The following is a 60,948-nucleotide window of genomic DNA, read 5'->3' as shown; positions in this document are numbered from 1 at the left end:
AAATATATCTAGGTTTAAAGAACTGACCTATTTCAACAATTTTGATAAGGAGTGCAGGCTGCAGTGAAGGTTAAGAACCACTGTTCTAGGGATAGAAATGTTGCAAAAAGTGCAGAAAGTTTAATTCTGCCTGCGAATGGTAATTTGGCAGGTTGTTAATATGGACCAAAAATGTCATCTCATCTCCTCAGTTATTGCTGTGTCAAACTGTATGCATTTACTTCTTTTTAGCTTTCCTTGCAAGCCTGTTAACCCAGCCTCTTCATTTCTGTTGCTCATCTCCAAAACTCCTAGGATTTCCTCATATTTCTGGTGTAGAGATCACTGTTTGCTGCAGCATCCTGTGTTTTCATTATGCCCATTTTTGTTAAAGCAACTGTGCCCTAACTTTGAAGCTGTAGTGAATCCAGTTACCTCATAAGAGAACATAAAGGTTAGCACAAAATATTGATTCTTCCTGAACATTGCACAGGATTAGGCATGCACCACATTGACAGGAGCAGGAAATAACACACTCATTTTTGCGCTCTGCACCTGAAGAACAAGTTTTGCCTTTGTCTCTCTCAAGGATCTTGCCATCCTGCCAGACTCTATTAGTGTTCTGATTTTTGACAATGAACCACCTTGTTTTAACATGAAGACCATTTCTCTGGTTTTGCTGCCATCATTGTTTTAGCACTGGGTATTTTCAGAGGGATTGCTGTTTGTGAGTAATTTGCAAATTTCTGTTGTTTTTCATTGTCAAGTATATCTTTAAAATTACCAGATCAAAGTTACTGTGCTTTCCATTGCTGTGCAACAGCCTTAACTGGACAGATAAGTACATACATTTTCACTGCAATTTTGATTGGATACAGTATTCATCTCTTAAGTTGATAGGTAGTGTTGCTTTACACTGTTTCATGTTCGTAGTAAGTGATGACAATCGTTTGTGTCTGGAATGAAAAGTGCTCTATCAACTAAGTTAACTATTGTATAGAAGAGTGAAAATTTAACTGGTGTTAAAAATTATTAAGGTGTCTAATCTTCCATCAATGCACAGCAGATTTTAGCAGCAAATTTGCAATATTACAGGGAGGTACCTCAGTGGCTATGTAAGAATGATCAGAATGTGATTGCAGAAATACAGAGTCCCCAGCTCTCTTTCTGGGTTTTCTTGTGGTTACATATTAGGAAGCTCAATACTTTTGGGAAAAATATATGCAGAATTTAATATACTACAATGCTTATGGAATGTAGCAATATCTAGATAATCAGGATATTATAAATATTGCATTTCACTCAGGTTGTGGTCAGAGGATGAGTAGAACAATTTGAAGTAAGTGATGAGAGATTCTTTGTGACTAAAACAGAGTAATCTAAGCAGTTTTCTTTGTTTGTTCTCATAGGGGCGGGAGATTACCAACTTGTTCAAAGCACTCACATGGCAAAAATTCAGAAGTCACAACTGTTCAGCAGATGTCAGGATTTATAAAATGTAGTTATCTTAAAGGCAGAATCTTCTATATATGCTGAAATCCACAAGATCTCAAACTGAAAATACACCACTTGTATGTCTGGGAAAACAGTTGTGTTATCGTAGCCTGAGTCATCTCAGTAACACCAGCTTTTGAAACGTAAGAGAGTGTTACTAATAGACTAATTTTATGAATGTGACCTTTTCAAAAGGCTGTTTTAACTGACATAACCTACAGACTTTTTCCTAAGGTGTTCTTAATGAAAAATTTTGGTCAGTTGTGATTCTAATAAACAGTGTCAGATAATAAGATAAGAGTTCATTTAAAAAAAAGACTGAACTAACCATTTTTATAACTTCCTGGCTACTATTTATATTGAAATACCTAGTCCAGTAAGGATGGTAAACTAGATTTAGGTTTACTACAAGATTAATACAAAGTATAGGAGATTTATTTAGGATGTACAGACATCAGAGGTACTATATAACTGGCAAATCCAATTTAGAGTACAAGAGAAATTTTATAAGTTGCTCACAGTAGTTAGTAAGTTATATGAGATTGAAGGTCTTATTTTCTGAAATCTTCTGAAGCAAGTCATGAAGCCAGTAGCTCGATGAAAAAATTCAAACCACTAATAGGTAACTAGGCAATTTAATACACATTTGAAGTGTTGACAAAGACATTCAATTAAAAAAAAAATCATTCTGAAACAAATGTTTTATTTAGAAATAAGTATTTTATTGACTTACAACTAAACACAGTCCACCCATCATGCTTGGAGAGGCCTTTGAAACATGTGTTGCCATTTCATGTATTTTGAAAGTGAGAAGAGTCCCTATGTGGACGTAGTTAATCTAAAGATAAAGCCCCTCTGGGGTGCCTTCTTGTTTCTTATAGAGAACATTCTCTTTTGATTTTTTGAAGTCTTCATTAGTTACTTTCATTCTGCGTTCTCTCAAAGCCATCAAACCAGCTTCTGTGCAAATTGCCTACCCAAGAGAAAAGCTGATATTAATTGCTAGTTATAGACAACTAATTCAAACCACACATGCATTACTGTGACACACAGTTTTCAAATATAATTTTCTAGATGCTAGTGCAAAGAGTAACAAAACCATGCTAATCATTACTTTCTATATTAAGTTATGAAGCTAATAAGACTGGAAATCAAGTTCTTTCTACACCTGTATTGAACAAATAGTTCTGTTTCCAATCCAAGCAGTGCTTGCATGCCAACAGGAAATCAACCTTTACAATATAACACTTTTTCCAAGGAACAGCTAACATTTAGCACAATCCATAACTGTACCTCTTTGATCTTCAACAATCTACTAAATTGAGGCTGCCAGTGTGTGATCACTTATCAGCTAAACAGAACTTTAAGATGGGTCTCTAGAGGTGAAATTGCAAGGAGCCAGAATTCCTAGTCTCAAGTCTGCTACTGACCTGCTGCATGGCTTTAGACTAGACAAGTTACATTATTTCCATGTAAAATTTTTCTCATCTACAACTTGGTGACAGTACCCTGTAGCTTCACAGAGCCTGTAATGGTGACTTGCTTCAAAAGCTTTGGATGAGAACTGCATTGTAGCTAAGAACTACTAGCCAAGACAGCGCCTCCTCCAGATGGGGCAAGAAATATTGGGTTAGATTCACAGAGGAACTTTGTAATCGTGCCTAACTTTTAGGCTATACAACAAATGGGGATTCACAAAAGCCAGCATGCCAGCCGCCTTAGCATCTCCCATTGGCTATGTACTAAGCTTCCCTACCCTCATGGAGTTCAGTGCCTCCAATGATTTTGCAAGAGGAGGCACTCCATGAAAACTTTCAGCCCAGTGGTTAGGGTACTCACCCGTAATGTGAGTGACACTGCTTCAAGTCCCCCCTCTGCCTGAGGGGGAAGAGGAGAGCTGAAGAGTGCCCTAACCACTGAGCTATGAGAAGTCTGATGTGGGGTGCTCTCAATCTCTCCTTTTGAAGTTGTTCCACTGTGGATAAATTATCTAAAAATAATCAGTGAAGGAAGGGGACGGGTCCAATGACTCATTTATCTATACTGGAACAGCTTCAACAGGAGACACAGAAGAAGCCCCACATCAAAATATCCTTTGGGCTAAAAGTTATGAGGGATGGTCGCCCAGCAAGCTGTTGTGAGAGCTTGCCGAAGGCGACCCAACCCAGTTAATCTATTTCCCCACAGTTAATACATCACACTGGGGATGAGGCTGCACTGTGCATGCGCACAGACAGAAACCCAGGCACCTATAGGGTGCAGCAGCAACTGTGCAGGGGTTTTGTGAATCCAGTAAGGTCTGATCCTGGGATTGAGGGAACTAAGTCCCTTTGTGAATCTAGCCCCTTACACTTTAATTTCTACTCAACCACTGCTAACACTTGCATTTTCAGCATTTAGAAAAACATGCTGCTCAGCCATTAGAAATGGTGTGGAAAGTAGAGTTTTGGTACCCACCTACACAAAATGAAGAGGTTTTTATGGCACTAGGGCAGGGTGCAAAACTGTATGGAGGGCTGGGTAGGGAAGGCTGTGCCTCCCCAAACAGCCTGGCTCCTACCCCCCGTCTGACCCCCTCAGAACTCCTGACCTATCCAACCCCCCTGTGCCCCGTCCCCTGACGGCCTCCGCAGGACTTCCACACCTATCCATCCTGACTGCCCTCTGCCCCATCCAACCACTCCCTGTCCCCTGGGACTCCCTGCCCCCTTACTGTGCTGCTCTGAGCAGCATTCGTGCACCTTACCTTAATATCTGCGCCAGACAGATCATCTTTAGCCATAATGAGCTCATCTAAAGTTACATCATCTGCCAAAGTCATCCTGCTTGTGTGGATCTGAAAGATGCGCTTCTTGGTCTTTTCATCTGGTAAGGGGAACTCAATTTTCCTATCAATACGCCCTGTGTGTAGGAAAGACATTTAAGTGATTCTGGATTGAAAGCAGTGGAGTTTGAAGTGCTCTGTCCCCTGAAGAAGTACAGAATGAGCTGTCACTGTTTCCACAACCATATTCTGGAAGAAAAACTGAGGTCAAAAGGTAGGTGAGGCTCCATGCTCATGAGAATATGAACAAGCTGTGACCATTTTATTAATGTTTATGCAGTGCTGCACTGTAGGGTCTGTGTGCAAGACAAAATAGACAGTCACTGCCCCAGAATGTTTAAATGACAGAGAACTACTACTAAATAATCATATTTAAATAGAGGAACATAAGAATTGACAAACTGGATCAGAGGGAAGTCCATCTAGTCCATTATCTTGTCTCAAAGAGTGAACAGCTTCAGTGGAAAGTGTAAGAACCTCACAGTAGGTAAATGTGGGGAAGTTTCCTTCTTACTTCCCGAATCTCTTGTTGGCTGCTTTTACAACTTTACAATATAGTATCTGTGCCCAGCTCAAGTTCTGTTGCTGCTCAGCTTTTACATCAGATTTTTAATATTATTTTTCAAGACAAGAAACCCAAATAAGGACTGAATCCTATAGATCTTTAAAAAGAAACACCATCATCCAGCCCAATCTTCTCCATTCCCTATTATTAAATTCTAACCAAACAGGACACTCCTGCCTCATACCCTGAAGGTTGCCACGTCCTCGCAAAGGAAGGAAAGCAAATTCAATAAGTAAAAACTTGTCACAGAGAACATCCTGGCACTCACCCTTTCCTAGTGAAAACAGGCACCTGTTAACATGAGTGAGGCTTAAAGCTCTTAAATGCTTAGACTTTTATTTTTCAAACTGTGGAGCTCCTTTGTATACAAGTATTCTAGTAACCTTAAAGTTCACTAGCTTTATCTGTGAATTAAATACAAGTTATCAAAAACTAATCACTTCACATTGTGTTTGCACTGAATTAAGTGCTTGGATAGTTTTACCTTTATTATAAAGCAGCATACTCCAGAGCAGACAGAATGGTAGGTGCCAGGTTTATACTCAGAGAAAAAAATAAAATCAGCCCAGAAATTATGGTACTAGTATTTAACACTGGTGTTCTATTTTTCAATAGCTGAATGGAAAATGTGCTTCTGGACTAAGAGGAAGGATAGCGATTAGGACAGACATCCCTACCAAAGGCATCCTGCATGAACATGGGCTAGATTTACAAAGGAATTTAGGTGTGATGAGGTGAAGCATCATCACACCTACCTTTTCAGCACCTAGAAAATCACTGGGATTCTCAAAGTCTGAGATAGGTGCCTTAGAAGGGGATTCACAAAAGCCAGCATGCTAGGCTGCTCCTCATCAATGGGTGATGTCAAGGCAAGTGGTACATCCTCATCCCCACCCCTCTCAGAGTTCAGCACCTAAGTCTGGGCTGCAGGGAGGCACCTCCCACTGCTTGAGACTCTCAGTACAAATCTTCTCTTAGCAGTGGGTGCCTATGCCATTTTTCAAGGAGGTGGGGGTGCCAGGACCTCTCTTATAACTTTTAGACCAGGGGTTAGGGTACTCACGTGGGATGTGGAAGATCCCTGGTTCAAGTCCCCACTTTGTCTGAGGGGAAGAAAGGATTCAAACAGGGATCTGCCACCTCTCAGGTGAGTACTCAACCATTGGACTATGAGATAATCTGATGCGGGCCTCCCTTATTCTCTCCTACTGAAGCTGTTGCACTGTGGATAAATAATTTTTTAAAAAGTCATTGGAGCAGGGGGACTGTATCCTGGGTCTCCCATGGCCCAAATGAGTGCCCTAACCACCACACTAGAGAGTCATTCTTATGCTTGTTCTCGCTCCAGCCTAGTGATACTCATTTATTCATGGTGGAACAACCTCAACAGGTGAGACTGAGGGAGCCGCACAGACTATTCCATAACCTAGTGGTAGCAGAGCCCTGTTTGAATCCCTTCACACTTATGTGGAGGTGCAACTTGAACTTGGGGGCGAGGGGGTCTCCTGAATGAGAAGCCTAGCCCCTGGGCTAAAAGGGAGGTCTTCCCCGCCCCAGCAATTCCCTAGTATTTTGGGTGAGCTCACCTATGGGACCCTGATCTGGTAGGTGAGCTCTGAGCCGCTCACTAAATCAGGCCCCATAGGCGAGTAAGGTAGAGGAACACCTTTCTTCCTCTAGTTTATACATTGTTCTGGGGGCTTAGGCATCTAGATGTCTAGAGGAAGGCTGCTGCATTGCACAGCAGTACACGCAGAAATATAGGCATGTAGGGAACTTTTACTGTGAAAACTTAGGTGCCTACAGCATTCTGGGGCAGCTGAGCAGGGCTTTTGTTAATCCCACTGTGACCTGATTTGTGGATTTAGGTACCTGAAGTGGAAGTTAAGCACCTAAGTCCTTTTGTAAATCTAGCCCTTAGTCATTCTGCCTCAGCTCCCCATCTGTGAAACAGGAATATCACTTCCCTTCCTCACAGGGGTGTTTTAAGGATAAATACATTAACAAATGATGAGATACTCAGGTAAAGGTGGACATATAAAATACCTAAGCAACAGCATGATACATGTAAAATAATTTTCATATTCTTCCTCGGGAGTAACTATACATAATGCAATTTCTCCTGTAACTGAAAACTATCCTTTTTCTCCATGCACATACATCATGATTCATATTTTACATCCTGTTCCGGAGGACTGACTTTTTCTACTCCTAAATCAATATTCCTTCTAAGCCATAAAATGATTATGGAGAGTCTCAAACAATGTTCTATAAAGAAAGGCAGAAATGAAATTCAGTACCTGGTACAAGAAGCTTTTTGGAGAAAATGCATAATAAAAAGTCTCTTACCTGGCCTGATTAAGGCTGGATCCAGTGTTTCTATTCTGTTTGTGGCCATGATAACTTTCACATCCCCACGGGAATCAAACCCATCTAATTGGTTCAGCAACTCCAGCATCGTACGCTGGATCTCTCTTTCGCCACCAGAATTTGAGTCATATCTTTGAGGAAGGCCAAGAGAAAGAAATATAACCAAACCAAATTAAATCATGTACAAAAGACACTTTTCTTTACCAATAATAAAATGATCAGCATATCAGAAATAAATGCTCTGATAAGCTACCAATGATTATAAACAGCTTTTTTCTTCAGAGCTTAAAACACACAGGTTATATAGGAATGTAAATATGCCCTAAAATACAAAAGCTTTCACAATAGCTCAGTTTATACACCACCTGGGTCCAATAAGGTAAGCAGAAGACAGAGAAACATCCTTAAAAAGGGACACCCAACTTTAAAGTCATATTTCTGACTGAAAATGTTGGATCTTCTGCAGTTACAAGTAACACTGAACTGAAAGATGAGCAAATATTATTGTATTTTTCCAGTGTTTACTTTGTGCATCAGTGTGAATAGTTAGTTTGTCCCTTAATGAAAAGGCCCTTATAAATAAGGAAGCAGAAAAATCCTCAATTTTTTAACAGGAATTTAAAACAAATTCTAAACATATTATTTAGAAGGGTGTGTTCTCAGAAACTGATTATTTAAATTAATCCATTTCCAGTTTTTCATATATGCACAGATTTTATGGTCAGAAAATATTACAATCACCTTTGCATAGAAAAGGCCACAATTTCACATGATTCCTGCATCTAGTCCAATAATTTCGGGTTGAACCAGAGCCTACATTTATCCAAACCCCTCCCCCCTCCCCCTTTTTTTTTTAAATCTAAGAACTAACATGACATTTACAAACAATCATTCTGCTGGTATATAATGCCCCTTTCCCTTACCCATTTTTCAGTCTTGTCTATTTACACTATAAGCTTTTCGGGGCAGAGACTGGGACTAGCACAAAGGGGCCTGATGCTTGATTGGTCCCTAGGCAGTACCATAATAAAAAATTAGAACATACAGTTTAGAAGCACATCCAATCTTGATGTAAAGACGCAGAGTGATGAATTCCTTGGTAAGCTATTCCAATGATTAATTACCCTCAATGTTAAAAATGTGTGTCACTTCCAGTTGGACCTTTGCTGACTTTAGCTTCCAGCTGCTAGGACTTGACAGCATCCCTCTAACAAGCTCTTTGCCTGTGCTGATTCAAGTCAGACCCACAGCATGTTTTACTGCAACAGTTTTGCGTTTTTTTTTAAAAACAGAAGTATGAAAATGGCACCTCCAGACATCCCAAAATGTGCAAATATATACTGCTATTTCCAACACTTTGATTTTTAGGGTGATAATGGGCTGCTTTAAGGACACCTTAAGCTGTGAAGTGCGTCAGTCCCAATTAAACCTTGCTGCATCTTTAAAACAGCACAGCCTGGATGCAAGCTGACATTAGTTCAGTGTGACATAATGGCTCAATCACATGGATCAAATTAACTTCTGTTGTGGACAGTTTAACAATTAAAAATGCTATAAAAGTTATGGAAAGTTATTGAGCATGGATTTTTACCATGATACACCCAAACAATTAATTTTAAACTTTCAGACAGCCCTGCATATCTACATAGCAGAATGTATAGACGAGCATCTACAGATATATATAAAATAATAACAATAGAAAAATAATTTAAAGTAATCAAATGTCATACTCAGCTTATTTGTTACACAAGCCATCTCTTTCTGCCTAAAGCAATCCATCATTACTGTAGCTATAGCAGCTAACTTTTGGCATATCTTTTTACAAAAAATGTTTTGAGATAAATTTTGAGTTTTGTAGTAACTGCTTCAAATTTTACTAGTCAACAAATGGAAGTGTTATTTACATTAAAAATCATCTAATCTATCAAAATGGCAATGATGAAAGGAAAAATTCAACACAAACTCACACAAAAGGAAATGTTTCAGATAACTTCCCTATTGTTCTTGACAAAATTATTATATTCAGTGTGGAAGCTTAAATGCAATACACTACCTTTTTGTACCAATGGCATCTATTTCATCAATAAAGACGATTGACGGAGCATGCTCCTCAGCTACACGGAACAATTCACGCACAAGTTTTGGACCATCACCTAGGTACTTCTGTATAAGCTCGGAGCCAACAACTCTCAGAAAGGTTGCTGAGGTCTGGTTTGCCACTGCCTTGGCTAGTAAGGTTTTACCTATTATCAGTTGTAAAGAAAGACTGCAGTGAGTTTGCAGTAACAATTATTAACTTTAAGAAAAAATACTCATGAAATACAGAACAGTGCTGATATACTAAGTCTAATTATATTAAAATTACAACAACGCCTAAGACATTGCAACGCTGAGCATCACAGCGCTGAACTTTTAGGTACCTAGAAAAATCATGAAACAACACTGCAATGCACAGTGATTGAGTTAGGCACACAGGCTTCCTATACAATGAATGGGGAGGGTTAGGTGCCTTAGAACGTGATCCACAAAAGCCAACATACTAGGCAGCTCCTCGCCTAAGCCAAACAATGACGGGCGTATCCTGGAGACAGGCATCTACCTCTGCTTAGTGATCCATGAAAGAAGACCTGTCTCTTTGAGTCAAATGGCTTAGGTGCTTAAGGCATTTCTTGCAGAACACGACAGGTGCAAAGTGACCATACCCTGAGCCTCCCACATCCCAGGTGAGTGTTGTAACCACTGCAATGCAGAGTCAGTATCTCTCTCTGGCCCAATGACTATTTAAGTATTTATTAACAGTGGATCAGTCGTTGGGCCAGCGAGAAACAGACTGAGAATGACCCTGTAACCCCAGGGGTAAGGCATCCATCTGGGAGATGGGAGACCCAGGGTCCAGTCCCCATGCTCCAATGACTCAAGTATTTATCCACAGTCAAACAGCTTCAACCAGAAAAACTGAGGAAGCCCCACTTCAGAATATCCCATAGCTCAGTGATTGGAGCACTCTCCTGAGAGGTGGGAGACCCCTGTTCAAATCCTTTCTCCAGCAGAGGGGGGAACTGAACCTGGGTCTCTGACACCCCAGGAAAGTGCTCTAACTACTGGGCTAAAGTTATAAGGTGGGAACCACTTCCTCCTCCGGGAAGACTCTGAACATGCCTGCCAGAATGGGCTGGCTACACGTGACTTAGGCAGATGAACACCTATCTTCCCCCAGCTTGTGAACTGCTCTAAGGCTTATGTGGGAGATAAGCTTCGGAACGCCTACAGGGAGGCAGTAGTGTGCATGCCCACAGGAAAAAAACTCAAGCGCTGAGGGAACTTTTACCTTGAAAACTCAGGCCCTAACCTCATCCAGTAGCTATGGGGTGTGGCAAGAGCTTTGTGAATTGCAGTGGAGCCAGAATTGGGACTTAGGTGCTTAAGTACCTTTGTGGATCTGCACCGAATACCTTAAATGGGATTAACTGAGCATACTTAAAGTTACTGTTATGTAGGATACCTGTGCCAGGTGGGCCATACAGAATTACTCCTTTGGGTGGCTTTATACCCATCTCTTCATAATACTCAGGATGGGTGAGAGGAAGCTCCACAGACTCCTATAGCATAAGAACAAGTATTAAAGCATTTTACAAATATTAACTACACCTCTACCCCAATATAACGCTGTCCTCGGGAGCCAAAAAAAAAAAAAAAAAATCTTACTGCGTTATAGGTGAAACCACGTTATATTGAACTTGCTTTGATCCACCGGAGCGCGCAGCCCCGCCCCCCGGAGCACTGCTTTACCGCGTTATATCCGAATTTGTGTTATATTGGGTAGCGCTATATCGGGGTAGAGGTGTAATTAATCTGCACAACAGTCACATGAAGTAATTGAGTATTACTGTCCCCATTTTAGGAATGAAAACATTAAGGCTGAATGGATGCCCAGCCAAAGGCAACATAGCAAGTAAATATCAGAGCTTAATTTAGAATTCAGGAATTCTTGGCTCCTAATCCTGTGTGCAGAGCACTAGAGGATGCCTCTATAATCTGAGGATTATTCAACAAGAGAAATCTGGTTTCCTCAATGTGTTAATTACCAATTATTAAGGCCAACATTTTCACTAGTGTTTTGGGTGCCCATCTTGAGTCACCCTTAAAAGGTACCATTTCAGAGGGTAGGAACTCAGAACTTTCTGAAAATCGCGTCTCTTTAAAGTGAGGCAAAATAGGACTCTCAAAATAACCAGTCACTTTTGATCTAATTGTAAAAAACTGCTAAGGCTGAGGATTTTAAATGTACAAAATCCCAGAAATGTCTTGGGTTCCACAGCAATTGTGACAATTCATGCACAAGTTTTGGATCATCATCTAGGTAACTTCCTGATAAAAAGAAAACCTTTAAGTATCTGTTAATTAGATAAATTACTAAATATGAATACCTTAATTTCTTGAATCTGGTTGTCAAGGCCACCAATATCAGCGTAAGTCTCCTGAGGGGCCTTCTCCACTTTCATCACTGTAACTAAAGGATCTGTGTCATCCATCAGGACTCCTATCACAGCATGAACCTAGTCCAAGTGGTATACCAATACCAAACATAAGTAAAATAGCATGCAGTTTACTGAAGAATGATCCTAAAGATAAAACACAAAGCTACACAGGAATCCAAGATTAAATGTATACACATTCACACAGCAACATGAAACACACAAAGCACTTATCAGGGTGGATAAAAATCAGTGATTTTTTTTAATTTAAATCAGATTTTTTTGATAAAATGCTTCCTTTGAGGGAAAAAAGATAGTTTTAATTAAGATACATTATAGCTCAAAGATATCATCATGGAATAGGGATTATAAATTCTAATTCTATAGTATGAGACAATATATTCATGTAATGTTTAAGAAGAGTTCTGTAAATGAGTTCCAATAGTTCATGGATTAAGGACCCAATTTTATGGGGTTCCAGAGGCTTCTGTACAGATTATTTAGGTTAATCTCTCTATCTACCCAATGGGACTCAGTGCTCAGTCTAGAAGATATCATCAGAGATGCTTAGTTTTGCAGTTCTCAAACTGTGGATTTGTGTCTCCAGAGGTAACATGCTTGTTAACAGCAAACATGATTTTAAATAAAAATAAAATAAAATAAATAGAGGTGAGAAACCTCAACTCTACTGGCCCTCTGCAAATTTTTGTACACAGAGTCAATCCCTTACCTCTCTCTAAAAGTGCAAAGTTTCAAAAAGTTCAATGAATAGAAGATTGTTGGGGACAGAATAGATCTGGACCCGGAGAAGAAGTGTGGAGAGAAATGTGAGAAGCGAGGGACATATGCTTGTTTTGTTAAAATATTATATGTTTGCTGTTGAAGAAAAAAAATCCAGAATACTTAACGTTGTTGTTTTAGTTAAATAAAACAATTTAAATGTCTGTCTGGTAACGTTCTCCTCCTAATACAGCATGGCAAGAAAATCCTCGAAATATTAATGATTAACCTGGTGAATTGGAGATAGTTCACCTCCCAATGACTTCATAAATATCTGCTTCAATTACCTTTGGTAAATGAAATACCCAAACAATCATTCTTTTTCTGATATAGCTGTAAAACTAATCTGAAAAGTTTTCAAAATAAATCACTGTTTAAAAATGCAGAGTGTGTAATTTCTAAAAATGAAACCTACATCTATCTCTGAGTTGTGAAGAATATGTTACGGTTATAACAATCAACAAGAATGCACTTTTATGTAGAAAGCCATGATTAAATCAAGTCTTCCTGACTAGTGATTTAAATCAAATCCACCCTGGCACTTATCCTTGGAGCTTACACTATGGTACCCTTGTAACAGATTCCAAAAACAAAGGCTAGTTCAGAGGGATACTGGAACTTGCACACCACTCCATCTTCATATTGTGAGACAACTTACCTTATGATTGAGCAAAACGGAGCAGCCTGGTTCTAGAAGATCTTTGTCCACAAAAGACAGAATACTGACATAGTGCTCAGATCCCACTGATGTAGACACTATAGCGTGATTATCATCAATAATCTCCTCCAGGGTACCAACAGACATTGGGGTTCCTCTCAGGTCATCCACCTTTGATCTCTCTTCCTGCAAGAAACAAACAAGCAATAGTAAAGAATTAAACACACACAAAAAATTAGCTTCTGCAAAACATGTATTGTACTGTTTTAAACATATATACTAAAGAACTACTGCCTGCATGAGGGAAAAATGGAAATTCATTACCCAGTTCTTTTGACAACTATTTGAAGAAAAAGGTTTTCTACTTCTTGTGATGCGGTACAGATCCCATGGTCCCTGAAAATGTAGCTTCCACAGCAGAGAAGGATAGGAGCTCTCTTTTTGGAGCAGCTAAGAAGCTAAATCACTTGTTTAATCTCATGTTGCTTTATGCCTCTGTAGCTTATCCTATAAGAATGTGTACGTGTCTAACGCATTCCTTCCCTTCTCTGCTGGCTGGCCACCTTGGGGAGTTCCACCTTCAGAGACCCACTAACCAAAAACACATGCCCCACCTACAATAAACTGTACCAAAACTCAAACCATTAGTCTAGTCCCTAATATTTCTGAAAGTAAACTCCTCCATCCTCTGTTCTTCAACTAGGGAGCCGCTCAGTAAGGAGACTGTACCTTCTATGCTTTATTAAATACAATTAAAATAAATATTAAATATTTAGTCTGTTTTTTATAAATTTCAGTCACTATTTCCAAGTCTTGTGCATCAACTAGTTTATATTGTTTAAAATTTTACTTTGAAAGATCTAGGTTAGTAGTATTTCCGTTTTAATAAGAGTGTAATAATTTCCTCAAGACTTACCTCTTGCTTTTCTTCCAAAGGTTTCATCTGTTCCTGATTTCTGATAAATTCTTCCTCCATAAGTAGGTAATCTTTAATTCTCTCTAATTTCAACAATTTGAGTCTGCATTGTGTGTGAGGTGTCACTGTAATGAAAGAAGTAGAATCACTGTATATCTGACTCCCATTGAGATATGGTATAAGCTATTCAGTAATTCACTGCTAGAAACTGTTGGCCTAATCCTTATTAACAGGCCAGTCTGAATCATTACCCAAAGACCTGTAAACTAAGAAATCCACCAGCAAATCTTTTCAAAATACTAGTTACTTAAATGAAAGTTTCTAACCAGATTTTCTCCCAGATGTCATAATTACCTTCCACCACAACAGTCTCTGGGGTGATGGCTTTAGGTGTGTGTTTCTATAGATCTACCCAACCACTACCAGGGTTTTCAATGGCACATCAGTGGACGAGTCAATACTTCCAGAATCTAACAGGTAAGGTAAGAGTGTATCAAGCATAGGTAGGCACTGCAGACTAAGAACATGCTCTGGCAGCCATAGCCACCACCACAAAAAGGCTCCAGTGGCCTAGAATATGGATGTAATTTCCCAAGGGGTTTCCAGCCATCAGGCAACATAGTAAATCAATATTCTACTCCACTTTAGAGACAGTGGAGCACAAGAACAGCCATACAGGGTCAGACCAATGGTCCATCTAGCCCAGTATCCTGTCCTCTGACAGTGGCCAATGCCAGGAGCTTCAAAGGAAATGAACAGAACAGGCAATCATCGAGAGATCCATGCCCTATGTCTACTCCTAGCTCCTGGAGGTTGCATCCCTGACCATCTTGGCTAGTAGATTCCATGAACTTATTTCTTTTTTTAAACCCTGTTATAGTTTTGACCTTCACAACCTCCCCTGGCAATATATTCCACAGGTTGACTTTGTGTTGTGTGAAGCATTAGCTCCTTTTGTTTGTGTTAAACCTGCTGCCTATTAATTTCATTGGGTGATACCTAGTTCTTATGTTATATGAAGGAGTATGTAACACTTCCTTATTCACTTTCTCTACACCACTCACAATTTTACAGACCTTTATCATACCCCACTTAGTCATCTCTTTTCCAAGCTGAAAAGTCCCAGTCTTTTTAATCTCTTCTCATATAGAAGCTGTTTCATACCCCTGATCATTTTTGTTGCCCTTCTCCGTACCTTTCCCAATTTTACTATATCTTTTTTGAGATGGGGCAACCAGAACTGCATGCAGTATTTAAGGTGTGAGCGTACCATGGATTTATATAGTGTCATGATGATATTTTCTGTCTTCTTATCTATCCCTTTCTTAGTGGTTCCTAACACTTATAGCTTTTTTGACTGCTGTTGCATATTGAGCAGAAGAGAAAAATTCATAGAAGAATCACTAAGTCACCCCCGAACAAAAACCAGTGTTAAAAATTAATTAACCACGGTAAAGAAAAGGTCACTTCAAGCTAACAAAGCAGCTGGCTATCAGCCAGTCAAAAAGTACAGCCTTGAAACAGAGCAAGTTCAATAGATCAGTTGCAATACATCTTAAACGCCACAAACCCTAGAAGATCCAATTCTAGAGAGTTTAATGTTTTTCTCCTTCTCCCCCTTTTACTAAAAGTCAGCTGGAATAGCATTACTGAATGCAAAATTTCACCACTGTTTATAAACAAATCAGGAACCACAGTTTCCTTTTTCCCTTGTCTTGCCTCAGTATTCAGGCAAGTATTCAGTCCGGATTCTGAATGCTCCTTCCAGACCCCCAGTGCTTCACCCTGATGGAGAACTTCAAAGAAAACAAAAATGCCAGCCACAATCTCACAGCAAAAGGCTCAGTTCAGGAGAATTTCACAGGTCTTCCTTGAACTGGTGCTATATCCACACCTGTGCAAAGCACAGTATACACATGAGTTATAGAAGTAAAGCACAGTTTGTACCAGTGCAGCTTATTCCAGCTACAACAAATTGTGTGGAATCAGAGTAAATCCTGTTTGCTCTAGGGCTTGCACCAGCATGCTACACCAATGGTTGAAAACTTAGTACAGAAAAGGCCATAGATACAAACCAAATTCACATGTCCTATTCACAGCTAAAGCTTCACAGAATAAGTGCCAAAACAAGAGTTCTCCCCCTTGACAAACTTCCAAATCCAGAAAGGGCCTCTGAAAAAAAACAGCCTCCAGAACCACCTCATTCCACTTCCCGATTTCATTTAGTTTCATTCTGCAAGTTTCATTTGGGGATGGCGGGAGAATTACAACAGCAGCAAACACATTCACATAACAGAGCAAATATAACTGCAAATTGTTAAGGACTGTGAGCAAGCACCTTCACCACAACATTCCATAATTTAATACTGTATGCCTTGTTAGTTCATCTGTTCAGATCCTCTGCAACAGTTAAAAAACTGCTATACTACTGTCCATTTGTCTGCCATGTATCTGTGTCACTGTCCAACAACTGGACAGAATATGAAACCCACTCAAACATATGTGTGCTTTTTACAGAGAATAAATCCTACTGGTCCTGCACAAGGTCAATGTTTCACAGTTTACTGATAATTCAGGTGAATACAAAATTTACTTTTGTTATTTACACAGACAGAAGAGACTCTCAACATCACTTCTCCCAGCTCCTAAATGCATGTGAGAGTCAGGCACTCTTTTGATTACTCCAATGCTACTCCAGCTAAAAACTATCTTCCCCACTTCTGATCTCATTTCATAAATTTTCTTTTGGGTGCCCTATACAGTGGTCTTCAGAAAAAATTAAGAATTATTGAGATTATCTCTAATAACTTTAACCAAGCAACAGGGAAATTATTTCTAATAGAATCTTTACAGTGTTACCTTTGGTTTTACAATTTAGTCATGAGATTTAGGCTTAATCCTGCAGTAAGATCTGTGAGAGCAGACCACTATATACCCTTGTGAAGCTTGCTACATGATCAGAACCCTAGATCCCACAATATAAGAGCTTTGTTAGATTGTAGGAGAAATAAACATACTTACCCAATGGAAGTTTGCTGGCTGCATCTGGTCCCTTTGTTTTCTTCTTCTTTTTCCCCACTCTAGTTGGAACTGGAGGTTCATATTTCTTCTTCTTATCCTTTTAAACCAAGTAAGACAAGCACAAAACAAAAATCAGAATAACTACCACAAGAACGAGCCACAGAAATCCACCACAGTTCCAAGCTGAAAAAACTCAATTTGAAAGTGAACTACAATGCAAAAATATATTGGGTTTGTGCCCTTTACTCCTCCTTTATGATGTATAACATATAAAGAGGGAGGCTTTAAAAAAACAACAACTTTTTTTCCTGCTTACTTTATACATTAGATATATCAGGTCTTGAGTTGCCTCTTTCTGATGAAGGACTTTGCCAATTTTTGGAGAACTAGGAATCTGATGTCCCAGGAGGCTGAAAGCTGAACTAGGCCTCTGCAAATGAGGCTTAAGAAAGAGAGGAGGTTGACTCTCAAGCCTCGTCTACACTAGAGAATCACACTACAGCTCTCTGCACTGGTGTGAGTGTAAGTTGCAGCAAGGCAAAGTGTTTACACTAGTCATCCTATTTCACAGTGCACAGCTTCCACACAGAACAGAACACCTTCCTCTGTTGCAGCAGCACAGCACCATGGAGACTTATCCCAGTGTTATTTTACATCATAAAGGAGTAGTCAGGTTTTGCAATTGGTTTACTTTGCAGTTTAGTCTACATCCAAATATATTAAACTCAGTTGTTACTTTGTATATTTATAAGTTTGCCTGCATAAACAGAATTCTAACTCAGAAGAACTCATTTTTCTTCCTAAGCCACAAGAAAAAAGAACTATATTAATTGGATTTTTAAAAATGCACTTGCACCCATGAACCTAACGTATGTACACAAGTGCTGACTCAGTACTCACAAATGAGGTATCTGCCTGCAGATTTTGGAAAGTCAACTCGTTTGTGACCAAAAGCTATTTTTATTTCACTGCTTGTAAATAAGATATTACTGCAATGTAATATTTAGTGCCTCTCAAACAGCTTACAGAGCAAGCCATTTTCTGAGTAAACCATGTGAGTTCTTCTAGAACATGCATATGAAAGTGATATTTGGGGAGGCTAGGAAATTTAAGCAAAGGGCAAATATTAGGCAGTTTTGAGTACAAGGCACAAAAGATTATTTAAAAACCCACTGCTGAAAACTTTGGAAGTAGTCATGCAGTTCACCCTATTAAAAAAGGGCAATTGATGTTTCATTATTTACCTTGTCATCCTTCTTGCCACCCCCAGGACCATGTCCACCACTTTGACTTTGACCCTAAAGGAAAACAAAGATGACACCCAAATGAAAGCAAGCAAGCTATTTGTATCTGGAATACTAAGAATCTTGAAAGACTCAGACTCTTATAAAAAGAATATGTAACTAGATGCATCTTAATAAGGCTAAACAAACTCCTGGTAAATCCTAGAATAAATCAATCTTCTCAAGCAGGAGAGTTAGTGAAGGAATTTGAAGAGTGGAGTAATATGGATTGACCAAAGGGCAGGGAAGATTACTTCAACAACTATGTTTTGGACTGATACAGCATTGCACTAGCTTGGTGCATAATGGTTATATCTCCTTCCTTTGAAACATAAGGTATTGGCCACAGCTGAACTAGATATGCCAGGAAGATGGTAATCCCTATTTCCAAGGCCTGTCAACTACAGACTTGTCAGTCAATAATACAACTAATCACATAAAGCTAGTGTACTCATCTGTACTAAATCAAGGATTGGTATTAAAGCTATTGAAAAGAATGTACTATCAATAAGGTTAAGATTTTGTCACCGGTATTTTTGGTAAAACTCAGGTACAGGTCACCAGTTTCTGACTTTTTTTTTTTTTTTTAATTGCTTGTGACCTTCCCTAACTTTTACTAAAAAATAATAGTAACAAAATGGGGCTGACTGGGGGAGGACTGAAGCCCAAGCTGGGCGGGGAAGAGGGCGGCATGATAGCCCGAGCCCCACTGCTAAAGGAGAGGGATCTAGCACCTGCCGCTCATGGCAGCTGGGAGCGGCTCCGTGCTGTCGGGCTCCACAGCGGCTAACAGCTCCAGCCCGTTATCCTGGGGTTGGACAACATCACGGAGGTCTCTGAAAGTCACAGAATCCATGACATAATCTTACCCTTCACTAGCAGACACGGATGTTCATTGAGCAAACTGTGTTATTAAATCCACAGGTTTTTATATGACTTTTCACATTTTTAGTGAATCAGTCTATAAAATAGGTTAGCTTTTGTTAATCAGTTAAGGCAATGAAACAATAAAGTTGTGTATTTTAATTGTGCATTGTATGCTTAATACACTGTTGTCAGCTCTTGGGATTTTAGGTGTTTTTCTTGAAGCACCAGCTACTAGAGTCATGTAATAATATGAATAGGAGTACTTGTGGCACCTTAGTCTCTAAGGTGCCACAAGTACTCCTTTTCTTTTTGTGGATACAGACTAACACAGCTGCTACTCTGAAACCTGTGATAATATGAGCATCTCAGCTCCCATTTAAAAAAAACCAAACAGGTTTCTAGGCCTCGTGGTTGTGAAAACCTGAAGATGTGACCCAAGTGTTGTCCAAAGGCTCAGACACTGAAAAGCAGATTAAAAGACCCAAACTTGTATTTTAAAAACATCTCAAGAATTTTAAGGTCCTTGTGGTTTTTAAACACTTTGTGTTAGCAGTATGCTACACAGCACCTCACAATGTGAGCACTTAGAGATCTACTGATGAAAAATGTTATGTCAAAATTAGATATTTTTGTGATTTAAACACAAGATCAACAAACCAATTGTGGGTGTGGGAAAGGGGACAGGACCCGGCACCAGCCCGTTTGTTTTTTCTCCATTTTGCTGAATGCCAGGCAGGCCGGCCTACAGAAAAGGAATCTTTTCAGTCTCCTCATGGGGTAGCGGGTAAGCAGGGAGACTGCCAACATGGGTGGCAGCTTTGCCCTTCCCACCCTCCCCTGTTTCGCCCGTGCCTTGTAGCAGCGGGGATCTGCCCATTCGCTGGCCTGCAAGGCAGGACGAGGGTCTGTGCCTGAGGGGGACCGGCCCCTCCTGGACAGGACTCTGGGGAGAGGATGCTACGGCTTAGAAATAAATTGCCTCCCGAAATCGGTAAATAACCCCCCTCACGCCATCGCCCCCCCCTCACGCCCCGCCGACTCCTGCCTCGCTCCAGGGCCGGCGGGGCAGGGGCCTCAGAGGGGGATGGGCGATGACTCCGCATAAGCCAGGCCGGCGGGGGAAGGGACCGGGGGCCCAGCCTCCCTCCGTACCCCCCTGTCCCTCGGTCTCCTGGCTGCAGCCCCATGGTTACCGGTGGCGGAGAAACAGGCCCGGTGCTCACTCACCATCCTGCACCCACCAACGGAAGCGCCGCGGCGTACGGGACCCGAGAGGGGACAAACGGAGAGGCTAAGGCAGAGGCGGGGCCGCTACGGAGCGCAGGACGGGCCAAGCGCCGTCGCGGAAGGAGTGGGGATGGGGCGTGACGAACAAGAAGCCTCTGCCCAACCCTGGGGACAAGGGACGGGTCGGGGCAGCGCGAGGGGTCACGTGACGCGGGTCGGGCGCGCGCGGCAGGTTCGCGGAGCTGGCGCTGAGTCAGTGGGCGGCCGCTCTGAGGCCAGTGCCCAGGGCAGAGCCGTCCGTGCTGTCACGTGGGGACTTTTCCTGCAGCTGCTTTTTGGCTGAGTTAAACTCCCTGTGTTTCCTGAAGGGATGTTCCTGACCTCGCTGGGTCCCTTTGCATTAAGCCTGCTTTCAGTGGCATTTCACACTTCCACCCAGTTTACTATCATCTTTGGATTTCACTGACATCCATAGAATTAAAAATCAATCACCCTGATTTCCACTCTGAAGGTGCTCCTTTTCTTGTCTCACACACACCCGAGTCTAAGAAACATGTTGAACCAACCTAAAAAAAGACAGGTTTCAGAGTGGTAGCCCTGTTAGTCTGTACCAGCAAAAAGAAGGAGGAGCACAGTGGGTTTTAGCCCTCGAAAGCTTATGCTCAAATAAATTTGTTAGTCTCCAAGGTGCCACAAGTACTCCTCATTCTTTAAAAAAAAAAAAGACAGCAATTCTTGATATCATTAAATATTGTAATAATATACCCCACTCTCTTCTAAGAAACTAGGCAGAAGCTAAAGTTTAACCAACTATTCTAAAAAACCTTTATAGATTGTTCTTTATCTCATCTCTAAGTATCTCAGATCATTCAGTGCTGGGAAGACCACATTTTTATTCCTGTTGGAATTCTGCAACAGTACTATGGCTCCAAATGCAACAGTGTCAAATGGATGGATCTCGTCTCTTTCTTACAACAGCAGTACACAAGGAAAGCTGTAGAGGGCTCTGTATAATTAAAGTTCAGCATGATACTAAAAAAAGAACAGGAGTACTTGTGGCACCTTAGAGACTAACAAATTTATCTGAGCATAAGCTTTCGTGGGCTACAGCCCACTTCATCGTATGCATAGAATGGAACGTATAGTAAGATATATATAGATATAGCTATAGATATAGATATGTACACATACAGATAAGTTGGAAGTTACCATACAGAGTGAGGGATCATTTTTCAGGATAGGTTGTAAATTTTTGATGATGCACTGGAGAGGTTTTAGTTGGGGGCTGAAGGTGACAGCTAGTGGTGTTCTGTTATTTTCTTCAAGACACCACTGACTTCCTGAGGAAACTACAATCCATCGGTGATCTTCCAGAAAACACCCTCCTGGCCACTATGGATGTAGAAGCCCTCTACAGCAACATTCCACACAAAGAGGGACTACAAGCCGTCAGATTACAGTATCCCCGGTAATATCACGGCAAAGCGGGTGGCTGAACTTTGTGACTTTGTCCTCACCCACAACTATTTCACATTTGGGGACAGTATATATCTTCAAGTCAGCAGCACTGCTCTGGGTACCCGCATGGCCCCACACTATGCTAACATTTTTATGGCTGACTTAGAACAAAACTTCCTTAGCTCTCGTCCCCTAACACCCCTACTCTACTTGCGCTACATTGATGACATCTTCATCATCTGGACCCATGGAAAAGGAGCCCTTAAGGAATTCCACCATGATTTCAACAATTTCCATCCCACCATCAACCTCAGCCTAGACCAATCCACACAAGCGGTCCATTTCCTGGACACTGCTGTGCTAATAAGCAATGGTCACATAAACACCACCCTACACCGGAAACCTATTGACTGCTATACTTACATACATGCCTCCAGCTTCCATCCAGGACACCTCACACGATCCATTGTGTATAGTCAAGCTCTAAGATACTGTTGGATCATATTAAAGAAGTTCTGTATTAAAATCACAAATGAGTTTGATTCCCCATAATTTAAATTCCAGGGTATTACTAATTAAGAGGTCTCTTGGTTTTTGGTATTGTTTCTCTCCCTCTATGTGTAAAACCTGCAAGCTGCTAATTGCGTTAGTACATTCTAAGACAGAGTCTGTTCTCAAAGCAATTCACACAGAGAGACTCAAAGCAATACTCTGTAACAACAGAAACAGCACCCAGAGACTCCCCGCCGTTTTGTTGTATTAACAATTGTGATTAAAATAGAGATAGAGGATGTATGTAGATGGATGCTTGGTGTGGATAATAACTGAATGATCAGGGAGGTGCCAGCCTAAGAATCCAGTGTCTATCGGCTGAAGAAGGCATCAAGTGGAAATAACCAGAGGACCCCCGGAGGGCAGACTGGAATCCACCCAACAGCCTTGTCATAAATATAAAGAGAAGGGTAAACCCCTTTAAAATCCCTCCTGGCCAGAGGAAAAATCCTCTCACCTGTAAAGGGTTAAGAAGCTAAAGGTAACCTCGCTGGCATCTGACCAAAATGACCAGTGAGGAGACAATATACTTTCAAAAGCTGGGAGGAGGGAGAGAAACAAAGGGTCTGTGTCTGTCTGTATGCTGCTTTTGCCAGGGACAGAACAGGAATGGAGTCTTAGAACTTTTAGTAAGTAATCTAGCTAGGTATGTGTTAGATTATGATTTCTTTAAATGGCTGAGAAAAGAACTGTGCTGAATAGAATGACTATCCCTGTCTGTGTGTCTTTTTTGTAACTTAAGGTTTTGCCTAGAGGGATTCTCTATGTTTTGAATCAAATTACCCTGTAAGGTATCTCACATCCTGATTTTACAGAGGTGATTCCTTTACTTCTATTAAAAGTCTTCTTGTAAGAAAACTGAATGCTTTTTCATTGTTCTAAGATTCAAGGGTTTGGGTCTGTGGTCACCTATGCAAATTGGTTTTACCAAACCTTCCCCAGGAAGGGGGTGCAAGGGTTGGGAGGATTTTGGGGGGAAAGACGTGTCCAAACTACGTTTCCCAGTAAACCCAGTTAAAGTTTGGTGGTGGCAGTGGAAATTCCAGGGGCAAAGGGTAAAATTAATTTGTACCTTGGGGAAGTTTTAACCTAAGCTGGTAAAAGTAAGCTTAGGAGGTTTTCATGCAGGTCCCCACATCTGTACCCTAGAGTTCAGAGTGGGGAAGGAACCTTGACAAGCCTCAAGAATGGGAGAACCAAAGAACAAGATAACATCTAGCAGCATGGAGCCGTCAGGAATGTGCTATCAGCTGATTGATTCAGCAACAGCACGATGAAGCAATTCCCATAGACTGGCATAGGAAGAAATTCCTATAAAAATGGACTATAGAAAGTGAGAACTTTGGGGTCTGATTCTGCAAACCAACTTCCAGGAGCATCAGATGAGCATCTGACAAGGCCCTGCTCCCTTCTCATGTCCAGGCCACCTGGCCAGTGGCTTGGCATGAGCAACTCTAAGGCTGGTAACTATGATAACAACCTTGCAGAACCTGTGTGTGTGTGTATGTGTGTATGAATGTGTGAATAAATATGAAATTGAATGGAATGTTATAGCTATAACTAACTGCTTACTATGATTCTTTCTGTATTCACAATAAATGTGGTATTTTGCCTTTTTCCCTTTAATAAGATCCTGCTGGTTTTTATTTTATTGGTATAACAATACAACTGCATTTGCTCCAGTCCCTCAGACAGAAACAAACACCTACAAGATCTCTATCAAGCATTCTTAAAACTACAGTACCCACCTGCTGAAGTGAAAAAAACAGATTGACAGAGCCAGAAGAGTACCCAGAAGTCACCTTCTACAGGACAGACCCAACAAAGAAAATAACAGAACGCCACTAGCTGTCACCTTCAGCCCCCAACTAACACCTCTCCAGCGCATCATCAAAGATTTACAACCTATCCTGAAAAATGATCCCTGACTCTCACAGATCTTGGGAGACAGACCAGTCCTCGCTTTCAGACAGCCCCCCAGTCTGAAGCAAATACTCACCAGCAACCACACACCACACAACAAAAACACTAACCCGGGAACCTATCCTTGCAACAAAGCCCGTTGCCAACTCTGTCCACCTATTTATTCAAGTGACACCATCATTGGACCTAATCACATTAGACACACCATCAGGGGCTCGTTCACCTGCACATCTACCAATGTGATACATACCATCATGTGCCAGCAATACTCCTCTCTCTTGTACATTGGCCAGACCGGACAGTCTCTATGCAAAAGAATAAATGGACACAAATCTGACATCAGGAATCATAACATTCAAAAACCGGTAGGAGAACACTTCAACCTCTCTGGCCACTCAGGAAAAGATTTAAGGGTGGCAATTTTGCAACAGAAAAGCTTCAAAAACAGAGTCCAAAGAGAAACTGCTGAGCTTGAATTAATATGCAAACTGGATACCGTTAACTTGGGTTTGAATAGAGACTTGGAGTGCCTGGGTCATTACATGTGTTGAATCTATTTCCTTAAGTTAAGTATCCTCACACCTTCTTGTCAACTGTCTAAATGGACCATCTTGATTATCACTACAAAAGTTTTTTGTTGTTTTTTCCTCCTGCTGATAATAGCTCATCTTAACTAATTAGCCTCTCACAGTTTGTATGGTAACTTCCAACTTATCTGTATGTATGTATGTGTGTGTGTGTGTATATATATATGACAGGTTTCAGAGTAACAGCCGTGTTAGTCTGTATTCGTAAAAAGAAAAGGAGTACTTGTGGCACCTTAGAGACTAACCAGTTTATTTGAGCATGAGCTTTCGTGAGCTACAGCTCACTTCATCGGATGCATAGCATATCGTGGAAACTGCAGAAGACATTATATACACACAGAGACCATGAAACAAAACTTCCTCCCACCTCACTCCCCCGCTGGCAACAGCTTATCTAAAGTGATCCTCAAGTAGAGCCATTTCCAGCACAAATCCAGGTTTTCTCATCCTTTCCCCCCCCCCACACACACATACAAATTCACTCTCCTGCTGGCAACAGCCCATCCCCCTTTGAAACCCCTCTTTATAATGCGCATGATAATCAAGGTGGGTCACCTCCAGCACTAATCCAGGTTTTCTCACCCCCCCCCACCCCCCCTTTTCCAAAAACCACACACACAAACTCATTCTCCTGCTGGCAACAGCTCATCTTACAATGTGCACAGCAATAATCCAAGTTTAACCAGAGCGTCTTGGGGGGGGGTTTTGCAGGAAAAAAAACAAGGGGAGACAGGCTACCTTGCATAATGACTTAGCCACTCCCAGTCTCTATTCAAGCCCAAATTAATAGTATCCAATTTGCAAATGAATTCCAATTCAGCAGTTTCTCGCTGGAGTCTGGATTTGAAGTTTTTTTGCTTTAAGATAGCGACCCTCATGTCTGTGATGGCGTGACCAGAGAGATTGAAGTGTTCTCCGACTGGTTTATGAATGTTATAATTCTTGACATCTGATTTGTGTCCATTTATTCTTTTACGTAGAGACTGTCCAGTTTGACCAATGTACATGGCAGAGGGGCATTGCTGGCACATGATGGCATATATCACATTGGTGGATGTGCAGGTGAACGAGCCTCTGATAGTGTGGCTGATGTTGTTAGGCCCTGTGATGGTGTCCCCTGAATAGATATGTGGGCACAGATGGCAACGGGCTTTGTTGCAAGGATAGGTTCCTGGGCTAGTGGTTCTGTTGTGTGGTATGTGGTTGTTGGTGAGTATTCGCTTCAGGTTGGGGGGCTGTCTGTAGGCAAGGACTGGCCTTTCTCCCAAGATTTGTGAGAGTGTTGGGTCATCCTTCAGGATAGGTTGTAGATCCTTAATAATGCGTTGGAGGGGTTTTAGTTGGGGGCTGAAGGTGACGGCTAGTGGCGTTCTGTTATTTTCTTTGTTAGGCCTGTCCTGTAGTAGGTGACTTCTGGGAACTCTTCTGGCTCTATCAATCTGTTTCTTCACTTCCGCAGGTGGGTATTGTAGTTGTAAGAATGCTTGATAGAGATCTTGTAGGTGTTTGTCTCTGTCTGAGGGGTTGGAGCAAATGCGGTTGTATCGCAGAGCTTGGCTGTAGACGATGGATCGTGTGGTGTGGTCAGGGTGAAAGCTGGAGGCATGTAGGTAGGAATAGCGGTCAGTAGGTTTCCGGTATAGGGTGGTGTTGATGTGACCATCGTTTATTAGCACTGTAGTGTCCAGGAAGTGGATCTCTTGTGTGGACTGGACCAGGCTGAGGTTGATGGTGGGATGGAAATTGTTGAAATCATGGTGGAATTCCTCAAGGGCTTCTTTCCATGGGTCCAGATGATGAAGATGTCATCAATATAGCGCAAGTAAAGTAGGGGCGTTAGGGGACGAGAGCTGAGGAAGCGTTGTTCTAAATCAGCCATAAAAATGTTGGCATACTGTGGGGCCATGCGGGTACCCATAGCAGTGCCGCTGATCTGAAGGTATACATTGTCCCCAAATGTAAAATAGTTATGGGTAAGGACAAAGTCACAAAGTTCAGCCACCAGGTTAGCCGTGACATTATCGGGGATAGTGTTCTTGATGGCTTGTAGTCCATCTTTGTGTGGAATGTTGGTGTAGAGGGCTTCTACATCCATAGTGGCCAGGATGGTGTTATCAGGAAGATCACCAATGGATTGTAGTTTCCTCAGGAAGTCAGTGGTGTCTCGAAGGTAGCTGGGAGTGCTGGTAGCGTAGGGCCTGAGGAGTGAGTCTACATAGCCGGACAATCCTGCTGTCAGGGTGCCAATGCCTGAGATGATGGGGTGCCCAGGATTTCCAGGTTTATGGATCTTGGGTAGTAGATAGAATATCCCAGGTCGGGGTTCCAGGGGTGTGTCTGTGCGGATTTGATCTTGTGCTTTTTCAGGAAGTTTCTTGAGCAAATGCTGTAGATGCTTTTGGTAACTCTCAGTGGGATCAGAGGGTAATGGCTTGTAGAAAGTGGTGTTGGAGAGCTGCCGAGCAGCCTCTTGTTCATATTCCGACCTATTCATGATGACAACAGCACCTCCTTTGTCAGCCTTTTTGATTATGATGTCAGAGTTGTTTCTGAGGCTGTGGATGGCATTGTGTTCTGCACGGCTGAGGTTATGGGGCAAGTGATGCTGCTTTTCCACAATTTCAGCTCGTGCACGTCGGCGGAAGCACTCTATGTAGAAGTCCAGTCTGCTGTTTCGACCTTCAGGAGGAGTCCACCTAGAATCCTTCTTTTTGTAATGTTGGTAGGCAGGCCTCTGTGGATCATTATGTTGTTCAGAGGTATTTTGGAAATATTCCTTGAGTCGGAGACGTCGAAAATAGGATTCTAGGTCACCACAGAACTGTATCATGTTCGAGGGGGTGGAGGGGCAGAAGGAGAGACCCCGAGATAGGACAGCAGCTTCTGCTGGGCTGAGAGTATAGTTGGATAGATTAACAATATTGCTGGGTGGGTTGAGGGAACCATTGCTGTGGCCCCTTGTAGCCTGTAGTAGTTTAGAAAGTTTAGTGTCCTTTTTCTTTTGTAGAGAAGTAAAGTGTGCGTTGTAAATGGCTTGTCTAGTTTTAGTAAAATCCAGCCACGAGGAAGTTTGTGTGGAAGGTTGGTTTTTTATGAGAGTATCCATTTTTGAGAGCTCATTCTTAATCTTCCCCTGTTTGCTGTAGAGGATGTTGATCAGGTGATTCCGCAGTTTCTTTGAGAGCGTGTGGCACAAGCTGTCAGCATAATCTGTGTGGTATGTAGATTGTAATGGATTTTTTACCTTCAGTCCTTTTGGTACGATGTCCATCTGTTTGCATTTGGAAAGGAAGATGATGTCTGTCTGTATCTGTACAAGTTTTTTCATGCAGTTGATAGATTTCCACTCCATGCGGCTAAATGCAGTGCCTTGCATAATGACAGGTTTCAGAGTAACAGCCGTGTTAGTCTGTATTCGTAAAAAGAAAAGGAGTACTTGTGGCACCTTAGAGACTAACCAGTTTATTTGAGCATGAGCTTTCGTGAGCTACAGCTCACTTCATCGGATGCATAGCATATCGTGGAAACTGCAGAAGACATTATATACACACAGAGACCATGAAACAAAACTTCCTCCCACCTCACTCCCCCGCTGGCAACAGCTTATCTAAAGTGATCCTCAAGTAGAGCCATTTCCAGCACAAATCCAGGTTTTCTCACCCTTTCCCCCCCCCCCCACACACATACAAATTCACTCTCCTGCTGGCAACAGCCCATCCCCCTTTGAAACCCCTCTTTATAATGCGCATGATAATCAAGGTGGGTCACCTCCAGCACTAATCCAGGTTTTCTCACCCCCCCCCACCCCCCCCCTTTTCCAAAAACCACACACACAAACTCATTCTCCTGCTGGCAACAGCTCATCTTACAATGTGCACAGCAATAATCCAAGTTTAACCAGAGCGTCTTGGGGGGGGTTTTGCAGGAAAAAAAACAAGGGGAGACAGGCTACCTTGCATAATGACTTAGCCACTCCCAGTCTCTATTCAAGCCCAAATTAATAGTATCCAATTTGCAAATGAATTCCAATTCAGCAGTTTCTCGCTGGAGTCTGGATTTGAAGTTTTTTTGCTTTAAGATAGCGACCCTCATGTCTGTGATTGCGTGACCAGAGAGATTGAAGTGTTCTCCGACTGGTTTATGAATGTTATAATTCTTGACATCTGATTTGTGTCCATTTATTCTTTTACGTAGAGACTGTCCAGTTTGACCAATGTACATGGCAGAGGGGCATTGCTGGCACATGATGGCATATATCACATTGGTGGATGTGCAGGTGAACGAGCCTCTGATAGTGTGGCTGATGTTGTTAGGCCCTGTGATGGTGTCCCCTGAATAGATATGTGGGCACAGTTGGCAACGGGCTTTGTTGCAAGGATAGGTTCCTGGGCTAGTGGTTCTGTTGTGTGGTATGTGGTTGTTGGTGAGTATTCGTTTCAGGTTGGGGGGCTGTCTGTAGGCAAGGACTGGCCTTTCTCCCAAGATTTGTGAGAGTGTTGGGTCATCCTTCAGGATAGGTTGTAGATCCTTAATAATGCGTTGGAGGGGTTTTAGTTGGGGGCTGAAGGTGACGGCTAGTGGCGTTCTGTTATTTTCTTTGTTAGGCCTGTCCTGTAGTAGGTGACTTCTGGGAACTCTTCTGGCTCTATCAATCTGTTTCTTCACTTCCGCAGGTGGGTATTGTAGTTGTAAGAATGCTTGATAGAGATCTTGTAGGTGTTTGTCTCTGTCTGAGGAGTTGGAGCAAATGCGGTTGTATCGCAGAGCTTGGCTGTAGACGATGGATCGTGTGGTGTGGTCAGGGTGAAAGCTGGAGGCATGTAGGTAGGAATAGCGGTCAGTAGGTTTCCGGTATAGGGTGGTGTTGATGTGACCATCGTTTATTAGCACTGTAGTGTCCAGGAAGTGGATCTCTTGTGTGGACTGGACCAGGCTGAGGTTGATGGTGGGATGGAAATTGTTGAAATCATGGTGGAATTCCTCAAGGGCTTCTTTTCCATGGGTCCAGATGATGAAGATGTCATCAATATAGCGCAAGTAAAGTAGGGGCGTTAGGGGACGAGAGCTGAGGAAGCGTTGTTCTAAATCAGCCTTGCCTACAGACAGCCCCCCAACCTGAAGCGAATACTCACCAACAACCACATACCACACAACAGAACCACTAGCCCAGGAACCTATCCTTGCAACAAAGCCCGTTGCCAACTGTGCCCACATATCTATTCAGGGGACACCATCACAGGGCCTAACAACATCAGCCACACTATCAGAGGCTCGTTCACCTGCACATCCACCAATGTGATATATGCCATCATGTGCCAGCAATGCCCCTCTGCCATGTACATTGGTCAAACTGGACAGTCTCTACGTAAAAGAATAAATGGACACAAATCAGATGTCAAGAATTATAACATTCATAAACCAGTCGGAGAACACTTCAATCTCTCTGGTCACGCAATCACAGACATGAGGGTCGCTATCTTAAAGCAAAAAAACTTCAAATCCAGACTCCAGCGAGAAACTGCTGAATTGGAATTCATTTGCAAATTGGATACTATTAATTTGGGCTTGAATAGAGACTGGGAGTGGCTAAGTCATTATGCAAGGTAGCCTGTCTCCCCTTGTTTTTTTTCCTGCAAAACCCCCCCCCAAGACGCTCTGGTTAAACTTGGATTATTGCTGTGCACATTGTAAGATGAGCTGTTGCCAGCAGGAGAATGAGTTTGTGTGTGTGGTTTTTGGAAAAGGGGGGGGTGGGGGGGGGTGAGAAAACCTGGATTAGTGCTGGAGGTGACCCACCTTGATTATCATGCGCATTATAAAGAGGGGTTTCAAAGGGGGATGGGCTGTTGCCAGCAGGAGAGTGAATTTGTATGTGTGTGTGGGGGGGGGGGAAAGGGTGAGAAAACCTGGATTTGTGCTGGAAATGGCTCTACTTGAGGATCTCTTTAGATAAGCTGTTGCCAGCGGGGGAGTGAGGTGGGAGGAAGTTTTGTTTCATGGTCTCTGTGTGTATATAATGTCTTCTGCAGTTTCCACGATATGCTATGCATCCGATGAAGTGAGCTGTAGCTCACGAAAGCTCATGCTCAAATAAACTGGTTAGTCTCTAAGGTGCCACAAGTACTCCTTTTCTTTTTGTATATATATATATATATATATCTTATTATATGTTCCATTCTATGCATCCGATGAAGTGGGCTGTAGCCCACGAAAACTTATGCTCTAATAAATTCGTTAGTCTCTAAGGTGCCACAAATACTCCTGTTCTTTTTGCGGATACAGACTAACACGGCTGCTACTCTGAATCCTGTCATGATACTAAAGAGATAGTAGGAACCAAATTCAGGCTTGGTGCAAACAGGCATAACGCTTTTGACCATGATAGAGTTTGGCTTGGTTACAGTAGGGCTAATTCACCATAACTTTCAAAAACAATGAACTCCTCAAACCCCTATTTTAACAATTGGGCCTACAAATTTACTCTAATTGAGTTTGATTGTAAGAAGTGAGTAGGGTGACCAGACACCAAGTGTGAAAAATCGGGACAGGTGTGCGGGGTAATAGGTGCCTATATCAAACAACGCTCTGAATATCGGGACTGTCCCAATAAAATTGGGAAATCTGGTCACCCTAGAAGTGAGTGAAAGTTCATAAAGTGTTACAATAACCTACAACAATAAATTTTAACAGGAAAAGGTGCAAAAGGGAGACAGACTAAATTAATCCAAACAAAAAGGCCTATTACTATAGTTCAAAGACTATTAAAATCATGCCTGGTAAACGAGAAAAGTTTGGGACTGGAACTCAGTGAATCAAAGTTGGTGTGTTGAAAATGAGGCCTAATTGATGAACAAAATAATGAGGGGATGGGCTATTCTGCCCATCACCTCCTTTTAAGTGTCTTTTTTTAAAAATGGGGGAAGGGGGGAACCTGACAACAGCAGCTAGCTGAGAGGTGGATCAGAAGGCGAAAACTTCACCATCATGGCTGCTATCCACAGTGTCTCCTGGGATCCACCATTACAACATTGAGCCTGCATTGTCCCGATCCTGAAAGATGTCCTGATGAAACTGGGCCCAGAGAGAGACCCAGATGACATCATCACCTCCACTGGCTCCAGCTGAATCCTAAACTCCACATGTGAGACTTTAGTGCCCGCTATCACTTCCCTCCCCCATGTGTCCTTTTCCTTCCCAGCTTATTTCTTCTGTTTCTTATACCTCTACTTTTGCCTTCTGTCTAATAAAAGGCTAGCTTAGCTGGCCAAGACTGTACATTTTGCAACACTGGTGTAAGCCTATAACCCAGTGGTTCTCAAATTTTTTTACTGGCGACCCCTTTCACATAGCAAGCCTCTGAGTGTGACCCCACCCCCTTATAAATTAAAAACACTTTTTAAATATATTTAACACCATTATAAATGCTGGAAGCAAATCAGAGTTTGGGGCAGAGGTTGACAGCTCGTGACCCCCCCATATAATAACCTCATGACCCCCTGGGGGATCCTGACCCCCAGTTTAAGACCCCTGCTATCACCAAAGAGGCCATTAAAAATAATGCCGTGAACATCCTGATGCTGGTACAGTTTGCCAAGTCTCAAAGTGGCCAGCTGTGGGTTGTGCTTGTGTCTCTCCAGCAGTGAGGTTACAAGTGAAAGTTAACACTAGAGATAGAAGCTCCATTTTCTATCTTTGCTGTTCTTTTCTCTCACCTCTTTTGTGTGTGTCTGTCTTGTCTCCTAGAAAACAGGACTGGACTTTAACAATAAAAGCAACAACAACTGATCCAGCCCACCTCAACTAACTTTTTCTCTTTGCCTCAGAAAGAGTTGTTATTACCCTCTTGATTAATACTGTGTAAGAGACTGTCAGATGGGTGTGTGTGTATGTGTGTCCTTCTAAAGGCACGCTACAGCTTAAAATAATGAACAAGGGACATTGTTAAAATAAAAGCCTTAATATTTTACATTTCAAATGCTTTTAACTGTGTTTCCTTCTTTTTCAGTATCTTTAATAAAAGGTTAAAAAAGTAATGGTTTGCCGTGGTACTAAGGCTGAGGTCTCTGTATACCAAACTTTGTTTAAAAACTGATTAATGTTGGACAGTGACAGGGTCATGTTACCACCTTTGACTGTGGGCCCATTTATTCCATCAAGATTAATACAACACCCTCATTTGTCTCCAATGTCCCTTTCAGAGTGCAGGCAGATGTTTCCCACATAATGTTCGTAGGTGCAACAAAAGGGAAATCTGCTCAACATCTTAGATGTCTATACAAATGCAAGGAGTATGCGAAATAAAAAGGAAGAACTGGAAATATTAGTCTGTAAACTAAATTATGTCATAATTGGCATGACAGAGATGTGGTAGGATAAATCTCAGATCTGGAATATTGATATAGAAAGGTATAACTTGTTCAGGAAGGACAGGCAGGATAAAACAGGTTGAGGTTTTGCATTATACATCAAGAATATATGCATTTGTTCTGAGTTCCAGAAGGAGCTGAGAGGCAGACCAGTTCCAAGTCTCTAGGATAAAGATAAAAGGGGTAAAAAATAGGGATGTTGTGTTAGGCATCTACTGCAGACAACTAAATCAGGACGAGGAGGTGGCAGAGGCATTTCTAGAACAAATAACAGAAGTATTCAAAACACAAGACCTGTTAGTAATGCGGGACTTTAAATACCCAGACATCTGTTGGAAAAGTAATATGGCAAAATACACAATTTCCATTAAGTTCTAGGAATGTATTAGGGACAACTTTTTGTTTCAGAAAGTGGAGGAGGTAACCCAGGGCACAGCCATTTTAGACTTTATTCTGAGCATCAGGAGGAATTGCTAGTAATTCTCAAGGTGGAAGGCAATCTGAGTGAAAGTGATCATGAAATGATAGATTTCATGACTGTAAGGAAAGAAAGGAGTGACAGTAGCAGAATAAGGTCAATGGACTTTAAAAAAAGAGACTTTAACAAACTCAGAGAACTGGTAGGCAGGTCCATGGAGAGAAAATCTAAGGGGAAAAGGAGTTCAGGAGAGCTGGCAATTTCTCGAGGAAACAATATTAAAGGCACAACTTCAACCTATCTTGGTGCAAAGGAAAGAATAGGAAGAGGCCAACATGGGTCCACTAGGAGTTCTTTAATGACCCAAAAATCAAAAGGAATCCTACAAAAAGTGGAAATATGGACAAATTGCTAAGGATCAGTACAAAGGACTAGTAGAAGCATGTTGGGACAAAATCAGAAAGACTAACGTACACCTAGCAAGGACATTAAAGGCAATAACAAGAGGTTCTTTAAACACATTAGGAGCAAGAAAAAGACAAAGGAAAGTGTAGATCCTCTAATTAGCAGGGAAGGACAGCTAACCGATGACATCAAGAAGGTTGAGTGATTTAATGCCTATTTTGCTTTAATCTTTACTAAAAAGGTTAATGGTGAGCAGATACTCAACACCATTAACAACAAAGGGGAAGGATCACAAGCCAAAATAGAGAAAGAACTGGTTAAACTAGAATATTGGATGTATTCCACGTTGGCAGGGCCTGATTCATCCTAGGATACTTAAGGAACTAACTGAAGCAATCTCAGAACTGTTAGCAATTATCTTTGACAACTCATGGAGGATGGGTGAGGTCCCAGAGGACTGGAGAAGGAGAAACATACTACCTATCTTTAAAACAGGGAACAAGGAGGACCCAGGGAATTATAGACCAGTCAGCCTAACTTCAAAACCTGGAAGGATACTTGAACAAATTATTAAACAATCAATGTGTAAGCACTGGTCCTAGAGGATTATAAGGTAATAAGTAATAGCCAGCATGGATTTTTCAAGAACAAATCAGCCAAACCAACCTAATTTTCTTCATTGACAGGTTTACTGGCCTCGTGAATAGCAGGGAAGCAGTAAACATGAGATATCTTGATTTTAGTTAGGCTTTTGACACAGTCCCGCATGACATTCTCATAAGCAAACTAGAGAAATAGGTGAAATTAGTATAAGGTAGGTGTGCAGCTGGTTGAAAGACTGTATTCCAAGAGTAGTCATCAATGGTTCATTGTCAGTCTGGGAAGGTGTATTTAGTGGAATTCCACAGGGGTCAGTCCTAGGTCTGGCACCATTCTATATTTTCATTAATGACTTAGATAATGGAATTTGCAGATGACACCAACCTGGTGGAATGGAGTGGTTGCAAGCACTTTGGAAAGCTGACTTAGAATTCAAAATGACCTCGACAATTTGGAGAATTGGTCTGAATTCAACAAGATTAAATTCAATAAAGACAAGTGAAAAGCACTTCACTTAGGAATGAAAAATCAAAGGCACAACCTCAAAATGGGGAATAAGTGGCTAGGCGGTAGTATTGTTGAACAGGATCTGGGGGATATAGTGGATTACAAATGGAATATGACAGGGTTCAGAGTAGCAGCCATGTTAGTCTGTATTCGCAAAAAGAAAAGTACTTGTGGCACCTTAGAGACTAACAAATTTCTTTGAGCATAAGCTTTCGTGAGCTACAGCTACAGCATCCGATGAAGTGAGCTGTAGCTCACGAAAGCTTATGCTCAAATTGAATACGAGTCAACAATGTGATGCAGTTGCTCAAAAGGCTAATAACATCTGGGGTTTATTAACAGGAGTGTTGTATATAAGACAAGGGAGGTAATTGTCCCACTCTGTTCGACACTGGTGAGATCTCAGCTATGCCCCGTTCTCGGCACCACACTTCAGGAATGATGTGGCTAAACTGGAGGGAGTCCAGAGAAGGGCAAAACAAAAATGATAAAAGGTTTAGAAAACCTGACTATGAGGAAAGGTTAAAAAAACTGAGCATGTTTAGTCTTGAGAAAAGAAGACTGAAGCGGCAGCTGATTACAGGCCTCAAATATATTAAGGGCTGTTATAAAGAGGACTATGATCAATTGTTCTTCATGTCCATTGAAAGTAGAAGAAGAAGTAATGGGTTTAGTCTGCAGCAAAGGAGATTTAGGTTAGATATTAGGAAAACCTTTCTAACCATAAGAGCAGTTAAGTACTGGAATAGGCTTCCAAGGGAGGTTGTGGAATCCCCATTACTGGAGGTTTTCAAGGACGGGTTGGACAAACACCTGTCAGGGATGGTCTTGTTAGCCAGGCTATACTTGTGGTAAACAAACAACTGGCATTCCATTTGCCGGCAAACTGGTAACAGTGATTATTGTTTAAGAAATGTCAAACAGCCTACTCAGCCCCATAGAAATCATATAAGCATGCCAGAAATACCTTTGTTTTTCGGTATACATAGTGTTGCACCACTTACAAAACCAACAGTCCATAATAACAATGCCCAATGATAAAAACAAAAACGCTTCCAAATGTACTGAAAAAAATTATTCTTCAACCCTCTTCATTCAACCCACCTCCTCTAAAAAACCCTGAATAAATAGATGGGCCTTGAAAGGAGAACATACTCAGTTCTGTTGGACCATGTGAAAATCAAATTCCAGAATTAGGGAATTATAATTGGAGGGCAACCATCTCCCACATACATGTCAATCTAAGGACTGTCAGCTCAAAAATCTGAACTGAACTCAGGTGTTACAGCAAAGCACCAAGATAAGAAGGGTCTTTAAAATACCCAGGACCCAAATCATAAAGGATTTTATAGGTGAAAACCAACGTCTTTAACTGAGCCTGGAACAGAAGCAAACGCTGATGTGAGGATCTTTGCTGAGATTGCAAAGTCATTTCGCTTTAATATGGAGACTAGCATTGTGAAAGGAGTCCAAATTCCCTCTGAAAGATATGTGAGCAGTGTACAAGGAGACAGGAAGAAGCTAATCAGCTGACTGGAAGAAGATGACAAAAATATCTTTCAGAGTAGCAGCCGTGTTAGTCTGTATTCGCAAAAAGAAAAGGAGTACTTGTGGCACCTTAGAGACTAACAAATTTATTTGAGCATAAGCTTTCATGAGTTACAGCTCACTTCATCGGATGCATTCAGTGGAAAATAAATCTCCCCACTGTATTTTCCACTGAATGCATCCGATGAAGTGAGCTGTAGCTCACGAAAGCTTATGCTCAAAATAAATTTGTTAGTCTCTAAGGTGCCACAGGTCCTCTTTTTTAAAAAATATCTTTAACTCTTACCATGTAGAGCACTGTGGTTGAAGAATCACCTACTGAGGGACCATGTTTGGGCTAGTCTACTGAGCACTACCTGTACCAATATTAGGTACTAGCGCACTCTTACTGCTGGTCGTTTTCCAACTATGTTTTGAGATGGAGACCAACAAATATACTCATGCACTTTTATCTGTTCCAATAATACAAACAGTAGTACCTTACGAGTAAAACAGCTTTTCCCCCAATGGTTAATTAAAGATATTCATGCTGTAACATTCTTTTCATTTGTGTTTTCAAAATAAATGATGGCATGAGACCCTTGTTTTTAATTTATTTGTGCAGAGAGTAACCAGAAAAGCTGCTAAACAAGGGATGAGCAAACACATGAATCAAAGAAACATGAGCACTTGATTTCATCTCTCTTGCTCTTCTCTCTCTAATCTACTCCAAGAAAGAAATATAACCTTTAAAAGTTTAACATTTTCTTAGAGCTATAAATGGAATGTATTTAAGTGCCAGGTAAAAAGAGACACTCTGCTGACCTTTCAGTTGCAACCTCTTACTGTGAGCTGAGCTGTGATGGGTTGTAGCTGCAGAAGGAGGAAGAGTGGAAATTATTCTTGTAACTGCAATTAAAAAGTTAAGGTGACTCATAGGTGCTGGAATTAGGGGTGCTGCCACACCCCCTGTCTTGAAGTGGTTTCCATTATATACAAGGTTCACAGTTTGGTTCAATGGCTCTCAGCACCCCCACTATAAACATTGTTCTAGCACCCCCGTAAGGTGTGGGTCTTTTTGGTAGCCCTGGTATTTGTTAACCCCTTTTTGATCAGCTTCAGTAATTAATTTAAAAGACAAACTTTCCATTGGTGCAGGAAGTTCCGTACTTCTGATTTGAGAAATACTTACCAAGATAAATATCATCAGGTTAGCAACCTTTCTAGGACCCCAAAATAATACTAGTTTTTAGTACATATACAGAGCTCTACATTTTCACAACACCCCTGTGAAGTAGGGTAGGGAATTTTATGATGTCCTTCTGCAAAAGCAGAAAGTAAAGCACACAGAGATGAAAGCAAGGTTGTGCCTATTCCTGCACTGGTGTACAAAGGGAAGGAAAGTGGAGACTTCCCCACATACCTAGGTAAAGGTCAGGCAGAATCCTAGTGCCTGGAAGTGCAAAGACTATTTGAGTCCAGCCCTGCTCCTGGCACTACATTCCTCAGATGAAGTCACAAAATTGCTCAGGGCATAAGAACATAAGAATGGCCCCTACTGGGTCAGACCAAAGGTCCATCTAGCCCAGTATCCTGTCTTCTGACAGTGGTCAATGCCAGGTGCCCCAGAGGGAATGAACAGAACAGGTAGTCATCAAATGATCCAGCCTGTCGCCCATCCCCAGCTTCTGGCAAATAGAGGCTAGGGACACCATCCCTGCCCATCCTGGCTAATAGCCATTGATGGGCCAATGGCGGAGACTTTATTTTATATTACTTCTGGAAGAATTGTAAGCTAAAAAATTAAAAATGCTGTGCACAATATTTTAAAATTCTGCATATTTTATTTGTCAAAATAACACAATATAATCACACCAGTTTCAATTATTTTGGTAATTTATTTCAAATAATCTGTCAACAAGTGTGTCTGTAACAATGTAGACAACAGAAAAGATTCAGGAAATGTTTTTTGACAAATAGATGCCTTATGAGGCATATCAATACAGAACTTTAAGTAATTATTCATTTAAACTACAATACATAAATGTATTTCCTTCACCCCTCAGAAGTAGTGCAAAGGTTTGGGGGAGTCAGGGGTAACAGAGGAGCTGAGGGAGAGGGAAGTAATTGCTGGGAAGGAGACTGGGAGTGAACTTGGAGGGTTGTTGAGTGTGGTTGGGAGAAGTATGGAACATTTTTTTTCTGTGGGAGAGGCATTGTTAGGGAGTTGGGGAGCCTCCCCTTGTAGACCCTGGCTGATCCCTAGCCTCTTCCATTCAGTCAGGCACATCTGTCCCTGTCCCCATGTGTCCCTGCACCCACCTCCCCCAGTCCTCATGCACCCTGTAACTTCATCCGCATGTGTCCCTGCACCCCCACTCAACCACCCTTACCCTCTGTCTCCATGTGGCCCTGCACCCTCACACACCCTGTCCCATGTGGCCCTTCAGCCCTCCACCCCCCCATCTCCGTGTGGGCCTGCACCCCCACTCCCATTCAGCCTCCGCCCCAGTCTGTCCCCCTCATATCCCATGCCTCCTCACTGGCCCCATAGGCAAGGTGCTGTGAGGAATGCAGCCTCTCCTTCTTCTTATAGGCAGCTGACTGCTATGGCCGGTGAACTGGCTGCCTGTGTTCTGGTGCCACAGCAGCTCCTGGTGGGCAAAAGGTATAACTGCACCACCTCTCCAGCAAAATGTATTCTCTGTGGAGAAAAAAAATCTGCAGGGGACATGAAGTCTGCACGTGCACAGTGGTGCAGAATTCCCTCAGGAGTACACTATGTGGTTGTACAGCTTCTACCACAATGGAGCCTCAATCTTAGCTGGAGCCCATAGGTGCTACTGTAATATATAATAATATGTAATAAAAATAATGGCTCCATCCCCCTACACATCACCCACCAAACCTTTCCAGGGTGGTACAGCAACCATGCTCCCTGGTGGCCCCTGGAAGAAGTAAGCTTGATCCTACTCTCTCACTGGTAAGAATCAGGAGCAACTCCACTCACGCAGTGGAGTTACGCTGGTGCAGAACAAGTGTGAGATCATATTTAGATCCACTATGCCTTCCTGAGAGACAATGTCTCCAGGAGCCCAGAAGGGCGATTGCACCTCTGAAGGACCCTAGTCACAGGCTGTGTGATTGTGATACTACCAATAATATTGAAAAAGGGCAAGTGGGATGGCTCGGGTAACTCTAAGCTGATTAACTTGACATCAATCCCAGGCAAAATCATGGGAAGCCTGATAAGGGATTCAACTGATAAATAATTAAACCAAAAGAATACAACTAAAGCTAGTCAACATGGTTTTATGGAAAATAGATCTTGTCAAACAAACCTGATTTCATTCTTTGATGAGATTACAAAATTGGTTGATAAAGGTAACTATGTAGATGGAATAACATACTTAGACTTTTATAAGGGATTTGACTTACTACTGCACAACATTCTGATTAAAAAATTAACATTATACAATATCAATAAAGCACATGTTAAATGGATTAAAAACTGACTATCAGATCTCAAAAAGTAGTTAATTAGGAATTATCATTGAGGTGTTTCTAGTGGGGTTCTGCAGCAACTGGTATTAGTTTTGACTCTATTCAACATTTTTATCAAAGTTCTGGAAGTAAATATAAAATCACTGTGGATAAAATTTGCGGATGACACAAAGATTGGTAGAGTATTAAGTAATGAGGACAGGAGTTTGGATTGCTTGGTAAGATGGGCCCATTCAAATAAAATACCATGTAATACAGCCAAATGTTAAGTTAGACAGCTAAGAACAAAGGATTCAGGCCATAGCTACAGAATAGGGGACTATCCTCAAAAGCAGGAACTCTGAAAATGATTTAGCAGACATACTGGATGAGCAACTGAACATGAGCTTCCACTGCCATGCTGTGGCAAAAAGGGCTAATGTGATCCTTGGAAGTATAAACAGGGGAGTAGTGAATAGGAGTAAGGAGGTGGTTTTACCTCTGTATCCTGCACTGGTGAGACCAATACAGAATACTGTGTATTGTTCTGGTTTTAACATATTAAAAAGTGGTGACTTTCTTGTGGTGAGAAATTAAAAGACCTTAATCTATTTAGTTTATCAAAAAGAAGATTTAGAGATGACTTAAATCCAGTGTATAAATACCTTCATGGGGAGAAAGTACCAAGTACTTAAGGGCTATTTAATCCAGCAGAGAAAAGTATAACAAGAAACAATGTCTGAAGCCAGACAAATTAAAATTAGAAAATCAGGCAAAAAAATTTAACAATGGGGGTGATTAACCATTGGAACAAACTACCAAGGTAAGTGTTGGATTCTCCATCTCTTGGTGTCTTCAAGTCAAGACTGGGATACCTTCCTGCACGATACGTTTTAGCCAAACACAAGTTACTGGGCTCAAAAGAGGGGTAAGTGGGTGAAATTTAATGGCATGTGATATACAGGAAGTCTGACTAGATCAGTGGTCACCACCGGGTCGATCGCAATCGACTGGTCGATCCTGGAGAATCTCTCAGACGATTGTGATCTCCGGCAGCACAGAGAAGCTGCCGCTAAGACAGGCTCCCTGCCTGCCCTGGCCCCATGCTGCTCCCAGAAGTGGGCAGCGTGGCCTCATGGTCCTGGGGGTGAGGGGGAAGGGGTCTCCTTCCACACACTGCTCCTGCCTGTAAGCACTGCCCCCGCAGCTTCCATTGGCCGGGAATGGGGAGCTGTGGCCAATGGGAGCTGTGGGGGCAATGCTTGCAGAGAGGGGCAGCATGTAGAGCACGCTGCCCGGTCTGCCCAGGGGCCGCAGGGGCGCGTTGGCCCTTTCCAGGAGTGGCGTGGGGCTGAGGTAGGCAGAGAGCCTGCCTTAGTGGCAGTCATGCTGCACCGCCGACCGGGAGCTGCTGAAGGTAAATGCTGCCCGGCAGCAGGCCACACCCCAACCCCCAGCCCTGAGCCCCCTCCAGCACCTGCACTCCCTCCTGCACCCCAGCATTCTGCCCCAACCCTGTGCCCCCTCCCAGAGTCAGCACCCCATGCCCCTTCCTGCACTCCAACCCCCTGCCCCAGCCCTGACCGAGCCAGCACCCTGTACCCCCTCCTGCATTCCAACCTCCTGCCCTAAACTCAGCCCAGAGTCTCCTCCCACACTGTGAACCCCTCGGCCCCAGCCCAGAGCCCACATCCCCTCACGAACCCCAACCCCCTACCCCAGCCTGGTGAAAGTGAGTGAGGGTGGGGGAGAGCGACAGAGAGAGAGTGGGGGATGGAGTGAGTGAATTTATCTAAAATTTCCGAGGCATCCTTGTGGCACCTTAGAGCCTAACACATTTATTTGGGCATAAGCTTTTGTGGGCTAGAACCCACTTCATCATATGCGTGGAGTGGAAAATACAGGAGCAGGTATAAATACATGAAAAGATGTGAGTTGCATTACCAAGTGTGAGGTCAGTCTAGCAAGACAATTCAATTGATAGCAGGATACCAAGGGAGGAAAAATAACTTTTGAAGTGGTAATGAGAGTGGCCCATTTCAGACAGTTGATAAGAAGATGTGAGTAACAGTAGGGGGAAATTAGTATTAGGGAAATTAGATTTTAGTAATGACCCAACCACTCCCAGTCTTTATTCAGGCCTAATCTGATGGTGTCCAGTTTGCAAATTAATTCTAGTTCTGCAGTTTCACATTGGAGTCTGTTTTTGAAGTTTTTTTGTTGAAGAATTGCCACTTTTAGTTCTATTATTGAGTGACCAAGGAGATTGAAGTGGTCTCCGGCTGGTTTTTGACTGTTATGATTCCTGATGTCAGATTTGTGTCCATTTATTTTTTTGCGTAGAGACTGTCTGGTTTGGCCAATCTACATAGCAGAGGGGCATTGCTGGCACATGATGGCATATATCACATTGGTAGATGTGCAGGTGAACGAGCCCCTGATGGTGTGGCTGATGTGGTTAGGTCCTATGATGGTGTCCCTGGAATTGATATGTGGACAGAGTTGGCACCGTTTTTTTTTTTGCAGGGTTTGGTTCCTGGGTTGGTGTTTTTGTTGTGTGGTGTGTAGTTGCTGGTGAATATTTGCTTCAGGTTGGGGGGCTGTCTGTAAGCAAGGAGTGGCCTGTTCCCCAAGGTCTGTGAGAGTGAGGGATCGTCCTTCAGGATAGGTTGTAGATCCTTGATGATGCATTTAGTTGGGGACTGTAGGTGACGGCAAGTGGCGTTCTGTTACTTTCTTTGTTGGGCCTGTCTTGTAATAGGTGATTTCTGGGTACCCTTCTGGCTCTGTCAACCTGTTTCTTCACTTCACTTCACTTCACAGTGAAGAACTTCATCTAGTTCTTTTCTGAACCCTGTTATGGTCTTGGCCTTCACAACATCCTCTGGCAAGGAGTTCCACAGGTTGACTGTGTGTTGTTTGAAGAAATACTTCCTTTTATTTGTTTTAAACTTGCTGCATATTGATTTCATTTGATGACCCCTAGTTCTTGTGTTATGAGAAGTAATAAACAACACTTCCTTATCTACTTTCTCTATACCAGTCATGTTTTATAGACCTCAATCATATCTCCCCTTAGCTGTCTTTTTTCCAAGCTGAAAAGTCCCAGTCTTATTAATCTCTCCTCATACAGAAGCCGTTCCATACCCCTAATAATATTTTTTGCCCTTTTTGGAACCTTTTCCAATTCCAATATATCTTTTTCGAGATGGGGCAACCACATCTGCACACAGTATTCAAGATGTGGGCGTACCATGGATTTATACAGCGGCAACATGATATTTTCTGTCCTACTATATAGTCCTTTCTTAATTATTCCCAGCATTCTGTTCACTTTTTTGACTTCCGCTGCACATTGAGTGGATGTTTTCGGAGAACTATCCACAGTGATTCCAAGATCTCTTTCTTGAGTGGTAACAGCTAATTTAGACCCCATCATTTTATATTTATAGTTGGGATTATGCTTTCCAATGTGCATTACTTTGCATTTATCAACATTAAATTTCATATGCCATTTTGTTGCCCAGTCAGTCAGTTTTGAGAGATCCTTTTGTAGCTCTTTGCAGTCCGCCTGGGTCTTAACTATCTTTAGTAATTCTGTTTCATCTGCAAATTTTGCCACCTCACTGTTTACCCCTTTTTCCAGATCATTTATGAATATGTTGAATAGGACTGGTCCCAGAACAGACCCCTGGGGGACACCACTATTTACCTCTCTGCATTCTGAAAACTGACCATTTATACCTACCCTTTGTTTCCTATCTTTTAACCAGTTACCAATCCATGAGCGCACCTTCCCTCTTATCCCATGGCAGCTTATTTTGCATAAGAGCGTTTTATGAGGGAACTTTTCAAAGGCTTTCTGAAAATCTAAGTTCACTATACCCACTGGATCCCCTTGGTCCACATGCTTGTTGACCCCCTCAAAGAATTCTAGCAGATTGGTAAGGCATGATTTCCCTTTACTAAAACCATGTTTTAAAGCAAAGATCATAGAGTTTATGAATATTTTCCCTCAATTCAGAGAAGCAAGTAGGATGTGGAGTATATTTTGCAGTTTGCTTTGATGTTTCCTTATCTGTTATTTCACATTTTCTTTTGAATTGACATTTTTGTGTGGGTAAGGATATGTGTTTATGAAATATTAATATGCCTCTGGCTCAGCTGTGCAGAGGGGCATTGGATTTTTATCATTTACTTTAGCTTGGTTCTATTAGTTTTACTGAGTTTCTTTTTTGTATTCTGGATTCCATCTTGCTTTTCTTTGCTGTTCTGCTATTTTTACTGTAAAGTTCAGAGCAGTCTTCCCACAGTCTTTTTAATTTTCTTCTAATTCGTGCATTAGCTGCATTTTCTCTTATAACGTCAATCGTTCTTCATTTCTTTAGCTCTGAGATTCTCTCTAAGTCCTCTTTCCACTCATGTCAAGCCAGGCCTATGTGTAGGGCCCTTGGAATAAAAGAATACAAAACTTCCATGATATTAATGAGATTCACTGTATAGCATTTACTGTTACACCGTAAAGTGATTATTTGTCTTAACTCCATAATGTGCATCTGATATTACACCCTCCCACCCAAACACACACAATTCTCCCCTAATTTGAGCTCTGCCAGGGCTGGTGTGGAACCATACTTGTTCACAATTATACCTGGGGCCGCTAGCAATGTTTATTGTTAAGGTTGCCCAGCACTTCCCATTATAAGACTCTTTTTTCAGTTGCATATAACTTTGGCAAACTTTAGCTGGGAAAATTGCAAACAAAACAGCTTAGCCATTTTTGAGAACATGAGTAGGGAAAAATATATTGTTTTCCCATTTAAAAAACTCTGGTGACACTTTCTTTGAAATGGGCTAGGACCCTTGTGCTTTGGAGCAGGGACTTCAAATTTGGCAGGAATGTGACTTGTGCTATCCCTGTAAAAATCTTTGTAAAAATGATTGTGATACTACCAATAATATTGAAAAAGGGCAAGTGGGATGGCTCGGGTAACTCTAAGCTGATTAACTTGACATCAATCCCAGGCAAAATCATGGGAAGCCTGATAAGGGATTCAACTGATAAATAATTAAACCAAAAGAATACAACTAAAGCTAGTCAACATGGTTTTATGGAAAATAGATCTTGTCAAACAAACCTGATTTCATTCTTTGATGAGATTACAAAATTGGTTGATAAAGGTAACTATGTAGATGGAATAACATACTTAGACTTTTATAAGGGATTTGACTTACTACTGCACAACATTCTGATTAAAAAATTAACATTATACAATATCAATAAAGCACATGTTAAATGGATTAAAAACTGACTATCAGATCTCAAAAAGTAGTTAATTAGGAATTATCATTGAGGTGTTTCTAGTGGGGTTCTGCAGCAACTGGTATTAGTTTTGACTCTATTCAACATTTTTATCAAAGTTCTGGAAGTAAATATAAAATCACTGTGGATAAAATTTGCGGATGACACAAAGATTGGTAGAGTATTAAGTAATGAGGACAGGAGTTTGGATTGCTTGGTAAGATGGGCCCATTCAAATAAAATACCATGTAATACAGCCAAATGTTAAGTTAGACAGCTAAGAACAAAGGATTCAGGCCATAGCTACAGAATAGGGGACTATCCTCAAAAGCAGGAACTCTGAAAATGATTTAGCAGACATACTGGATGAGCAACTGAACATGAGCTTCCACTGCCATGCTGTGGCAAAAAGGGCTAATGTGATCCTTGGAAGTATAAACAGGGGAGTAGTGAATAGGAGTAAGGAGGTGGTTTTACCTCTGTATCCTGCACTGGTGAGACCAATACAGAATACTGTGTATTGTTCTGGTTTTAACATATTAAAAAGTGGTGACTTTCTTGTGGTGAGAAATTAAAAGACCTTAATCTATTTAGTTTATCAAAAAGAAGATTTAGAGATGACTTAAATCCAGTGTATAAATACCTTCATGGGGAGAAAGTACCAAGTACTTAAGGGCTATTTAATCCAGCAGAGAAAAGTATAACAAGAAACAATGTCTGAAGCCAGACAAATTAAAATTAGAAAATCAGGCAAAAAAATTTAACAATGGGGGTGATTAACCATTGGAACAAACTACCAAGGTAAGTGTTGGATTCTCCATCTCTTGGTGTCTTCAAGTCAAGACTGGGATACCTTCCTGCACGATACGTTTTAGCCAAACACAAGTTACTGGGCTCAAAAGAGGGGTAAGTGGGTGAAATTTAATGGCATGTGATATACAGGAAGTCTGACTAGATCAGTGGTCACCACCGGGTCGATCGCAATCGACTGGTCGATCCTGGAGAATCTCTCAGACGATTGTGATCTCCGGCAGCACAGAGAAGCTGCCGCTAAGACAGGCTCCCTGCCTGCCCTGGCCCCATGCTGCTCCCAGAAGTGGGCAGCGTGGCCTCATGGTCCTGGGGGTGAGGGGGAAGGGGTCTCCTTCCACACACTGCTCCTGCCTGTAAGCACTGCCCCCGCAGCTTCCATTGGCCGGGAATGGGGAGCTGTGGCCAATGGGAGCTGTGGGGGCAATGCTTGCAGAGAGGGGCAGCATGTAGAGCACGCTGCCCGGTCTGCCCAGGGGCCGCAGGGGCGCGTTGGCCCTTTCCAGGAGTGGCGTGGGGCTGAGGTAGGCAGAGAGCCTGCCTTAGTGGCAGTCATGCTGCACCGCCGACCGGGAGCTGCTGAAGGTAAATGCTGCCCGGCAGCAGGCCACACCCCAACCCCCAGCCCTGAGCCCCCTCCAGCACCTGCACTCCCTCCTGCACCCCAGCATTCTGCCCCAACCCTGTGCCCCCTCCCAGAGTCAGCACCCCATGCCCCTTCCTGCACTCCAACCCCCTGCCCCAGCCCTGACCGAGCCAGCACCCTGTACCCCCTCCTGCATTCCAACCTCCTGCCCTAAACTCAGCCCAGAGTCTCCTCCCACACTGTGAACCCCTCGGCCCCAGCCCAGAGCCCACATCCCCTCACGAACCCCAACCCCCTACCCCAGCCTGGTGAAAGTGAGTGAGGGTGGGGGAGAGCGACAGAGAGAGAGTGGGGGATGGAGTGAGTGAATTTATCTAAAATTTCCGAGGCATCCTTGTGGCACCTTAGAGCCTAACACATTTATTTGGGCATAAGCTTTTGTGGGCTAGAACCCACTTCATCATATGCGTGGAGTGGAAAATACAGGAGCAGGTATAAATACATGAAAAGATGTGAGTTGCATTACCAAGTGTGAGGTCAGTCTAGCAAGACAATTCAATTGATAGCAGGATACCAAGGGAGGAAAAATAACTTTTGAAGTGGTAATGAGAGTGGCCCATTTCAGACAGTTGATAAGAAGATGTGAGTAACAGTAGGGGGAAATTAGTATTAGGGAAATTAGATTTTAGTAATGACCCAACCACTCCCAGTCTTTATTCAGGCCTAATCTGATGGTGTCCAGTTTGCAAATTAATTCTAGTTCTGCAGTTTCACATTGGAGTCTGTTTTTGAAGTTTTTTTGTTGAAGAATTGCCACTTTTAGTTCTATTATTGAGTGACCAAGGAGATTGAAGTGGTCTCCGGCTGGTTTTTGACTGTTATGATTCCTGATGTCAGATTTGTGTCCATTTATTTTTTTGCGTAGAGACTGTCTGGTTTGGCCAATCTACATAGCAGAGGGGCATTGCTGGCACATGATGGCATATATCACATTGGTAGATGTGCAGGTGAACGAGCCCCTGATGGTGTGGCTGATGTGGTTAGGTCCTATGATGGTGTCCCTGGAATTGATATGTGGACAGAGTTGGCACCGTTTTTTTTTTTGCAGGGTTTGGTTCCTGGGTTGGTGTTTTTGTTGTGTGGTGTGTAGTTGCTGGTGAATATTTGCTTCAGGTTGGGGGGCTGTCTGTAAGCAAGGAGTGGCCTGTTCCCCAAGGTCTGTGAGAGTGAGGGATCGTCCTTCAGGATAGGTTGTAGATCCTTGATGATGCATTTAGTTGGGGACTGTAGGTGACGGCAAGTGGCGTTCTGTTACTTTCTTTGTTGGGCCTGTCTTGTAATAGGTGATTTCTGGGTACCCTTCTGGCTCTGTCAACCTGTTTCTTCACTTCACTTCACTTCACAGTGAAGAACTTCATCTAGTTCTTTTCTGAACCCTGTTATGGTCTTGGCCTTCACAACATCCTCTGGCAAGGAGTTCCACAGGTTGACTGTGTGTTGTTTGAAGAAATACTTCCTTTTATTTGTTTTAAACTTGCTGCATATTGATTTCATTTGATGACCCCTAGTTCTTGTGTTATGAGAAGTAATAAACAACACTTCCTTATCTACTTTCTCTATACCAGTCATGTTTTATAGACCTCAATCATATCTCCCCTTAGCTGTCTTTTTTCCAAGCTGAAAAGTCCCAGTCTTATTAATCTCTCCTCATACAGAAGCCGTTCCATACCCCTAATAATATTTTTTGCCCTTTTTGGAACCTTTTCCAATTCCAATATATCTTTTTCGAGATGGGGCAACCACATCTGCACACAGTATTCAAGATGTGGGCGTACCATGGATTTATACAGCGGCAACATGATATTTTCTGTCCTACTATATAGTCCTTTCTTAATTATTCCCAGCATTCTGTTCACTTTTTTGACTTCCGCTGCACATTGAGTGGATGTTTTCGGAGAACTATCCACAGTGATTCCAAGATCTCTTTCTTGAGTGGTAACAGCTAATTTAGACCCCATCATTTTATATTTATAGTTGGGATTATGCTTTCCAATGTGCATTACTTTGCATTTATCAACATTAAATTTCATATGCCATTTTGTTGCCCAGTCAGTCAGTTTTGAGAGATCCTTTTGTAGCTCTTTGCAGTCCGCCTGGGTCTTAACTATCTTTAGTAATTCTGTTTCATCTGCAAATTTTGCCACCTCACTGTTTACCCCTTTTTCCAGATCATTTATGAATATGTTGAATAGGACTGGTCCCAGAACAGACCCCTGGGGGACACCACTATTTACCTCTCTGCATTCTGAAAACTGACCATTTATACCTACCCTTTGTTTCCTATCTTTTAACCAGTTACCAATCCATGAGCGCACCTTCCCTCTTATCCCATGGCAGCTTATTTTGCATAAGAGCGTTTTATGAGGGAACTTTTCAAAGGCTTTCTGAAAATCTAAGTTCACTATACCCACTGGATCCCCTTGGTCCACATGCTTGTTGACCCCCTCAAAGAATTCTAGCAGATTGGTAAGGCATGATTTCCCTTTACTAAAACCATGTTTTAAAGCAAAGATCATAGAGTTTATGAATATTTTCCCTCAATTCAGAGAAGCAAGTAGGATGTGGAGTATATTTTGCAGTTTGCTTTGATGTTTCCTTATCTGTTATTTCACATTTTCTTTTGAATTGACATTTTTGTGTGGGTAAGGATATGTGTTTATGAAATATTAATATGCCTCTGGCTCAGCTGTGCAGAGGGGCATTGGATTTTTATCATTTACTTTAGCTTGGTTCTATTAGTTTTACTGAGTTTCTTTTTTGTATTCTGGATTCCATCTTGCTTTTCTTTGCTGTTCTGCTATTTTTACTGTAAAGTTCAGAGCAGTCTTCCCACAGTCTTTTTAATTTTCTTCTAATTCGTGCATTAGCTGCATTTTCTCTTATAACGTCAATCGTTCTTCATTTCTTTAGCTCTGAGATTCTCTCTAAGTCCTCTTTCCACTCATGTCAAGCCAGGCCTATGTGTAGGGCCCTTGGAATAAAAGAATACAAAACTTCCATGATATTAATGAGATTCACTGTATAGCATTTACTGTTACACCGTAAAGTGATTATTTGTCTTAACTCCATAATGTGCATCTGATATTACACCCTCCCACCCAAACACACACAATTCTCCCCTAATTTGAGCTCTGCCAGGGCTGGTGTGGAACCATACTTGTTCACAATTATACCTGGGGCCGCTAGCAATGTTTATTGTTAAGGTTGCCCAGCACTTCCCATTATAAGACTCTTTTTTCAGTTGCATATAACTTTGGCAAACTTTAGCTGGGAAAATTGCAAACAAAACAGCTTAGCCATTTTTGAGAACATGAGTAGGGAAAAATATATTGTTTTCCCATTTAAAAAACTCTGGTGACACTTTCTTTGAAATGGGCTAGGACCCTTGTGCTTTGGAGCAGGGACTTCAAATTTGGCAGGAATGTGACTTGTGCTATCCCTGTAAAAATCTGCCAAAATTTGGCCAAGTGATAAACTTTTGAAAAAAAATCACAGTTTGCACATGCTCAATAGAAACTTACTAGAGCTTCACAGCTAAGAATTCCAAAGGTTCTGTCCACACTGGGCATGCTCCAGCTCATGGCAGTAGGGGTTGAGCAGGACTTTCCTTCCGAATGCAGCTCTGTGCTGCTGTGGGCTGGGGCTGAACACTGGAACTGAAAGCAAGGAGACTCCCTCTAATGTGCTCTTGTCCCCATAAGCCTTGGCAGACCCAGGCAGTCAGAAGGATGAAGCTGCCTGATTCAGATGCAGTTTAGAAAAGAGCATGACCAGCAGGATTGAGGCGGGTGAGGGCTGTGAGAGGGATCTATCTTCAAAACTGAAAGGATGCTCCCTCCCCTCCTGAAGAGGCTAGGGACCAGAAAAACATGGGGATCAAACGAATGTTCAGAATAACAAATGAAAAACCAGGAAGGGAGTGTGGGTTAAAGGTTCTAAATCAGGGCTCCAGAAGGGGACACTGAGCAGAGAGCCCTGGACAGTGCCCACTGCTCTGCAAAGAAGTCCAAGGAACCAGTGGACACCATGCAAAGAAACTCTGCCCAGATATGTGAAGTGACAAGAGAATGGAAATTCAGCGTACAAGATGGACAAGTTCTGAGGATGAATGAGGGCTCTGAAGTGAATGAGACTCGTCTGTTGGTAGAGCCCTGTGCGGATACATATGTAAGCAGAGTCAGGATGAGCTCCACCCTGACATCTGGTGGTGAGGTGTGGCAAGTTGTGGAAAAGAACTTCAGGGGCTGATCTCATTTGCATAGGCACACCCACCCCACCTAGAATGAGGCCATAACTGCCCAAATGGTCACTTTGGCTGTTGTGGGATCCCCAGTGTCTCTGTTATTGGGGCGGGAAGAATAAATTGTTATTACCCTGATTATGGGAACTGTGCTGGGAACTGTACTTGGCCTTTTGTTATGATGGAGGGACTCACCATCAACTAAGTAGCACTCGCTAGGCAAGGGACATGGGTTCCAAAACTCTGTGAATTGAGAGAGGCTTGAGACAGGTATTTGTACCTGGTGGTATGGGCCCCTTTGTGAGGGCCTGAAACACCAATTGCACCTCTGTCTCTCTCCACTGTGGAATGTCAGAGCTAATTTTGGGTCTATTAAGAGTCTTGCTACAGGTACTGTGCTGAATTCACTTTGGCCTTATGGTGCACCAGCACTAAGGCTCCCACTACTATGAGCTGGAATCACTGAGCACTGTGTCAAGTAGTGGGGAGCCGGAAGAACTAGAGTGCAGTGGTGCCGTTCGTGGATAGGCTGGCAGAGTGTTCGTGAGACGGCAAGGCGAGCTGTGCAGAGCGGAGCCGTTTGTGAGACGGCGAGCTGAGCAGAGCTGTTCGTGAGACGGTGGAGTGAAGTGTTCGTGAGATGGCGAGCTGTGCAGAGCGGAGCCGGTCGTGGCGGAGCGGAGCAGAGCCCTGTGGGGCAGTCAGCTTCAGGACATGTAAGGTGCCCCTTACCTCTTTCCCCCCCCCACAGGCACATTTTAGCCAGACTGGGGAGCAACACTCTGCAGATGAACTTTTGAACTCTGGGGCTGGACTTTTTGAACTTTGGGTGATTTGTGGATTGCTGGACTCAAGAACCCAAGGGAAAGGATATGGCCCAATTTGCTGGGATGGGTCTTTGCTCATGGTTTGGTTAATGAACACTAGTTGTGGTGTTTCCCCAATTTAATGCTGATGTCGTTTACCTCATGTTATTAAAGATTCTCTGCTACACCGAGACTCTGTGCTTGCGAGAGGGGAAGCATTGCCCCTTTGAGGCGCCCAGGGGGTGTGTAACATTTTCCCAGGTCACTGGGTGGGGGCTCGAACCAGTTTTGCATTTGCTTTGATGAGAGGGAACCCCTGTGTACTGAACCCGGCCCTTGCTGCTATCAACTTGGCCTGGCAGAAGGGTTACACATAAATGTGTATCCGCATCCGATCCGTGATCCGCAAAAATTATCTGCGGATATCCATGAATTTACAGGGCTCTACACCGGGGGCCGGACTGAGGCTCTCAGGCACCCCCCACTCCGGAGCCCAGTCGGGGAGAGTAGTGCTGGCAGCTGTGGGGAGCTGCAGCGGACCCTCCGCTTGCCCTGGGCAGGGAGCCCAAGCAGCCCCCTGCCCAGTGTCCCAGCCCCCGACCCAGGGCATGTGGAGGGACCCAGGCCCAACAGCTGCCAGTGTGTCTCTCCCTGACTGGGCTCCAGCTGGGGAGAGGGGCGGCTCAGAGGCCACAATAAGAGCCGTCCCCCTCTGGGCCACAATAAGAGCCGGGCAGGCAGCTATGGGGAGCTGTGGCAGACCCTCCACCTGCCCTGGGTATGGGGCCCGAGCAGCCCCCAGCCCCTGTCCCTGCCCCCCAGGCCCTCTGCCAAGGGCATGTGGAGGATCTGCACCGGGGTTCCTCACAGCTGCCTGCCCGTTCTTGCTATCAGAGCCCTGAGTGGATACAAAATTTGTATCTGCACCCTCACCAGTATCCTCAGAAATGGTCCGTGGATATCTGCAGACATAAAGCAAATACCCATGGATTTGCAGGGCTCTGTCTACCGGATCTCTGTCTCATTTGTTGTACAAGTTGGAAAATGCGTAGTGAATGAGGTAGAGGATTGCAGGAGAAAGGCAGGACTCACAGCATTTGCACGTAGGCTCCCAAGTCACGTAGGTGTTTTTGAAAATTTTATCCAATGGCTTATAATAAGTCCCAGTCCTACAAGGAGCTTTGTATGGATATAGGAGTCCACCTGCATGGAGCTTTTTGCACGACTGGAGCTTTAATCTGTTATGATATAAACAACCATGCTAAAAGTATGTACCTGTGATCAAAAGTGTTATGTAAAACGACAAGTAGAAACAAATGGACACAACCAGGACTCAGATGCTACATCTTTAACAAGGGAATCTCTCCTCCCCTCCCTTTTTCCCCTGCATTCTGTATTGTATTGTATGTTACAGCAGTTCATTTTAACAAGGGGAATTGGAGCCTATTAGTTTCAGCTCTGGCTACATCAAAGTCCCTCAGCAGAAACACATTTGAATTTAATAATTGAGTGTATAAGCAGAAATAGCATGACTTTTAAAAATTTCATGTTACCTTTCATGACTTTTAAACATTATTCATAACTCCTGTAACCCTCTTTGACACAGTGTTGTATTCCTATTTAGAGTCTGTCAGAGTATATTGTTGCCTAAAACCACCAAGATTATGTATTATGCTGGCTAGTGTACCTAGTTTACTTTTAGATTATTTTAAGACAGTGGGCTATATTCGGTGCTGGAGATGAGGAGTACTAGGAACAGCTGAGATGACAGGGCTTCAAAGATGCCTTTTGCACTCCCCTGATCCTGAAGACACTCTGCAACCAACCAGTCCCACAGTGTAGATTAGAGCAGCCTTCGGTTTGCTCTAACCTGCACTGGCAGCTGGGGATCACCAGGGCATACAGGAATTTAAGTCATGCCTTCCCATCCACTAGACACACTCCTTTTACCATCAGTCAGGAATGGGGTGGTATAAAGTAACTATATGCCACACAAGGATTTCTCTACTCAGAGGAGATCCTTTGGGGAATGGATTCTACCAAGTTTAGGGCAGCTTTGTGTCGGTGGATTGGTGCAAAGTAGCCAGAGCACAATCCAGGCCACAATCTAGAGCCACTAACCTGCAGCCTTAATCTCATACAGATTTATTCACGTACTTAATGTTACTCTCATCAGTAATCCCCATTACTTCACTGGACCTGCTCAAAGTCAAGCATATGCATAAGTGTATAGCATAGCACATGCTAAAATAGCTTTGAAATTCTTACGAGTCTGATTCCTTCAAGAATGTGCTCTGTGTGTGGTTGGGAAGGAGGGAGTGAGCTTTATTAATCTCATGGTCTTAAATTTGAAGTCCTCCATTCACAGAAGTTGTGGGGGCATTAAGTATACTCTCAACACATCCTTGTGACAGGTTTTCCATTCTGCAACTATATGTCTTGATTCCCAACCACTTGAAGATAATATGCATGTTATGGGATAATAAAACACACTTGGATAACATTCCATATCTATGTAATTATTGCTGTTGTTACCTCTTTAGACCCAAGCAGCTAGCCAAAATTTTGGGGTCTTGCAAGTTGTTTCAGTTAGGAGACGAAATTGATGCAGAAGTTAGGTACCTTTGATACCATTCTGTTTATTTATGAGAAAGTACAAAGTCCTGTTTTCCTAAACACAGGAGGAGTCAAACAAGCCAGAGACTGTTTCACTGCTCACAACACCAAACCTCTTTCAGCTAGCATGCCCCCAAAGCTCTCTTCTGCAGGATCATTGTACCATGCTTGTTCTCAGGCTAGGCTGGAGCTTCTTGCTCCTTCCATTTCCGTGGTGCTTTTCCTGTCTCTTCCTGTGCTCTCTGTCTCTTCTGCTTCTCCCCCCACCCCATTCTCCTCTACACCCTTATCCAAAACAGTACTCAGCGAAGCCCTCCACTCACATAATTCTAGTTCCCTGGCAGACTTGCATTTTAAATACTAGGGGCTATATCCACAAAGAGATTTTGGTACCTCGTTGCCACTTTAGGTTCCTAAGTCAAAAATTTAGGTCCTCAAAACCCCTGCTCAGCTGCCCCCTAATCTTATAGTTGCCTAGCCCAATAAGTCCCTAGGTGCCTAATTTTCCACCAGTAAAGTCCACTAGGCACCTAAAAATCTTCCAGTGAGCATTCAGCCAGCCACTTAAGTCCCGCAACCCAGAGCCTAAGCCCTGGCAGGATCCTCAAACTAGGCATACATCTGTCTATCTCGCTTACAAGGCCCAATCCAGTAGGTGTTCTCAGAGGCTGCCAAACAGATTGGGCATGCTCAAAACACAGCTGCCACCATCCATATAACTTTTAGCCCAGTAGCTAGAGCACTCACCCAGGATGTGGTCGACCAGGTTCAAATTCCCACTCTGCTTTATTTAAACCCACATCTTCCAGGTCAGTGCCCTAACTACTGGGCTCTGGGATACGCTGGGATAGAAGCTCTTCTGTTGAAGCCTTTCTACTTTGTATAAATAATTAAACAGTCATTGGAGCAGGGATTTTAACTTGAGCCTCCTAACTTAGTGCTCTAACCACTGAGCTAGAGTCATTCTTACTCTTTCTCTTACCCAATGAACTATTTATATAGAGTAGGACAGTGTCAACAGGAAAGATTGAGAGAAACCCACCCTAGAATATCCTAGTGTTTAGAACCTAGAGGCTGGAGACATAGGTCCAAATCCAGCAGAAGGGGGATTTGAACTTGAGTTTCCTATGTCCTGCATGAGTGCGTGAACCACTGCGCTAAAGGTTATAAGCAAGGGACTGACTATCTCCTCCTATGCCTAACTCCAGGAAAGGGTTCCTGGCTGTGAATTGTGAGCAAAGATAGGCTCTTCCCTCTATCCTGGACTTAGATGCCTAACTCTCTTTGAAGAGCTGTGTTTAGGCCCCACTCCTCTTATTGGCATTTCCTATTGACTAGCTAAGGTGACCTGCTCAGCGTGCTGGCTTTTGGAGAACACCTTTTTAGGCACCTAATTTTCCCCCTGCATTGCATAGGGAGCCTGGGTGCCTAACTTGGGGCTATGGATTCCGTTAGGTGACAGGGTGTCTAAAGTTAGGTTTTGCAATGCTAAGCCTCATTCCCTTTTGTGCACCTTGCACTAGGAGTTTTATATACTCAAATACAGCAATGTGCAATTTAGATTTTCATTTATGTAGGTACTGAGGAAAGTGTCAGACTATTTAACTATGCAAATTTTATAAATATTCATTGCTGTGCATGGTTAGCTACATCAAACCCTGTCTGGGGAGCAGAAGTATTTACTGTAAAAATCTCTGTGAAGATAGGGTTACATTTTTGGCATCCTCATGGAGAAGAGATATTTTATTAAGTAAATAAATACTTAACTTAGCACATTGTGAATACTCGGAGGAAAATTAAACTAGCAATGGAAAGCCATTAACCAGGCTGTCTTCATTAAACCTTTAGGGCATCTCCGTAAACTGTCAAACACTGTAATAAATAGTACTAATACTGCACACATTTCTTTGATGGTATTGCCTACACACTTGGGCTAAACTCTGCCTTCCCATCCACTTGTGAAATGCCATGGCAGTCAATGGAGTCACACAAGTGTAAGTGAAGACAGAATATGGCCCACTGCTTTTTAATTGTGCGGCTGTGTCTATATGGAGTGCTCTGAAAGAGCTGTCATTCAATTATTTTTCTTCTTGGCCACTTGTTGCATCATGTCTATAACAGTTATTTAAACGTACTCGGTTCTGAGGTACCTTCAAACATTTTTTGAATTTGCCAAGATTTTGTTTTAAATGTTTTCCATATTCAAACTTTTGCCATATTATCTTTGGATTCAGATACTGGACCAATTTTGTGCTGGTACAACAACTGATTTTAATGCAGTGATACTTGCTTACACTTGGGATGAATTCCTCTCAGTCTATTTTCCTTTCCTCAGCAACCTTACAAAATCTGGAGATACATCAAGACAGGTGAATAATAAGTAGTTTAAATCAAACTTCCTCAAGCAGAAATAACTTTTGCTTTCAATTAAACGCACAGTTAATTTTAGCTGGTAAAATCCTTACAAGAATGTGTTCTTTAAAAATTAACCTATAAGAGGTTATGGAAATAGGTAAGGAGGTGGAAGCCAGACAAAGTTTGCAAGATTTCCATCAAGGTTTTAAATATATAGAGGAGGACCTACCTTAAAGTATGATGGTGGTCTAAAAAAATGGCTACAGGTGATTTGCCCAAGGTTATACAGGAAGTGTGTCAGAGCTAGGAATAAACCCAGATCCTGAGTTCTATTCCCGTGCACAACCATCAGACTATCCTTTCTTCCTTCCTACTCTAGCTGGCAGAACAACTGCACATGCACAAATGGGCCTTGATGAGTGTCCTGTCTGTAAAAGTTGGGACTACTGTCACCCCTGAAGCTCCTTTTAAGAATCTTCAAATCTATAATCCAGACAAGTATATGTGCTACTAAGAACAGCTAAATGAGCTCAGACTTAAATGGACTCCATTCTTTTAGGTTCAGAAGATATGTGCTCATCAAAATCCACTCTTCACTCAGAGGCTGTAAGTCTCTTTAACAGCCCTAAATCTGCCTTAGTTAGAAGTCTATGCTGGCTTGATGTCTGCTTGGGCTACAGTACCTTGCACTGGTAATCCTTTAAATAATGAACAGGAGTACTTGTGGCACCTTAGAGACTAACAAATTTATTAGAGCATAAGCTTTCGTAGCCCACGAAAGCTTATGCTCTAATAAATGTGTTAGTCTCTAAAGTACCACAAATAGTCCTGGTCTTTTTGCGGATACAGACTAACATGGCTGCTACTCTGAAACCTTTAAATAATGTAGCCACTGAGAAAAGGTATTCTGCATTTCCCTCTCTTTGGGAGTTTAGTCCAAAGCGCAAGTAAATACATTATTGGAAACATAGCTGAAAGGCAATGTCTATTGGATGCTAGGCAGACTCATCTGAAAAATAAGCAATTTCTAAACGGCAGAGGGCACAGTTCATCTCTAATGTATCATTTGTAAAAAAAGAATGTGTGTCATTTGTGCGTCCTTGTAAATACACATTCAGAGATATGGATCAGTGAATAAAATAAAATCAACAACAGACCAGTAGGAGGAAGATTCAGATTATTCATAAAGAAATGGAAACAGGGTATTTCTTCCTTGAGCTTCAAAAGGTATCTTTCACAGTGTTCTAGGGTGCAGTGATGAAATGCAGGAGCAAGAGTGTTCACTCTCATGTGCTTGCCAAATTGGTAATTTCATTCTATCCACCTAAAGTTTCAGCGGCAACGATCTGTGTTTTCACTTCCTATTGTATGCACAGGACTGTTGTAGTATGCTTTTAAATAGCTGCCTCTTTCCCTACTTCTGGTGGCTGCAATTCAGTGGTGGGGTGTTGTAATAGATTTATGTAGACTCAATTTGTCAAAAATATCCACTAGTTTTGGTTGTCTCAATTTTTGGGTTCCTGACTTTTGACACTTTCTGCATCATACTTCCTGCTGGTGTTCACTCTTCTGAAAAGCCGTTGACCTCCAGTGGTGTTGTGTGTGCTCAGCATCACTGAAAATCAGACTCCATGGTGCAGTGGGTGTCTACAGTTGGACACCTAGGAACCAAAGCAACCAAAACTAGTATAAGGTTTTTAAAAAATTTTTTGGCCGTAGTTTATAAAAGTCTTTAGTATCCTTCAACATGAAAAATGCAATAGGAAAGTAAGATATGGTTCATTATTATGTGCCTCATACCCCAAACACCTGATCATGTGGCCTTCTTAGAATATTGTGGAACAAGTCATTATATTCAACAGAATAATTATAATAATATTTTGCACCTCTTAGGGGCTTTCATGTGAAGATTTCAAAGCACTATACACTGACTAATTAAATCTTACAATACTTCCAGTGCATAGGTAAGGGACCTTACATAGGTCAGATTATCCAACCAAATTTCAGTGAAGAGTAATTCTCATTTATACCTCTGTAAGAGAGATCAGAATCAACCCCAATGACTTCAGTGGGAGTTGAATGCATATATGTAAGGGCAGAATTAGGCCCTAAGGCTTCAAATGGAGTTATACCAAAGTAAAACCAGTGTGAGAGCATAGTTAAATACACAGTCCATTTAAAGGGGAGCTTACCACAGAAGTCTCTTTTTTAAAGCCACTGGTTGGCAGAGTCCTAAACTCTGCATGATTTACTGGCTGATGTGTTTCTTTAAGAGAGGGCTCTGTAGTACTTCAGCAGTGGGCAAAGAACTATGTTGCTATGGTAACCTTTTGTTGCACTGCAGGCATATGGAAACATGCAAGTTGATCTTTTCATAAGTTGCTTTGGAGATGTGGTAACAACTAGATCCCTATTATGTAGGGGATTTGTGACTGTATGATAGCTAATACGTAGACCACTTGCAGGTGACTGACTGACCCTCAGGGAGTTATATGCTCCTGTGGCATCTCATTAAGTCTGAGTGGAGGGGAGGAACAGGATTAATGAACTGCCAAGACTAGTAAATTAAGTGGGAATACCAGGTTCCTCACCTTTTGTTTTAACAGTTACTAATGGCAGGCAGCTAAATCCAGAGATGTGCAGAGGCATCTGCATTTCCCCCTGAAGTCAGTGAGAAATCTCAGCATTCCTCAGAGATTGACTCAAAGTGCCTCGTTAGTCAGAGGGCCCCTGGCTTGGCTTTAACAAACTGAGCAGTTTCATTCCCTAAAGTAACATGCAAATAAATTTAAGTTAGCTCCTGAGCTACTTTGAAGGGCTGAGTTGAGCAGACAAAAATACATGCAAATAATTCAAGAGAAGAGGGAACTACTGAATGAGCCTTCTCTCTTTCCCCTTGGAGAGCAGCCATTCTTAAGGCACATAAAGATGCACTGTAAAAATAATATTGTCTCCTGCTCTTCCCAAATCAGGGATATGCAATGCTTACAGTAACCACCGTTTTCCAAGTCTGTGTGCTCTGTCCTTCATTTAATTATTACCTGCTACTGGTTTATATGTTTTCCCTCATGAAAGGCCAGAGTTGTTATAATTAATTATCAAGTGCTGTGAGTGCACATGCTTTACAAAACCCAGGAGATGGTCCCTGTTGGAGAGAACTTACATAATAATAAACAGACAGAACACACACACACTTTTAGGGCTCATCTACACTACGAGGTTAGGTCAAATTTAGCCGCGTTAGGTCGATTTTATAAGCAATGCGGCTACACAACCAACCCCGTTCTGCCGACCTAAAGGGCTCTTAAAATTGACTGCTGTACTCCTCCCCGACGAGGGGAGTAGCGCTAAAATCGACCTTCCTGGGTTGAATTTGGGGTAGTGCCGACACAGCGTTATGCAGTTCAATGGTATTGGCCTCCAGCAGCTATCCCAGAGTGCTCCAATGTGACTGCTCTGGACAGCACTTTCAACTCCGATGCACTAGCCAGATACACAGGAAAAGCCCCGGGAACTTTTGAATTTAATTTCCTGTTTGATCAGCCTGGCAAGCTCATTAAAACAGGTGACCATACAGTCCCAGAATTGCAAACGAGCTCCAGCATGGAGCAAACGGGAGACACTGGATCTGATTGCTGTATGGGGAGAAGAATCTGTGCAGGCAGAACTCCGAACCAGCAGAAGAAATGCTGATATATATGCCAAAATCACACAGGGCATGGTGGAGAGAGGCTACACCAGCGACACACAGCAGTGCCGCGTGAAAGTTAAGGAGCTCAGGCAAGCCTACCACAAGACAAAGGAGGCAAATGGTCGCTCCAGGTCAGAGCCCCAGATATGCCGTGTCTATGATCAGCTATGTGCCATTCTAGGGGGGAACCCTACCAG

The 60,948-nt window shown here is 42.4% G+C and overlaps 1 protein-coding gene across 2 annotated transcripts; it reads right to left on the bottom strand.

Annotated features, from left to right (window-relative positions):
- Positions 1-2,173: 2,173 nt before the first annotated feature.
- On the bottom strand, positions 2,174-20,673 carry PSMC1 (proteasome 26S subunit, ATPase 1). Of its 2 annotated transcripts, none has more exons than XM_007055456.4 (11): positions 20,460-20,673; positions 18,327-18,380; positions 17,083-17,179; positions 14,062-14,186; positions 13,146-13,331; positions 11,660-11,788; positions 10,735-10,831; positions 9,286-9,475; positions 7,212-7,363; positions 4,220-4,374; positions 2,174-2,446 (listed from the first exon to the last, which is right to left on the bottom strand). In XM_007055456.4, exons 1-11 carry the CDS (start codon positions 20,460-20,462, stop codon positions 2,312-2,314), a joined length of 1,323 nt encoding a protein of 440 aa, XP_007055518.2. In that variant the 5' UTR covers positions 20,463-20,673; the 3' UTR covers positions 2,174-2,311. The 2 variants fall into 2 exon arrangements, with proteins under 2 accessions (XP_007055518.2, XP_037756754.1); XM_037900826.2 differs by having other exon boundaries at positions 20,426-20,581.
- Between the last annotated feature and the right edge of the window lie 40,275 nt (positions 20,674-60,948).

Source organism: Chelonia mydas, chromosome 6, assembly GCF_015237465.2.
Source record: "Chelonia mydas isolate rCheMyd1 chromosome 6, rCheMyd1.pri.v2, whole genome shotgun sequence".
Taxonomy (NCBI): Eukaryota; Metazoa; Chordata; order Testudines; family Cheloniidae; genus Chelonia; species Chelonia mydas.
The sequence above is the reverse complement of the archived record's forward strand: the minus strand, read 5'-3'. Positions and strand labels throughout refer to the sequence as shown.

Coding starts and splice junctions, on each gene's coding strand:
- PSMC1 (XM_007055456.4), bottom strand. Junction 4,375..7,211: donor TCCAGCCTTAATCAGGCCAG/GTAAGAGACTTT, acceptor TCCTACACACAG/GGCGTATTGATAGGAAAATT. Junction 2,447..4,219: donor TGTCTGGCGCAGATATTAAG/GTAAGGTGCACG, acceptor TCTCTTGGGTAG/GCAATTTGCACAGAAGCTGG.